The 61,421-nt window shown below is 45.0% G+C and overlaps 2 protein-coding genes across 13 annotated transcripts; one reads left to right on the top strand and one right to left on the bottom strand.

Annotated features, from left to right (window-relative positions):
* Positions 1 to 1,312: 1,312 nt before the first annotated feature.
* Positions 1,313 to 42,170, top strand: SHROOM1 (shroom family member 1). Of its 12 annotated transcripts, none has more exons than XR_015703917.1 (12): positions 1,313 to 1,413; positions 8,684 to 8,733; positions 11,693 to 11,788; positions 16,793 to 16,864; positions 27,584 to 30,463; positions 31,629 to 31,699; positions 35,220 to 35,801; positions 36,191 to 36,341; positions 37,584 to 37,856; positions 39,553 to 39,898; positions 40,909 to 40,986; positions 41,135 to 42,169. XR_015703917.1 is itself a non-coding variant. In XM_087754027.1 (12 exons), exons 7-12 carry the CDS (start codon positions 27,689 to 27,691, stop codon positions 39,805 to 39,807), a joined length of 4,107 nt encoding a protein of 1,368 aa, XP_087610153.1. In that variant the 5' UTR covers positions 1,313 to 1,413; positions 8,684 to 8,733; positions 11,693 to 11,788; positions 16,793 to 16,864; positions 24,100 to 24,232; positions 25,961 to 26,127; positions 27,584 to 27,688; the 3' UTR covers positions 39,808 to 40,158. The 12 variants fall into 12 exon arrangements, 10 of the variants coding, with proteins under 10 accessions (XP_087610153.1, XP_087610151.1, XP_087610150.1 ...); XM_087754027.1 differs by lacking the exons at positions 40,909 to 40,986; positions 41,135 to 42,169 and adding exons at positions 24,100 to 24,232; positions 25,961 to 26,127 and having other exon boundaries at positions 39,553 to 40,158; XR_015703916.1 differs by having other exon boundaries at positions 40,909 to 42,170.
* A 7,813-nt stretch (positions 42,171 to 49,983) lies between these two features.
* On the bottom strand, positions 49,984 to 53,678 carry SOWAHA (sosondowah ankyrin repeat domain family member A). Its single transcript, XM_087753961.1, has one exon. It carries the CDS (start codon positions 53,517 to 53,519, stop codon positions 52,158 to 52,160), a length of 1,362 nt encoding a protein of 453 aa, XP_087610087.1. The 5' UTR covers positions 53,520 to 53,678; the 3' UTR covers positions 49,984 to 52,157.
* Between the last annotated feature and the right edge of the window lie 7,743 nt (positions 53,679 to 61,421).

Consider the following 61,421-nt stretch of genomic DNA (forward strand, 5'->3'; position numbering starts at 1 on the left):
CCTTTTGGCCTTTTCCCTCGTGCGGGTGGAATAGTTTTCGCCCGGTCTGTGAGCTGAATGACTCATTGCCCAGCTGCACGGTCAATATAAAGTTGTGGGGCAGCCCAGGGTGTGCTCTTTGTTAAGGGAGAAGGTTGGGGGTAGTGACTTGCTGCTTTTGAGAGCATCTTATAGTTAGCTTAATTCAGGTATAATGTGAAGTTATACAATGCTATAGTCAGGTATATTTTTAAATACTATAGGTATCTAAAAAGATTCAATGAAAAAATGTAAATGAGTAGGTAGAACTTAGTTGGGTTTTTTGTTTGTGGGGTTTCCCCCCCTTCATAAATGTGTAGCTGTCTCCCTTTTTTCAGAAGGGAGAAAGAAAATGTTTGGAACAAACTATTTTAAAAACTAGGAAACTGGGGTCTTATGTTGGGTATTCTTCCTCTTGCCTTGGTGTGCTGGTGTGGAAAGCTGAGATTGCTAAGCTTATTATTATCATGTTCAGCTTTCCTGGTATATTTTCCTGCCTGGCAAGCTCTTGTTTACAAGCTGGAGAGTGAAGAAAGCCCTGAAGAATAAAAATTGTGAAAAATGGAGAGCCTGCTGCTGTTACCTCAGACTTTGCCGGAGACAGCGTACAGGGCAGGTACATCACTGTATGCCAGATGTAGGGGTTTCCCCCCCCCCCCCCCGAAATTTTTTTATTGCTCCTAAATGAAAAAATGAGTTCTGGCCGTTCTCGCAGCATCTCTGCCCTAGGGTTCAGTTGTGGCTATAAGGTAGGAGTTGAGAAACTGTTTTTTTCATTTTATTGGGGTCTTGTTTATTTTACACTACTATCAGATATGGTTAAGATGCAAGTCCTTATGTGACCCTTAGCGAGAAAAAACCTAAATTATAATTTAGCCTCTTAAAGTTGCAGGAAAATAAATACCCGATTGATACTCTCTTCCAGCCTCTCCATCCTCACGCTTCGTACGATGGATGTGCTCCTGCATGCCGCTGTGTGTTAGGTTTGCGGTTGGACTCGATGATCCTAAGGGTCTTTTCCCACCCGAATGATTCTGCGGGCCGTTCCTGTGCCTGGCAGTGACATCCCGGCCGTGGCTGTGATTTGCGGGGAGGTGAGTTGTCCTTCATTTTTGCCCGGTGTTTGCGGGGTTTTTCCCCCCTTTGCCTAAGCAGATGGGGCTCAGAGAAAGGCTTCTCTCCGGACGCCGGGGTTTCAGGTTCATTATCCTGACCCCACCTCCGTGCCTCCCCCTGGGCAGGGCCCTGCCCGCCACCCCCCCGGGCTACAAGTAGCTCCGGCAGCCGCGGGGGCCGGCAGAGTTTTGCCCGTGTCTGAGCGGGGGAGGAATGCCCTGCCTGCCCTGCCCGCCGCTGCGGGGTGCGGGCAGCGCTGCCTGCCGTGGCGGGGTCCAGGTAAGCCTGTGCCGGGGGGGGGGGGGGATGCTCGGGGACGGCTTTGTCCCTGCGGACCCGGCGGAGGGAGCTACAGCCTGATGGGAGGGTGCCCGCGGCGATGGTCCACGTTCTGGGAATTACACTGATTGGTTCTAATTGCTGAAACGGCGTGCAGCCATCTGGAAACGATTCGCCTTTGGGAAGGTGGAGGGGGTTTAGGAGGTAGAGGGGTTTAGGAATGTCGGAGGGGGAGGAGGGGAGCGAGCGCTGCTGCAGCAAAGCCATTGAAAGTCCAATGAGCCCGTAAGAGGTTTGGAAACCCCACAAAGCGGCGTTTTCACGAACCTGTTATGCGAATTACCGGGGGAGACCCGCGCCGCCGAGGCAGTGCAGCCCCGTCCCCTGTGTCAGACAGTCACGGCTGAAAGAGTGCGGGGGTTTTGGTTGTGGTGCTTTGGTATGCTACTTCTCATCGTCGGGACGGCGTTAAAGGCACGCTGCCAGATAACGTACTATTGCCTGCTAAGAACAGGAGAGTTTTTAAAAATTATTTTATCTAACCTGATATTATTTCAGTGGTGAAAAGCATTCTTTCATATGTGGAACTGCAGTACTAAACCAGTTTTGATCTGTAACGATGTGGCTTATTTATGCTGTCTTCAGCAGGAGGGTTTTTAATCTTTTTATTAATCAAAGACCTGAGCTACATAATGATTTCCTGCAAAAATGACGGGGGCGGTAATTGCCTGGACCCTTCTTTTCCTGTTGGGCAGAGACCTGTTAATAGGATTCTTCTCTCAGAAAGAAAGGTCTCCTTAGCAGCATTTAATGTCAGGAATGAAGCAGTGTCAGGTAGAAACTGAATGTATTTCAATGAAGAAGTGTGTTGTAAAGAATTCCAAACTTAATTCTTGAGTGGTCAGTGTTTTGCAAAACATTCGTGAAGTGATGTATTTAAAAAGTAGAAACATCTCCAAATGGTATGCGCTTAAGTGTGAAAACTAATGAGAAAATACTGAAGTTAAAACTTGAAAACCAATTTGAGCGTGCATTTAGAAAACAGAAATCCAGGTTGAATAACTAGGGGAGGTGAGGGAAAGAAAAGTATTTTCAAGTGTGTGGGGGAGGGAATCACATAAGATTTTTCCAGCCATTTACAAATGGTGAGAGAATATGCAAATGTATTTATTTATGAATTTGCCCGAGAGGGTTTTCGTACGCTCTGATACTGTCTCTGCTCGGCCTTATGTAGTGCTAAGGTGGAAGTCCAAACACGCAGCGGGCCAGATTGATACTAAAGGGCTACTCAAGCCTGCCAGGGGTCCCGCTGGCTGCGTACGTGGTGCAGGGCCAACTATGGAAACTGGAAACCACATCCAAGCATCCAGTGAAAGAAACTTAGCTTGTGGGCTGAGCGGGGCTGGGGCATGGGCTGCTGAGCTCCCTGCCTGGGGGGGCCCTGCAAGTGCACCTGCCTCTGCCCAGACACAGCCTCTCCGTCTTCAGCTCTGGCGTGAAGCTGAGGGATGAGTGAGTAGCTTTACATGCTGCCAGGTGTTTGGTACTCTCAGTTGTAACACGCTCATTTCCTCATTCTGACTTTGCCAAGTGTTTTTCATCTGACAATTTGCATTCTGGTTGTTTGCTTTGCCTGGAATTTGGGGAAAATGTGGACAAAATGAATCCTATATTTCTAAGAACAAGCTTAGGGGAAAAATGATGTCTTGCCTATTTTCAATACTTCTGACCTGTCACTGAACAACTTTGTTTCCCACGCTTTGGAGAAGGGAACGAAATTTTGGTTTGCATTCATTTGCATCAGGGATGTGCTTTTTGTTCTGTCTGAAAATCTTCCCAAGTCTGGCCAGTTAATAAGTCTCTGAAAAATGCACATGCTTTGATTTTCCCCGCCCCCAGTAACTTAAATACCTGAAGATTCTGTCCTCAACATACTGGAATCTCCAAAAGCTTCCAGTTGTGGCTGGGCTGACTCTGTGCCAGTCCCAAAGCATAAGTGAAGATGCTGCCTTTGACTTGTGGCTTCAGATGATAAACCAGATTGTCACCATTGTGGCTGGTTCCAGTCGGCCTCAGCCAACCAGTTTGGAGCTAAGAGCTGGCCCTGGCTGGGCCTGCTGTGGTGACTTGACAGGAGACCTGCTGGCATAAAACAGTGAAAGTGGATTTGTAAAATAATTGAAGGGTGGGGCAGGCACAGAAGTGAAATAGGAGTTCTGTGGGTGTTCTTTTAACATCATTTTACATGAGTAGAATTTTAATACAGAGTGAACAAAAAGCAAAGGGGAGACGGGAGAAAGAACTAATCATAGTTCCTATTTGTTTATAATGTTTTCCTAATCTTAGTTATTAAAATGAAGGTTTAATTTCTTTAGAAGTTATTTGCAAAGGAAAAAAAACTGTGTTAGAAGTATCATTGATGTAAAATTTGAATATATCTCAAATGTTATTCTTTGAAAAATTCCCTTTAATTTCTATTACCTGGGTTTTCATCTTTTTCATATTATGATATCAGCTCGCTGTTTCTGGAGGTGTCTTGCAGAATATTCTGGAGAGCCAGATTTCCACAGCTTGTGCTGGAAGTGTTGGCCAAATGCATGGCACTACTGATTTTGGTGCCTAGGGCTGATTCCAGTAGCAGTGTGCTCCCCGACTACAGCACTCTGCCTTCCCTGGCTGCGCTTCAGCAGAGCTTTTTGCTCTTTTTTTTTTTTTTTTTTTTCTTTCAGTGTACCATTTGCACACTCAAACAAGAAAGGGCAAATGTAAACTTTCTTTAAAGGAGGGATGTATTTTATCTCAAGTGTATGCAAGAGATTAATTGCTTTGGATATTTCCTGCCCATTTCTTTGGGTCTGATTCAAAACAGTAAAACCAATATAAAGGTGCCACTTACTTCAGTCTGCCTTGAAAAAACTTGTTAAAGGATAGCAATAGAACTTAATGTTGTTGTGTCAAATTATGTATCTTTTAAAGTGAATAAATTTATTTAAATATTCCATAAGTAATCTGGTGACCTGGAAGATCCATCGCTATCAGGAGGATGATGATTTTATGGCTCAAAGTGGTTTTAGTTTTTGGCATTGAATAATGCTGGGTGCTAAGGTGTGAGAATGAACATCTGACAGTATGACCTGGAAGTGAAATCGGTTATGCCAATACTGAGAATGATGCTTCTGCTGATTCAGGGGTTTTCTGTTCCTGTGGCTGTACAGTGTACATCAAGCCAGAATGGGGACTAGACATTTAGAAACTATGCCCAAACGCAGTCCTGTGCATCATCACAAGTGACACAACTTAGATTTTTTTGCTCTGTGTGCATGCATGGGTGTAGACTGCATGTCTCAGAATGAGCTTTACAATTTTTTCATATGCAGATTAACAGAGTGCCTGTACTTGCTCTCATGGATATGCATCATTCTATAAATACAAGCGTGGCCTGCCTTCCCATCAGAACAGCAGTTAGTTCAGGGAGGTACTGGGTGCAGGGTAAAAGACGTGCTGCTTGTGCCTGAGTGACCTGCATGCTGGCTGGGCTAGCCTGGGGATCTACCATGAGCCTTTTGCTAGCCCCAGAGACTTCTGGCTTCTGACGCTGAAAGCGCTCACAGAGCAATGCGGAACGGCAGAAGCTGGTCCAAGAATGAATACTTTCAAACTACGGTATAGGAATATTTAAAGCGTTTGAGCTTGCAAAAGCTTTGTGCAATGAATGAAGTGCAGAAAATGGGCAAAGTGAATGAATGTAAATAATCAAATGAACTGATCGTAAGCAACTGTAAGTTAACAGCCTATTTCAAACAGGGACTTGTCAACAATGACAAAGTCAAATCAAAGTTAAGCCAACCAGATGCTTTCTCTCTCCTTCCTCTCTATTCTTTCTAGCTCACCCTCTTCTGACAGGCATTTTATTTGCCTTTTTTCCTGTCCTCTGTGATGTGACCAGCTGCCATCAGCCCTCAGAGATAAACACAAGCAGTTCTGAGGCTGCTTTAACCAGGCCTTTGAGCATCCTGGAGTGAAGTCTGTCAGACTCGGACAATCTGAGGACCTGTAATTTATCCAGCGTTCTAAGCTGTACTTTCCCTGTTCCAGGGTGAGTTCTTACACTGTGGTGGTAGTTTTTAGTAATGCCCAGAATGACCAGCTTGTTTTTGGCCTTTTGAACAAAAACTCCAGCCTACTCAGCAAGAATGCTCTTCCTTCTTACGGAGTCAAGCATACTTAATACTTCCCTTGTTTTTATTAATTTAATTATTTTGTATCTTGGGCTTTCAGATTTTGTCCATTTGTCTTTTTGCCTGATGAGCCCCTGTTCTGCTGGCTCTTACTGTGCCTGCCTGCCTATGCTGCAGCTCTTTCTTGCCCCTCTCTTACTTCCAAGCCCCAATCTCTTTGGCAAACCAAGTCCTGGCTCCCCTAATTTCCCATCTGATCTTTGTCTTCCTCTTCATCCTCCCCCAAATCAGCATTTCTGCTTTTTGATGCCCCTCCATTTACTTTACTGGCTCCTATTTCAAGCCTCCTTGCTAGGACAACCTCATCCATCGTTTTCCCTCTGGCCTACCAGTCCAGCCTCAACACACTTTTGCTCTACTAATTCCACCTGATTCCACTCTTCTCTGAATTTGGTGATTCCTTTGCTCCACCTGATAGTGATCCAAGGAGCACAGAAACGAGAGCACAGCTGAGAGCTGCCCTGGTTTCACTAGCTGTGGAGGATGCTGTGCTTCCAAAAGAAATTCCAAGAATAGCCTTGTAAGCTGTGGATTGACTGCATGGAAACTTAAATTCAGTAGAGAGTTGATGTATTAATGGTAAGTGATTGTTTAGGGATTTAAATTCAGTCCCAAATTTGGATTGCCTAGATTTCACAGATAAATCAAAACCAAGTACTTGGTGCAATAGCTGTTCTTTGCCAGATTTTTAGTCTGAACTTTAAAGGACAAGGGCTACTGTTTCATAAAGGATTGTCAGGTTTTTTTTTTTAAACCTTGAGAAGGCAGTGTATTATCCTGAGACTTGTTCTTAAACAGCTGGAACACTTCATCTGACAATTTAAAAAAAAACAACACCCAAATGCCATGAACATATCTCCAGCTGGGATATTCCAGTCAAATGGATAAACGTTTGTCATAATAAGTACCTGTAGCAGGAAGCGTGAAGCAATGCTGATACACGTAGGACCTTTCTAGAATATACAAACCTATTTTTCATCCCAAATATGAAATGACATCTCTCCTCTTTGGGAGTTTATTCTTGGTGCAGCATTCCATGCATGGAACTATATAAGATTATTTCTTGGAGCATGGACTTTTCCGCACCTGTCCCTGTTGCTATACAGGCTCCTAGCTTCAAGACAGAGAAGTAGTGTGATCAGAGTTTGAAAATAACTTCTTTTTGCTACTTATCTGTCCAGGAGTAATTATGCATTGGGCTGTCCACTTAACCTGTATCTAATAAAATTTCAGTCCTGGTTTGAAGCAAATGTTTCTTGTTAATTATTTTTTATTATAATAAACATAAATCAGCAAATTTTTTTGTTTTCTGAAAAAAGCTACTAATATAAAATTACAAATAAGTATTTTTTTTTTAAATTGTCAACAAATTTTGCATGAGTTGTAACACAAATGGTTTAGATCATGAACAGACTCTGAGCTGAGTTTTATGATAATCTTAGAGCCTGTGAAATGTAAAGGTTTGACCCAAGGATTTGTTGTACTTCTATGACTAATCACCGTAAAGCTCATCTCTGGGTTTTTACTGTTCTGTCTTTGAAATGGTCACATCAGGTTGCGTATTTATTGCTAAAGTTGAGGTTTCTGGAATCTAAAGTATCACAAGCCATTTTTACAGGACCGTTGGTAGAAGACTCAAGAGTGACTTGACTTCTTGTCATATATTGCAGAAATCCAAACGTTAGCAATGTAACACTGCTTGCGTATTACTGACGCCGTCAAAACTGTCTGTAGAAATGACCAGTGTCTCAGTTCTCCAAACTGCCCTGTTCAGCTCTTTACCTAATCAAACCTTTTAAGGGAACAATGTTCCCAGTACCATAAGGTCTCATTTAGGAGATTTATACATGTCTTAGAATGTGGTGCCCACCCCGCTTTGGCATGCTCGAACCAGCAGCGATGGGATGCCCCAGGATCTCGGAGAGCTGACATTCTCTGCTCCCTCGAATGCCGGCTGCGAATCTCGAGCAGTTACAGCTTGGCTTGTGTCAGGAATGTTTGTTCCGTCGAGGCTGGAAGGAGCTCATCTGTTCTGATTCCCCACGACGGCCATACGCACATATTCCACATTGCTGAGGGATTTATACATTCAAGGGTCCTTCCAGCTTAAGATCAGATGAGCTCATATGATTTGTATTTTTGTCTAATCCAGGCATAGTGTGGTCTTTCTGCTTGTGGCAAGTGTGTGGTTTGCACCTGTCCCTGCCTCCCTCCTTTTATTCCTTCACCTGTCCCTGCTGCTGAAGCCCATTTGTAGAAGCTCTAAGACAATTTAATTGTAAGATTGTAGGGGTAAGAGTGCTGTCCTCGCGGTGTCCACTGCTTTAACCACCTCTCCTACTGCTAGGAGACCTCAGTAGGAGTAACTATGCAAGAAAGTGTCCTGCTTTCAGGTGCATTTTGCAGCCTTGCCAGGTTACACACTGTTCAGTTACGCTGCTGACCATATCTGCAGTTTGGTCGTTCTTTGATGGTTTTGCCTGTCCTGAATGCCTTGAAATAAAATGTTTAATTTTGGGTGGAATTGGAATGTTTTATTTGGCACAAAACAAAAGCTTGTACTTTTAAGGTTTTTATAGACAAGCTGAAAAAGTGATTTTGATATGAACTGAAGCAATTCTTACTTAACTGATTTGGTTGTCAAACTGGAAACATCTACAATGGGACAATGCCAGAAAGCTGTTCCTGGCAGATCTCGGCTGGCAAGGTTCATGTCTCTGACGCTTCTACCAGTGTGAAATTTTGAGTTTCTGGTCCCAGTCTCATGAGCATTCCCTGCAAACCCTTGACTGAAATAAGTTGTTTAACTGGTGAATATGACTTCCTCTATATGCAGCATCTGTTCCTTGGGAAGCTCAGCTACTGTTTCTGCCACGTGGCGTTTTCCAGCGAGGGCTGAGAAGCCCCACATATCAGACAGATGCAGAACCATAACCAAGCTTAGAATTACACGGGTGAGAGCGACTCCGGGATGTGTTGGTCCCTCCCTGCCCTTCCTCTCACACCAGCTGCTCTCCTTTTCCCCATGGCAGATCTCATGCACTGATGTAGAGGAGACACTGAAGTCCCATCAAGGCCCATGGTAAGTGGCGTGGTTTTTAGAATTGCTTCTGTGGTATTTCAAAGGTGTCTTGGGTGGCGTTTCAGAAGGGTCAGTAGAACCTCTAACATAGTAGTGGAATATGAGCTTGCATGCCTACCCTTGGGTCTCTTGGGCTTAAGGATCTGAGACTATGTCTGAAAATGCACTCACAAAGCTTGCCTGGTGCATGATCATTTAACACAGAACTCTGGTCTAGTCAATAGAGCAGGGAACTGGACAGTAGACTCGTTCGCTTTCCACTTTTGCCATTAGCTTATTGCATCAGTGTGGCTGAATCGCTGTGTAGCCCCAAGTCTGTCCATTGAATAGCTTCCATCAGCTCTATGTGTGAGAATTGTTGAGTTCAAAGCACCTTTATAAATATTTATATAAATATATATTGCAAGTAATTTTGCCTAAATTATATGAAGCAGACTGGTACAACAAGAAGGATTTGCTCATATTAAATAAAATAAACCCTTTCGAGGTTAGTGGGTTTTGTTAGGGAATTATCAGTCATTAGATGAAACTAATAGAATTTCATGTTGTGTACCTAGGAAAATTACTTCTTGTAATATATAAAATCAGATTAAAAAAGCAGAGATCAATTGGAGCATCTTGTATATCCACTTATAGGAATTTCCAGAACAGACACCTTCCGTTCTTCCTGTTTTCTGTTAATAACGTCTTACAAATTTAGCACATGAAAAACATCCTGGAACTTGTTCCTGAGTTTTTTCCATAGAGAAAACTCTCACAAAAGCTGTTGTGAAATTTCCAGTGTGCATAGCTTGCAGAATAAGGTCCTTGTTAGCAGAAAAGATTCCTAGAAAAGAAAATGTATGCCTTCTAAAATATTAATCTAAAATGTAAAATGGCTTTGTATATTATTCTATCATCCCAATGCCTTCTGAAGTTCTGGGAGACTCCAGAATTTAAGTTATTAACTGGCATTTCCAGACTGCTGGCCAAATGAATGCTTACTGAATGTTAAGTTATGTGATTAATGAGCCAGGTTTGCTTGGAGACCTCTGAAACTCTTTTTAGTGTTTGATTATTAGAATAATATTGCTTTTACTTGTGAAAATATGTGTGCTCAAGTTGCGTTGTGAGACAGACTGATTGTTTCAAAAGCTACATTCGAGACACGTTAGTTCAGATCCTGCTGGTTTTATACATTTATAAGCTCCACTGCGGTAAACAAAAGCCTATGAGACAGAAATACCTGTTATCAGTCATTATTCTGAACTGAGCTCCACTTAATGCCCGGACCTTCACGCTCTCTGTCTCTGCTGACCCTGTGGAATTTTTGCCTTTATAAAACACACGCTGCTGGCCAAAGCTGCTGGCAGGGTCCGCGGCTTCCTTCGCTCTACATTGGTTTACTGGGGAGCGTGGCAGAGCTGCCCCACTCTGTATCTGGAACTTAATCGTGTAATGCTCCTTTTCTTTATGACATCTAATGGCTACATTATTTATTTAGCCTCCTCGTAACAAAGACACCATTGTACTTGAGTGTTGTGAGAGAAAGCAGAGAGCCTGCCGCTGCCTTTGCTGGGTAACTGGATCGGCGAAGCACCAGAAGCCCTTGTTATTTATTTATTTTTCTAAGTGCAGAAAGAGAGGAGCACATACCTGATGACATAAGCAGGCAGCAGCTGGGGCATTTCTGCTCTTCAGCCGGACCCTTGTCCCAGGGGAGCCGTAATGTCCCTCTCTTCTTACTTCTCTCACATTTTACAACGCTTAAAAGATAAACAAATAGATCAGTGTTTCCCTGGGAGTTGTTTATTAGCATCCTGCACTACTCTTTAATACTTAGATACAAGTGTGACTCCTGAACAGATTTTTTAAATGTAGTGACAAGTCTCATTTAAATTCTAGTTTTGTAGTTATCTGTGAAAAAAGAAAGCGTACAACTTCTGACAAGTGACACGTTGCTGAAACAGAATGCCCTCTTTCTTTTTTGAATGCCCTTTCATTTAGGCAATATAAAGAAAGAGTTTTGCCATTGATTTGAGTCGAATCAATAATCGGGCTCCAAGTGGGTTTCTGGTAAGCCCCTGTTTGCTGGCTGAGTGCTGGGTACACATTCGTAACTTGGGTACCGAGGGTCCGCCCTCGGCCATTAGCTCAGGTGATCACAGATTGGAGGGGCAAGCCCTAATGCTTTTTTGTTTTGCACCCAGACTCCGTTTTATATCGAAGGAAGCTTGGCACAGCACTAACATGGCGAGCATGAGGGGACTTGGGATGAATTTCTGTTCCAGCACGAGCTGCTGGGGTGGCTCGCTGCTGCTGAACGCGGCTGTCCTGCCCGGCAGCGTGCTCCTCTCCTCTCCCCTGGCATTCACTCAACATTCGCCCAATTCCTCCGTGAACTCTTGCAGCTCAATAAACCAGCAGAAAAACTAAATTAAAACTCTGAACAGCTTCTGCCAGATTAGCAAACTGAATCAACTCAGCAGAGTCCAACAAGCACCAGAGCTGCAGCAAGGCCAGTGTTGGGGATAGGAAAGAAAGAAATGGGAAGAGAAGGGGCGAAGGCAATCTCTCCCCTTTCAGCAGCAACGTTGACTCAGCTGCATTTCCATTTAAATGGTTTGAGCAGATTCTGTTCTGAGGCCCGGGGATCGCTGGTAATCTATGACCCATACAAAATGAAGTTCAGCTGGTTTGAGAAATAATATTAAACAGTAAAATTAAAACCACTTATCCAGGCTGGCACAGCGCCTTGATTCAGAAACTAAAATGTCCCAGTGTTCTGTGATAGGTGTTCTCTAAAGATTTTTCTGTGGGTTCAAAGGGCTCAGACACTGTCGGTATAGCATTTAAATGTCCTTATGATGGGGTTTCAACTGGAAATGTTCAGCTAAATATTGCTTTACTTTTCTGATGAGGCTTTCAACTATGATTTGATTGTTCTCACCTGAAGATCTACCATTATATATTTTACCAGGGACAAATCCTGTAACCTTACTCAGTCAAAACTCCCAGTGAAGATTTACATGACTACAAGTATGGCTGTGCTCTTCGGCAGCAATACCAATTTAAGGTAATTCTTGGCGACTGTGCTTTCCCCAGCGCCCAGCTGCTTGCTTCTGCTCCATGCTGCAGCAGAAATCCCTACTCCTTGCAACTGCTTATATTGCTGGGAATTGGGAGACCAGCCTGAAAAGGAGCATGAGCAAAGGAAACTTCTGTAAGTTGCTTTGACTGCAGAATGTTTTGTATCAAATCAGGGACTGAAGGAACATGGGGACCTGTCTTTGATCCACGGTACATCTGTATGATTTAGAACAATGGTGGTGGCTTTGTGTTACCTTTCTTCTATAAGCTATTACCGAACAATTAACTAAATAATAGCAAATGCTAAAAAATATTGGTTGTGTTTGCTGTAGCGTCATGCAGAAGGATTAACTCCTGTAGGAATTATTGGATTCCAATGAAAAAATAATGAATGTGTGTCTGTAATAACACTGTCTGAGTCCTCTGCCCTGCTAACTAGTTTAGTTACTGGGTAGGGCAGCTACATCTGTGAAGTCTGGGATTGATGAGATCTCTCAGGGATATTATTTTGTCTATTAGGCTGCTGTTATTCGGATGGTTTTGGTGGGTAAAACCCAGGATTTTTATTTTTACTTTATATTTGTGCCACCATTGACCTAGTTTTTGAAGCCAGTTACTCCAAGCAGCCATCTGTATCCCAGCTGATGCCAAGTAATGAAAATAACATTGAAAGGTAATAGCCCACTGGGTGATTGGAGGTTTTTATGGGTAGCATTTGCTGTTTGTGTTGCTTTCCCCCTTTGGATTTCACTTTCCAACACCTAGTAAAGCAGGCTGGGAAGGCAGATGCGCAGGGAGCAGCACTGCGGGGCGCGGGGGGCTCTGCTCAGCCTTGCCCGCAGCTCTGTACCTGCGTGAGACGGCCAAGGCAGCCCCGAGGCAGCTGTGGTCTTTATCTTGCTGCCTTCAGGGGCTCACCGTAGTAACTAGTGACCGATTTGGTGTATTTGGGGCTGCATGAAAGATGACTGTCACAGCCACGAGAAATTATTTTAATGTGATGTTTATGTGATATCCCTATGGTCTGTAAATGTTTTTGTGATGTTGGTACTGCACAGCTAGTACTGAAAGGGCAGTGGCAGAATGTGAGATGAGCAGACATCTCCCTTGGTGGTTGTTGGTCGCTGATGTTTTCTGCATTTTATCCAGAGTTATAGGTCCTTGCCTTCAGAAGCTGCCCACAAGTGCAGAACGTATCCTAGCGATGTGCAGATTAAGCAGATGATCTGTAAAGTAGCATTAAAAGGCAATTTTTTGCCCATAATCCTAATTAGTGCTTTTCTGCTTCCAAGCAATTTTGTGCAGTTACTGTGGCAGTGTTCAGAAATAGAAGGCATACTGATGGCAACCACTGACATCTTTATCATGGGTTTTATGAGATTTTATGCATCTCTGAAAGCATTAGCTGTAAAAATTCAAGGATTCCCTGAAAGGTTTAGCTCTCAATTAAGAAATCCACCAAGTATATTAGTATTTCTGGTTGTGAAGAAGAGTTTGAAAACATAATGTAAATGCACTCTAAACATTTAGGAACCCAAGAACAGATAAAATGAACCTCAGCTCTGTTGCTTTTACAAAATCCTTTGATTGTTTTTACTCTTGGCCCTGTTTATTATTGTTGCCATGTAAGTTTGTGGATTACAAACCTAAGCATGCTTTGTCATGACTTGTAGATCTCCCACGAATACTTTAGTTACTTCCTAGTGGTCATGAATGAGTGGCTGGTGCGCTCGTGTCTGACACGAGAGTAAGGTTTGTGCCTTGGTTCTACCACGTTCTCTGATTCTAGTGTATTGTAGTGGTTTTAATTGCCAAGAGCAGCTGTAAAGTCTCTCTTCTGGGATCTCTCCACATTTCATTCAATCATTATTAGTCATTAAACATATCACATTTACGTCAGGGCAGGGCCGTGGTTAACCCCCATCTCTCAGGAGTGCATTCTCCTTGCTGTCCCTCCCGAGCAGCTGTGCTGTTCTGTGATTGAATCTGAGGATACAGCAAAGGGCAATTATTCAGCCCAAATCTACAGCACTTCATGCAAAGGCAGTGGGAAGGTTTAAGTGTTAATACTTGTAAAACACGGATTTACTGTGACAGTTGGGGCCCTAAAGGAGCTCCAGCCCTGTTAGCTCTGCCTGGCGTTCCGCATGCTTGCGGCTGCACAGTCCTCCGTGATCGTAACGCAGCTGAATCCAGCCTCAGAACAATTTGCCATTGTGAGATACAAATCATTAGACCTGTGGACCATATATAATATTTAATAACTTCTTTACAAGGCAACTGGTTTGTAATTTAGGAGGAGCATTTGGAGGCATGTGATTTATAGTGAATGCTATTATTGTATGCATAGTACTGTGTACTATGTACTGCTCCAGGTTACGCGATACTGTGCTGGCAGGGCCGTTTTCCTGAGGCTTTGCACCATTTTGCAAAGTTTGAAGGGATTTGCTCCGAGCTGTTGCTGACACTCTCCACCCTGCAGAGGCTGTCAGCAGGTTAGGAGGGAACTTGCATTTGTTTCTGAGAGTCTCACAGTTTTTAATGGATTTATCCTGGCAACACTAAGGCAAGAAAAGTGTTGTTTATCCCCAGTTTACACACAAGAGACACTTCATTTAAGGGCCCTTGAACTTCGATGTCTGTACAGTTCTTGTCCAGGGCGGTCAGGAAGCAGAAGTTGGGCACTGTGCTGTCTCTGGAAAAGTCTGGACACTATCTCAATTTTGATTCAAATGTCTTAAAAATCTCATCTTAATATAAGCGCCAAACCTTACAAAGATCTCTGGCAAATCCCAGAGCTAACCCAAACTCTCCAAAGGTCATAGCCTGCCTGCTGAATTCAGCTATCCCCGCTGGGCCCGGGAGAGGCAGGAGTTAGTGCATTAACCCTTTGATGCGCAGGGTGGAAAAATGAGGGCTTTGGCTTTCTGTATTTTCTCATGTGCTATGTTTGAACCTTTACTATTCGTGTATAAGGTCAGATTTCTGTCTGCAGCGCTTCAAGAAATCGGTCATCTCGACATACCCACACAAAACTTACTGTTACAAAATAAACACACAAAACCTGCGCAGAGCAGGCACGACCAGCATCGCCAGCTCTGTCCCCAAACAAGAGCTTTGCTCCTGACCTGGCAGGATGAGTTGCTCAGGTTTGCCTTTTTCCTTCCAAGCTGGCATCGTGCAGCGCAAGGTTTTTTTTCTTCTCATTTCTCGGACCATTGGAAACGGTCTCCTCACCTCCTGTTGCAGAACGCTTGACTCAATCAGATACCAAGGCACTGCTTTGTGAAAACAGTATTTAATGCAATGGCTAAACACCAAGTTAGTTACTGAGTAACTTCCCGGGAGCCCTTCTCTATACTCTGGGAGTTACTAGTTTTTCACCATTATGTGCTGGTGAAAAAAAAAAATTAGGCTTAGGGATGGCCTATTTGTGTAGAGGATTTTGAAGAGGAGCCCGGATGGTTGCTCGCAGAAAAACCTCAAACGTGGGTTAAATGAATCATCAGTGAGCTATATTCCAGAGGCTCCTGTGTTCTCCTCATGCACAGGAGATGTGGAGTTGAGATTTTCCCAACAAAACGATCCCTGTCCCCTCCTGCTTCTGCTGTTCAGTAAACCAGGGATGGATTCTGAACTCCCTGTGGTGGCTCCGGCACCACCCGGCTGGAGAGTGCGGTGAAGCCAGGCAAAAACCAAAGGCTGAATCTGCGTCCCACTGGAGAATAGTTTGTCCCTCGCCACCATGTGAAAACTGAACGTAGCCACAAGCGAGTGGGTTATTTTTGTAGGAAACATGGAAGGGATCCCCAGTTTTCCCTTGAGAGACGATACATAACAACAGATCAGAGAGCTGTTGCCTGCATGGCATTATCCAGCTGGCAGCTTAGTTTGAGGAAAAAAATAGTGGCATAAAATCAGCTTATTTTTTTAAGCCTGGTTGGAAACTAGCAGGAATTCATCTCACCAGATAAGGATGTTATAAAATGTTAGTATCAGACTCCATCGCACATATTTGGAGGCAGGAAAGAATTTATTGCAGAAGCTTGAGTTGATTCAGAGTCACACAAAATAGATGAAATCCTCAATCTGTGTGCCTTCTGTGCTGTTTTATGAACAAAACACTTAATTTTTTGGTTTTAAAAAAAAAAAAAAAAAACACACCAAAAAACCTGCAGCATATAAAACATAGCTTCAGTGTTTCCCTGAACTGCATTAACTTTCATTGTACAACTCTTTTTTTCTCGCCTCCTCTGAAAGCAGTCTGTAATTTTTTAAGAAAATCAAATCTATTTTGTTGGATTAACTCTAACTATTTTTAGTTGGATTTAATTAGCTGTTGTCTAGTAGTGCTTCTCAGCTGCCCCAGAGCAAGGGCTCTTGGCCAGTGCGATACAACCCCGGGCTGGGGACAGCAAAGGACAAGGTGTGGCAGAGGGAAGGATGCTCTTCTGGTGATGCCATCCCGGTGGGATGCACGGGAAGGGAGTGCGTTGGGTCCCGGTGGGATGCACGGGAAGGGAGTGTGGTGGGTCCCGGTGGGGCAAGGGCCTCGCCTGCTCTCTCCGCCGTGGCCTTGGCAGCATCTTCATGGAATTTTTCAGTTGTGCCCACGCGGGAGTCGTGGCTGCTGCCCAACGGCTGGGCAGAAAAAGCACCATCGTTAATAATTGACTGGTGAGATAATGAAATAGCCGAGCCCGCTGTTTGCTTTTCTTCCTTTTCCACTGCTGCTGAAACGCTATGCACGGCGGAATGTAATAAACCAAAGGGCAGTTTCCACCGGCGAGGCAGAGGGTTTCTATGTGAAAGTCACTGGTGCAGCCTTGATGCCTGTGCTGTGCGTGGAGCCGCCCGCTGCCTCCGAGACATCGCGGTCGCGTGGCGGGGCCAGGTGAGAGATCGGGGAAATTGCCTCCGACAGCGTGTGCGTTGCGTTGAAAACACTTCAGATTCTGATGTTTACAATTTCTTTCCCACTGACTTTCAGATCTTTTCTGCGGACATGGCTGGAATGCGGACCCGAAGCATTACCTTTTATTTTCTGAAGAGAAAATTGGAGGTAAAAAGTTTGCACTAGTTACACTTACTGTGAATGTTCATTCAGATGTCTAGAGGTAACTAACCCAAACATGATTTCAGTGTGTGTGTGTATATTTTAGATGACTGTATCTGGTACGTATTGTGTCTCTGTAATTCAACAGTTGCTGTGATGCCTGTCTGTATATTTGCTTTATGCAAGCAAAGGATGAAAATAACATTCTGGGTACTCTGTGTTGCTCATATCTTGTTTGCTGTAAATCTGGTAGGAAGGGCCCCAGGCATGAGCTAGTGGAGGTGGCAGGAGAAGAAAGAGTAACGTTGGAAAACGCAGTGTCGAGGCGGTGTGTCTTCTATTGATCCTTTCTCCCCACCAAGGACTAACTTGGTGCTTGGGTTTCTTCCAGAGCATCTGCTGCCAAAGTCCATCTGCTCCCATCCAGAGGCACCCTTCTGTAACACTCAGCAGGAAAACAGATGAAGGAGCAGGATATATCTTGGAAAATATTAAAACCACATTTTGAAATGTTTAACCTAGGGTTGCAAGCAGCCTTAGCCACATGCAATTACTCAAGGCAGCCTGAGCTTCAGGGCTTACCCTCTGTATCTCTGCATGCGTGAGATGACATTTTTCATAGGGAAATGTGTGAATATAACCAAATAAGTGAACAAGGGCAGAACTTAATTTATACCAGAAAATTTATCTTGAAAATGCTAAAATCATCAGTGTGTTATAATGTGTAAGGGACCAGTCTCACACCTGTTGTGGACATGGACAGTCTAGCGTGTCACCTCTGGTATGACCATCAGTCTAGTACAAGCACAGGAGCTCTGCTCTACCCTTGGGCGTGCAGATTATGTATTTTTTTTCGGAATAAATAAAATCTAGGTCCATGTTAAATAGAGGAGGTAAGAGAGACTTTTTTACACAGAAAATAGTTACCTTGGCACGTAATGATCCTCCAGCATAGGCAGTGTTTAAGTGGGAAGGCTGATGATGAAATGCAGGTTACGGATGACCGATTGGGGAACTTGACGGGAAAGTTTCCGTAGAACAGATTAAAGGTAGAAAGCCATATCTGAAAACAAACCTCACACCTTTCTGTTTGGATAGGGGCTAATTGGTATGAAGTGTTACAGGCAGGGAATCGCGTGGTCTCCCGTTTAGATGCTAACCAGGCGAGCCTCTAAATGAAACTTCCACTTCTCTCTGAATTACTTGCCTGGTGTCAGAGGCTGAGTGCCTGTCCTGGCATTAGCTGCTTGAAAGTCTCTCTCACTAGTGCACTAAGCCCTGCCTTTTCCCAGAATGAAATAAATTTATGCTTTCCCCAATCTTCTTCCTCCAACATCCATCAGTTTTGCAGCATGTCTGCATACTGTTTGCAGACCAGGTGTTTTATTTCTGCCCGTGATTCCCAGTAACTTGCACCCCGCCATTAAACCTGTCCTAATACAACTAACAGATAGTTCCAGATGAGTTTTAACTACTAATACAGTTTCTCATTGTTCGTTATGGAAACCAGTGATAATACTGTTCAGTGAGAGTACGAATAAAGGCTTGTGAATTCTGTCCAGATGAAAGATATGGGAAAATACTTGAATGCAATACATGCCAAAGGAATGGGCCAGTCTAGTATATTATATTTCTTGTATATATTTGGTGTTTCTTTTATTCCAGTGGAATGTTCTATAGTAACTGAATATTATGTTACTGTCTCCCTCAGCCCAAAGGCAGGCGCAATTATGTTTAACATCTGGATGAATTAGACTGAAAACAGACATCCTCTGGAAAGGAATAACTTCTGTTTCTTCTGTCAAAATAAGAAAGTTAAAAAGATAGTGGCTTTCAAAATACCAAATTAACTAATACTAATTCATAATCCTTAATTTGTATATAAGAAACTGGAAGTGCTAATATTGTTTGCTACTTACATTTTAGACTGGCAATGGACTATGAAAGAATGGAAAAGTTACATGCTTTATTGAGGGTAGTAAGTTATTAAAAAAATGAATTTGTAGTTAGGAGGAGTGCTCAGGAAGCAAGAGTGCTGGGTTCTGTTCCCATTGTAGGACTCTCAAACGATTTTATGGTAAGGCAAACAGTCCTAGTAGTGGCAGTATACAATTAAAGTTTGTAAGATATACCCTGAGGTACAAGGAGATTGTTTTGTTAGATCAAGCTCCGTTGCCACATCTCTGCTTTCTCTCTCTCTCTCTATTTTTCTCACGTGCTCAGTCTCCTCCTCACCTATGTTCACTGTTACGAAGTTTTCCAGTTAGCACAAGCTGATTACTGCACTCTCCTGTTGTCTGGGGGAATCTGGGTGAGCCAGCTTGGCCATGCCATCCCTCTGGGAAGATCTGGTAGGATTCTCTGTCCAACATTTTACGCTTAGGCAGTCCTTAGATGGGAATGACTTTGGGAATACAGTGAAGGGAGTGTGAGTGTTTCTGTATCGTTCATGAAGTTCATGGTACACGGTCTAAAGCTCACCAAGTTCAGCAGAAATCGTTTTATTACATTTAAGGAGCAGAGAATGAATTGTTTAATCCATCCTTATTACATCTAAAGGCCATAATCTAAATATATATACACACATATATTTATATACATAAATAATATATGTAATCCCACTTGATTAAGTGTGAACTGGACACTGCCCCTTACCCAGCCCGGTGCCTCTGGATCAATCTGGTCTAAAGCTGGAGCAGCAGCAGCAATGTTTGTTCTCATGGCAGTTTTGTCTGGGGAAAACATAATTACAGCACAGAGAAACTGGAGTCTACAGTCTTCTTCTGTCTGGGCCTCTTGGACTATAATGACAGATCCATCCGTTAAGCTTCTGAGAATAGTTTTATATTATATCAGAAGAAAGCATATATAGCTGCCAGAAAACCACTGTTCTTCAAAAGATAAGATGACTTTATGGCATTTCCCAGCCACCCAGCTCTCACTCAAGTCTGAGCAAGAGTTAGGTCTCCCAGAGCAATAGTAAAAGCCCAGGAAAGGCGAATTCTGATCCATATAATGCTGTGAATACCTTTGGCTTGGGATGTGTGGCAGTTGCTGGAGCTGCCTATTATAAGCACTTGGATTTTTCTAATTACAGGCTGTTAATAATGGCTGTATTTTAAAACTGTCTTGCACGGAGTGTTACCCAGCTCTTACTGTTAGTTATTCTGGAGTCAAACCACAAGTTTGTGGAAGGAGATGTTTAACTAGCAGCCCAGATTTCACCTATTTAGAGGCCAGTTTCTTCTCTTGTGGGCTTGACTTGATGCCTAAGCTGTGGGAAGCTCAGTGCAGTCAGTAGTAGGTCACGAGGACTATGAGAATTTTATTTTCTCTGATGTTTCTTGGACAGCCTTGCTGGCAAGCAGTCAACAAGGTAGAAATGAGAAAACATTTTCTGAGACTGCTCTTACCACTGATCTATGAGCATGTGCTCGTGTTGCAGCTTACCCTGTTCCTGGAAATCAAATCTCTTTTTCCTTGCTGTCTGTTAAAATATGATGGCTTATCCGAAAGCAGTCCTCTGAATGTGTCCTGATCTGTTTGAGATTTCTTGCCTCTCTGTTTGTACTGAGTCAAGTAGGGGGGGCATAAAGCAGTTTTCTGCCCTTAAAGAACAGCCTTCTTCCTAAACTTCTTGGGAGAGGAAGGAGACTAATGAAGGCTTTTTACTTTGAATTTTCTTCTGTGTTCTCTAGGATACCGGATAATATGTACTAATTCTAAAGGCGTATGTCTAAAAGTCAACAGTATCGTTAGGTTTTTTCTCTTTCTGAAATTTTGAGTTCTTTAGAGTCTGTAATTCTTTAATGCTCTTGAATATTTTTGAGTCTGTTCTTGTAGCCTGTAAAAGCAGTATGGATGGTAAATTTATGGCATCAAATGAACTTGATTAGATTTAAAGAAAAAAGGAAAATTTTGAAGACGTAAGAAGGGATGAAATGGAAACGATTGGAAAGAAATGCATACGTTTGGGATGAAGCTGTGATTTCTGGCAAAAGCATTTTTTTGTGAAGTGCTTTCAGAGGTAGTAACAAAAATAAGTGTTTGGTGTTTAGTAGATCAGGGAGGAATGATGATGGAAGGCAAGAGAAATTTTTGAGGCTGAATAAGGAGAGTCAGGGAATTCAAGGATAATGGAGAAATATGCGGCGGGTGACTGCTCTAATTAAAAGGTCAGACTCTGTTGGGTGCTCAGAAAAGGTCTCTCACAGGGCTGTGAAGAATTGCCAAACTTGATTTTCCTCATTAAATCCTTGGCCAGAGATTGGACCATGGTTCTTGGGTCCAAAAGCATTTTATTTGGGCCACAGCTTTGCATCAGCCAAGTACGCATGTTATTGAAATGCCAAACGTTCGTGTCCAGCAGTGAGATGTCATCACTGTATGGGAAATGACTCCAGGGAAGGTGTCCGATGGACCTGTTCTGGCATTGCGGCTCAAGCAAAGCTCCCACGCTGGTCAGCAGGAATCTCCTCCTTCTCTAGAGAGCTAGGCGTAGCTAGGTAAGGAAGTTTTGGAAGATTTCTACCCACCCACCCCCCAAAAAAGGGATATTGAGATGCATTATTAGTTTCATTCTCCTCTAAATTACTTAAGACATTTTCACAGCTCCAGAAAGACTTAAGTCCGTATCTATGTTTTTTAGTGGAAATGTTTACATTCCTCAGACTATGGTGGAATTTATTTCTGTGCACACAAGGCATAAACCTCATCTAAATCCCATTTAGGCTCTGTTTTGAGAATGTCTGACACTTTGACTTTCCCTGGCTCTCAGTAGCAGGGCGAGTTTCCCACTGGGCCTGCGTAAGCCAAACTTGAAGGTTTGTCCTTGGGTTTTGATGTATGATATCCTTGGCAACCGTTAGCTACCTGCATGATAATTCTGGAAATTGCACTAAATGAGAAATCTGGTTTTTAGGGTCTTCAGAAATCTTTGCAAGAAAAATACAGATTAGCAGAATGTGTGTTTTCTAGTCAACTAAAGGGGGAGTCATCTGATATGTTCTCTTATGTTGCCTTCCTGTTTGAAACGTAAAGCGAGAGGTGCTAGGGGATAAAATTGTTGATTATAGATTAGAAAACAATATTTTTTTTTTTAAAAAAAAAAGCTAAGAGAGAACCAGTGGCTTTCAGAGATGCTGGGCACAAAGATGATCATACAGCCACACATTCCTGGATGTAATATCTTTCCCCTTCTCTTGCCCTTTCAACAATCATGTGAAAGTGATGTAATTTGAAGACTTCAGACATTAGTCTGGAATTTCTGGATATTTCACAGTCTGGTCAAAGGAGCAGCTCTTACTGAGATGCGAGATGTCTAGAAACGAGCTACAGTCACTGAGAATACATCCATGTCATGCATGTACATGGATTTCTGTCCGCAAAGACCTGGATGGAGATCTGGGAACCTGTGCTAGATCAGCAGCTGATGACTACCAAAGGTGTCTGTGATACCAGAGACTCTGTGCTTGCCTTCCCCAGGATTTCAGACTCTCCAGGCTTCCCTGGGACAGCTGGTAAGATTGCCTGCTAAAGCAAGAGTCTCACAGATGATATTTTGGTAGCAATTAGATCTCATGGTCTGTGAAACAGATGGGTCAGGTGCTGCAGACTGTGCAACTGATTGGAATCTGAAGAATTTCAGCTAGTATTTACATCAGGTGTTTACCCTTTGATAAGAAACAGGTCATTCACAAACAGGTACATGACATAATATTGGTAGGTTGGTCACGGTGTTTGCTTTGCATTTCACACACTTGTTGCTTGGAGAACAGTTGCATATTGTAGTTTGATACAGATTAATAGCTGTGTTTCCCCCCTTCATTTCCATGGAGCCATTTGTTTAAAAAGGGTAGTTTTACAGAAATACTATGAAGTTTTCCGCATACCAACAGGTTAGCAGAGTGTTGCCTTTGTCTCCAGAGTGTTTTGGAGGAGAAATCCTGTTTGGTTTTCCGAAGTTACAATTCCTCACCCATAAACACCAGTCTCAAAAGAAGGTTTGAACTCTGCTTCTGTTTATTAATGAAAATGCTCATTCTCGCTTCTCTGACGGAAAGATTGCATGGGTAAGCTCTAAGGGAACTGCGCAAGTATGCAACCGTACTGCGTGGCTGTGTTCAGCGCTAAGGGCTGTTTTTCCTGGGTTGTTGAGGATAAATCAAAGGCTTGATAAAGCAAATACCTGTGTCTCAGATGGGTGACACTTTGGGCAAGCATTGTATGTAACTGCAGGTGAGTTATGGATTAATTAGCAGCACCTAGTACAATCTAAATGAGGTCAAACAAGAACAAACTGTAAGTAGAAGAAAGCTTGCCCTGAAAAGATGGGTAACTTGTTAATTGACTGCAGTTTGGAGTCACTGATTTTTTTTTCTCTGTACAGAGTTAATTTGCCAGAGACATGAGGCTTTGACCTACTAAGTTGGTTGCAAGGAATTCAAGATTGTGCAATACAAACCACCGTTCCCTAGAATTAAGAGGTTGAGGGTGGTGGCTGGTACTTTAACAGCGGTCTGTGAGGGACTGGAGACTCCAGCAGGACTCCAGCCTGCACTGAATGCTCAGGGACTGGGTTTGATAAATGTTTGGGTGAAGAAGTTTTAATGCAAACACTGGTACGTGAGCTAAGAAAAGGTACAGCATGGGCTGTAGCAATGTGAATTTCCTGGCACTGCCTTGCCACTACTATTTTTTTTTTTTTCTATTATGGTGGAAACTTGGAACAAATCTTGTTTTGAAACATAAGACATCATTATCTTAGCCCAGAGACAGCCCAGTCTAGTGTACACAACGTTCTGTGTCATCTGGGTTTTGTTCTTCCTCAGCCATCAGCCTGGTGTGAAGCATTAGACAAGTCCCACTCCCTACGGAGACCCTGCTTCTCTTCCATGCTTCTGTTCATCTCATCTGTCTAGTTCGTCAGATCTATAGAGCAAAGAGTGCATGTTTTATATTTGCAAACTCCTTTGCATAGAGGGCTGTGCCCTGTGTAGGGCTTCCTATGTAGTACTGGAGTAAATATAATAAATAAGTGGATGGAAGTCAAGTTAGCCTTTTAAAAAAAAAAACAAAACAAAACCCCCCAAAACAACATAACTTTGGATCTTAGTAGGTTGTTAGTGGCTTTGTTTCTTCCTTGGGCGTGGAGTGACACATTGTTAATACGCTTCCCTTCATCTTACGGTGTTCTTGGTTCTGATATACTTCTAATCTAATGTTTTTCTTTTTGCTTACAGAGGTTTACAATGAAAATATTGCGAGCCTGTCTGGAATGTGCACATTGTATCACAGCCTTGCCAGGGCATTTCTAAGATCCAGAGACAGTGTAGTCCATGAGGGTGCTCTACCACCTACCAGCCGAGGAGAACAGTAACATCATTGTTAATGTCATTGAGTTTTAAGTACATGAATGTTTTTCTTTTCCATGTGAAAGAGAAGGCAGCTTTCACATAGTTCTTTAAACATGTTCAGATCAACGATTCTGCTTCCAGTGTTTAGGAAATATCTTCCCCAAAAGAAATATTGACAGGTTTTCCCTAAGATGTGTTTCAGTATCGTATTATTTAAATTTTGGCAGAGACTTCTGGAGAACAGCGTATTCAGTTCTCATAATTTTTCAGTCATTTCAAGGATGTGAAATTGCAAACTTGGTCTTAAGCGAAACAGATATGCAAAATGTGAGCCATGGCAAGAGTGGGACCAGAGGGCACCCAGTGCAGCGGGAAGTAGTCTTGCTTGTCTGGCACTTCTCCATGGAGCAGAAGGAAAGGCTGTGGGTAGCTTCAGACAGGCAACGGGAGAGACTGCACAGGAGGAGCAGACAGAGGAGGGAATGTCCTATGAGCTGCAATGTCCTCCTGCACTTGGTGCAAACAGGGACTCGGTGCTTGCTGCTGCTGTTTGCAAGTCAGATGTTCTTACCTTGGTCTTCTAAGATATTGAAATGATATTTCCTGTTATTTCTGGTAGCATCATAAAAACCTGAGACAAAAATTCTTCACTCTGTTGCCGACCTCGCTGTAAATCACAAACAGGTAGCTTGAAATAATGGGGGGAAAAGAGATCTTGGGAAACACTGGTATAGGAAACCAAGAGAGTACTTTCATTGATATACATAAACCAAAGCACAACTGTTATTTAAATTCTGCACATAGCTGTGAAGAGTTAGAGCCAAATTCTCGTTGTAAATCAGGGTAGCTCTATTAACTTCAATGGAACAGTGCCAGCACATCCCAGACAAAGACTTGGCTCGGTCTATTAATAGCAACAGTCAAGTAATGGAGCTGCTTGGAGAAGTTCCACTGGAACAAAATTTTGATTAAAAAAACAGAGATAAGAATGACAGAGGAATCTGCCTTCTGGTTCTCTTGTGGAATGTGTCTCCCGCGGGGTTTGATCCTGTGCACCTCCCAGCACCCCCAGATACCACCGAGCTTGCACAGCTCAGCGAGACCCAGCAGCCACCGCAGTGGTCCAGGTTTTCAGGTGCAATCTGTTTAGTTAGATAATGTAACAGCAGTGTGATAGCAACTGTGGTACGGTCTGATTCTGCGTTTAGTGTCAGTGCAACCATTCTCTCAGCTGCTTTTCTTTCTCTGTAGCTTCAGAAAACCCAAGGTTTTCCTTTCACCAGATATCTATGGTTTTTATTTCTTTAAATTCTTCAATACACCATGGTGAAAAGGATGGGGAATGTCGTCATCAGCCATTGATGCTTTGTGTTTCCTATGTGACCCGGTTATTCAGGGATTAGACAATTACATTTCCCAGCTGCATTTTAAATCATCTCTAAAGAGAGAGATATCTTTTTCCAGGTGTACTTGAGTTGGTTTCTTACTGAAATTTCAAAAAAAGCCCAGCAGAAATTCCCACTGTGTGGTGTTATGCTGTTTTAACTTCCCAGAAACTAGTTAATTTATTTACTGTACCCCACCAGTCCCAGTTCCCTTTATAGATTAACTTGTGTATTTTGGCTCCTATCCATCTCTTCCTTTGGCTCAAAATGAATGATACCAGGACTGTCTTTGAAACAAGGCAGGAATGGGAAGTTTTTTGATTAAACAGCAACATCGCCCCTGAAACCTCTCTCTCTGCCAGCTTTAGGAGGCCCTGCTGCATGGGAGTATGGTACTGGGAATGGCAGATTAAAGGTCTGGCGAGTTCAACCTTTTTGAAGAAAACGGACATGTAATATTCTGGTAGGATTTGGAAACAGTTTGCATCTCCTCAGAAGATGTGTCACATGGAGCAGCTTGTCACCAAAGGTTTTCAAGGCTTTAGTTTGCTTTCTCTTAATAACTAATCAGTCTTTAGAACTGATTTAAATGAGAATTACTAAAAAAGGTCACTGGCTACTACCTATCTGCTTGTGAGGTTGTCTTTTATTAGGGGTTGGTATTACCTGTGGGCATATCAGAGGGGTTTGAAGCTGGTAGAGGCGGTTGAGGGGGTCACACTGGTAGAGTCTGACCACCTCCTGTGTGTCTTCTCTTGGCCTATTAAGCAGGCTGCTTGTAGAGACGTCATTTGTTAAACTAAACCTGCGTGCATCTATATGTAGCAAGCAGAGAGTAAATGTCAAGCGCTGCTAATAAACACAGGCTGTTTTCTAGACTCTGCAAAAATTGTGTATTTGATGTACATGAACTCTAAGCTGGTGCTTTTTTCTAGTACGTTTGCTGTGTTTGCAGGGGAGTTCTTAGCATCAGTCATAAAAATATTTGGCTGTCTTTTAAAATCTACGATTCGTTACTGACAGCAGAATCTGTCATTGAGATACTCTCTCAATCTCTCATCAAGCCACTTTTTATAGGCCTCTGGGAAAGGCTTTCCAAGATGTGTATTTTTGAGCATGGATGGAAATGGCATGGAAGCTCACTTAAACGACAAACCATTTTCATGATGTTCATGAAATAAAGTGTGATTTGGTTCTTGCTTCTCTGAGAAGCAATGGAAGCCTTTAAGGAGGGGGGAGAAGGCTGATAAGACTGATTTTAATAACGATTTCTTCCTTTTTGATCATTATTCTGGATTAATCTGTGCACTGCTTGTTTGGCACAGTTGTCCGTGGGGCACTGACATGTCCAACTAACTGTCCGTGTGTTCATATTTCTGTGTCAAATTTTCTGAAAGAAAACGTGGAGACACTGGTGGGGTTTGGGGCACACTTTGTGTAAGGCCATTGCAGTCACGTAGTTGCAAACCCCCATGCTGTTTAGATCAGGGCTGCATCCATCCGAATGAGAGTTAGGCACCGATCCACGGTTGTGAGCATTTTCGGAAGCACACTTCTAAGTCACTTTGAAACTTCAGCCAGCCAGGTGCATGTTGTATTTAAGCACCTCCAAGATTAGGCAGCACCTGAGCTGGGATTTTCAACCTCTCAGATTTATTTCTAGGCAGATTCAGAAACTAGTTTTGATTCTGGCTCTTGATATTTTGCAATCATAATGAGAGGGCATCTTCTAATTGTATGTGTAGTCTTTTAGATTTAATGAAGATCTAGAGAACTCCTGTTATTAAAGACTTAGTTGCTCTGTTTGTGATAGAGGAAATGATCATTCCAAGATCCTGGTAATTACTGAAGCCAGAAATTTACTTCTAGCTACTCTAAATATCAAGTTCTCACCTTGAGCATATGTGCGATGCTGACTGCCTGATCTCCCCAACTGCAATCAGAATCCTCCCACTGACTCTTTTTCACATTTCTTTCTTTTTAAGATCCTGTAGATATTATTGGAATGTGACTACAGAGAAAAATGTGCTTTTCCTAACAACTCAGTTGCGGACGTTTAATCAGACTCTGATTTCTGGAAATGCCACAACATGGCTTCATCTGGGAATGAGATAGAAAGATGGACTCACAGGCAAGGTGGCAGAATTGGAGAGCTGGTAGAGCCTGTGGCCTCTCCTGAAAATGGTAATCGTCTTTCACCAGTGAAGGCGATCGGCAGTGTAGATCATCTCTTGCACCTCCCTGGAAGAGTAGACTCTGCTTACAGCTCTTTCTCAGGGGGATCAAATGTTCCAGAGTATCCCACCCCATCATGCTATGGTGAAAACTGCTCTTTGCCTCCAGAGCAGGTACCGTATATGGACTCAGAATATGTAAGAGGTATTTATAATCTCAGTGCAGCAAACTCTGACCTCAGATGCCTGCATCCATACAAGGCACCAGACCTGAGCATCCATAATAACTCTCACAGCACCAGTCTCGCTGAAAGCTGTGGAAGCACTCCTACCCGAGAGACTTTAAATCAGGGACCGCTGCCTCTGGCTGCACCTCCACCTTCTCCTCCCACGCGACTCGATAGCTATAAAGTCACTAGACACCTTGAAAACTCAAGAAGGAGATGCAACTCTGGAAGTCGCAGTGACGGTAGTGTGCAGCCAGCTCCTTGCGTGCAGGACAATCACCTAGCAGACAGGGATGTACCATGGAGTCACCACAGGGATGAAATTACTGAGCAAGATATAGTGGCTGCTAGGAGAAAGACTCTGGAAAACAAGGGCCTTTCTTCTTCTGATTCTACAAATGAGGTATCTATATCAAAAATTCAGGGGTTAAAGACAGAGGAAAATGGAGAGTGGAGCCCGTCCCAACAACCTATAAAGAGAAGCAATCCACACATTTTCAGCAGACCTTCTTCATTCATTTTTCAAGAATATTTAAAGACTGGCTCTGTGGCTAATCTTCCTAAAATACTTTCTGCTTATAATTCAGTTCATGCTTATAAAATTCCTGAAGAAATGGACTCCAGGTCCTATCACCCAGTGCATACCGATCCTAGCACTGTTAATGATACACAAGAAGACAAACAGTATCCCGGCAGCGTACGTAAGCCAACTTTCAGAGAAGCAGATCTGCAAAGCGCAGTGCCAGAACCCAGCCAACAGTGCCTGCTCGGTGCCGAGTTGCATTCAGACTTGGATCAAGATGTGTTTGAAGACCATTGTGACTTAAAATATATGGAGAATGCTCTTCTAATTAAAAATGCTTCCGGGAAGCTGAATGGTTGTACAGATGAAAATCAGTGCTATGACTCTGAAGGAAAAATTGGGAGTGATGTTAGGGAACCACTCCTGAATCAGCAAGCCAAAATGCAGAGATCATCCCTGTCTTGCAGCTACAATACTGTAGAACTGGAGCACCCTCGCTGTGAGGAGTCGGATCAGGGAAATAAGCAATGCCATGATAATACTAACCAAATGTCTTTTTTCAGACCAAAGGAAGATTCCACATCTCAGTTTTCACGTGAAGTCAAGAAAGAAAAACAGACTAATAACAGCAATCCTGACCCTAGTGCACATCTAGAAGAGGAACCTCATGTTCAGAAATATCAACCTGAATTTCAAAAACAGCTCTTAAGACAGCTTCGGGATGATCTTGCTGGTGAACAAATAACCAGGCAGACAACTCCTATGCTTTACTATCTTTCTGGGGGGAAAACCACCGGCATCCTGCACCACACCAAGCTCGCCCAGTGTCAGGAGGGCTCAAGGAGCTCACCGAAGGAATTTCCAGCAAGCAGCTTCTCTGCCTCAGTGCGGTGTCTAGAGACACAAAGGGAAAGCAATCAGCTTCAGAGGACCAACCACCGCCATCAGCGCAGTGCTGATGATCTCCTGCTCGAGACTGAAGATCTCATTTTCGGGAGTCCTGCTTCATCCACGGATGAGAGTTTCAAGAACGACTATAGAGAGAAACTTAAAGTGGCTCAGAAAAAGGTTCTGAGAGAAACCTCCTTTAAAAGAAAAGACTTACAGATGAGTTTGCCCATTAGACTCAGACAAAAACCCCCTAAAAGGCCTTCAATTGAACACCTTAGGTCTTTGTCGTTATCCAGTGCAAGCGAGGATGCCAAACCTGTTCCTTGTTCCCCTTCTCATCTAGAATCCTTGGAGAGTTTCAATAGAGATGAAGAAATTAAGAGGCCACAAACAGGTCGAATAGGGGGAAGGAAAAGGGTAACAAAGGAGCAAAAGAAACTGTGTTATTCTGAACCTGAGAAGCTTGATCAGCTGGCAGATAAGGAAGTAGCATGGAGTCAAGTCAGGGATGAAATCACTGAGCAAGATACAGTGGCAGCTAGGAGAAAGACTCTGGAGAACAGAGGGAGGGCACTTTCCAGCTCAAGTATCTCCAGGACAGAGCTGAAACAAATCCAGCATACTGCACTTATCGAATACATGGAACGAAAGATTAATCAAAGACCAGGCAGTTCCCAACACCTCCCGCTGCATAAGCCGCCCCTGCAGAAGAGGCTGTCGCATCCCAGATGGCCTTCTGGCAAAGCTTCCAATCCAGATGGGAGCAGGAAGGTGCAAAACAATGAGGTTTTCTGCCAAATTTTCTCTAAAGAAAAGCCGCCAGATGTTTTTCCTCCTTTGGCTTTTGTTCCCCCGCTGAACGTGACCAGCAGGTGCGATCCCAACTCTGATGCTGCTGGTACAGTAACCTTGAAGCGCGACCCCTCTCCCAAAGAAGCGGATGAGAGCTGCACTGGCAAGTGTGTGTCAGCTGAAAGCCTCCTGCAGGCAGATGCTCCTGCATCTGGGAGAGCTCGTGAGAGATCAAAATCGACTCCTCCTTCCACACAGGTAAGAAGGATATTAAGATAGTAATTATTGTTTGAGTCCAACTTGTGACTATCTACCTGTTTCAGAGGACTGTGGGACTATTCACATGAAAAACTGCTGAACATCACAAATGAGGAATTAAGACTTGATTTCTTTTTTTTTTTTTCCTTAGCATGCAATAGAGAGATGATAGATGTGGAAGAGAAGCCACATTTGCTTAATTCATAGGAAATGCTGTGTAGCCATTTGAAAGCAAAATGCATGCTCTGGTTTGCAGTGTACAGGAGAAATAATTTGGGGGGATTTGGGGAGAAGTGCTACCGTTAAATATTTATGATTAATGATAACAATTCATTATTCTCAAAAGTATTTTGTAAGAAGGTATTGCAGACAAACAAGGTGCGTAACAGCCGACTGAAATGCGTACTTGGTCTGGGCAGAGTCATTTGTTATCGTTCAGCCAGTGGGCAGATAAAGGCAGGGAGGAAGAGGAGCGCCCGCTTCAAGGGATGCGCTGTGCGAGTGCCGTAGGCTCTGCTGGAGGGCTGGGCAACGCCGGGCGTGTGAGGGTCCCTTCCAGAGCTACAGAGGGGTGTGCGTGGGGCCTGGCACTCGGAAGAGGCGTTTGCAGGGAACATGTGGTGTGTGTGGGATGACGCTGTTTGTGTTTCAGCAGTCACTGTTGTCAACTACAGCAACTTCACTAGAGCACTGTCCCAGAAAAGGTTATTACAGAGACATCTTTATAAGTGACCAACCTTTTGGCTCCTGAATCTGAAGGACAGTAGCTGTCAATATTGTTGTCAAGGAGAATAAAGAAGATAAAAGGGTCAGAAAAACAAATAATCTAATATACTACTAAAATTACCCAACCGAAGAGGCTGACAAACTTCCACCAATGCTGCCTGCTTTCTGAATTGTTGTGAGAGTCAATGAGAGTATATATTTTGTTGCTAGCTGTTCTTTGGTTTTCTAGGAAAAAGAAACGGATGCTACCTAAGAGGAGCATAAAAGCAATTTCCTTAATAAAAGGAGATAGGCAAACTCAAAAAGAAAAACCTTGGTGAGCCTACTCAGAGATCTACCATTGGCTTCTGTTTCTGAGGATAACAAAAACGGGAGTAAAATTCAACAGCTGCCTAGTCTGAAAATGCTGGTTGTCCCAGTGTGCTGTTTTCATTTCCAGGACACTTACAGATGTGCTGGTGCTGCAGCGGCACCGTCTCGGCGATGCGAGAGCTGTCTCGGCACCCCCAGGTAAGGCTGCGAAGGCTGTGCCTAGGTAGAGCCTGTGTCCAAGATGCGTGAACTCCAATGGCAGCCGTGGTTGTCTGCTGCTGTCCTTGCGTCTTGGGATCCTTCGTTGTCCATATGGGAATATTCATCCGCTACACTATTTGTTTAATTTTGGGGCAGGCTTTAAAATAATTTCTTCTGTGTGGAGCTGCTCTCCCTGCGGCAGCCGCTCTTCTTCAGATATCTGAGATCACAGCTCCCTCATCTGAGCTCCAGTGAAAACAGCACCTGCAACAGCTCAGATACACCCAGTCTGGAAAAATATGTGTAATCACAGAGTGGTGTAATAGGGGCTTTTGGTGTGCTTTTTCAAAGGAAAAAAATATTGTGCTGTTTACACATAGCTAACTGGAAAGCTTGTACGTTAACTCTCAATATTTGTTTTGCTTGTTTGAGGAGAAAGAAGGGGGAGAAAAAGATCTGAACTTTGTCTCAACAAGGCAGTGATGCTGACGCTTGTGCAGTAATAGAATTTACACTGTTTCAGTCATTCAAAAAGATCCAAAGGGTTCCTGGAGGCTTGATTATCTTAGGAAAAAAATTGTATTCTTAGTAAGATTTTGAATTTTTTCTTAGATTTCCTAGTTTATCTAAGAGGCTTAGCAGGTCAGCATGAATGGCACTGGGACGTCTGGACAGAACAGTAACATCAGACACATACGTGATCATAGCTCTGTAATATGTACTAAGTAATGAAAAGATGAGAAATCCAGAACTTGTTTCCTTAGTAATTCATTTAGATGATCATCTTTGGGAAATAGCGGTAAGTAGAGTTTTCATTCTGTTATAGCTGTATCTCATTTTTACTCTTTGTTTTCCTCCACAAGAAAGTGCTGTTGAGCTGTGGTAGAAAATCCAGACTACACTGGGCATGTCTGCGGTATTAATTACTCAAATAAAAGTTCCAGCTGGGACCAGCAGGAAGAGCAAGCTACGATCATTACCCACACCAATAGTGTCTGTAGGTTGGTGGAAAAAAGCTCAAGAACATTATTATGCATATTTTGCATTCATTCAATTACACAACGTAATTTTGAGGTAGTTTTCACTGATATCATCCATTTTCTGTGATAACTGCTGCGAATAGTTTGTTTAGCCTACAAGCTGGTCCTACCCCCTGCCATTGCAATGAGGCCTGAGAATGAGTAAGAATAAGGCCTGACAATGTTTGCGGTGATTTTCTTAGGTGTCTCTGTATCTCTTCTTTTTATCATCTATCACTCCATAAACATTTGTCAATCCATGATCACAATATTGCATCATCATCATCCCATTAATTTAGGTATCACAGTACAGCATCGCATTGCTGCTGTGGTGTTTTGCAGAGGGTATTTCTAGCACCTTTTTGATGGAAAGACTTTACCAGTGTTAAAGGCATCACTAAATCACCAGAACCAGGTGTCCAAGTCAAGGTCAAATGAGTTTTTTATTTTTAATTGCAGTGAAAAGGTGCACATAATAAATAAGATGTCTCTAAGTGACATTGTTGGTCATTATCTAGTACGAACTATGATTAAATTTCCCTTTGCTGAGCTGACTTCATTTTTTTGATGGAAAGCTAAAATGCCTGGGTTAAAGCTGCAAAGTAGAGCTGGAAGAAGGGAAACTATGGGAGAAGATGGAATTTCAGAAATAGCAAGACTTTCATTGCTGAGCCACAGCACAGCTCAGTTTGGCCCCATGAAAAGCTTTGTGTCTCACCAGCGCCTGCTTGAGCCGGATGAGTCCAGCTCAGCTGCAAACCAGCCGTGCTCTCCACAGAGCCCCACATCTGTGTCGGGAAACCTGCCCAGACAAGCAACGGCTGGAGATACCGTGGGGCTCATGCGATTGAATATAATAGTCCAAGCATGTGGAAGCTTTCCTAGCACAACACAGTCTGCTGGTATTTTCTTAAATCTAGAAACTGTTCTGTGTGTCTGTATCTTCCCTGGGGGTACTGCAGTCTCTGCTGTTAGACGTTAAGTCTCTTCATCGCTCTGCGCTGCCCTGGTCTCTTTCAGGAAAAGAAAACGCCTACCTTCGGATCTCCACATACGGCTTAGGAAAGACTCGCACCATGCACGGAGAGAGGGTTAACTAGTACCTTTTGGGGAGGGAAGGACCAACTGCTGCATTGCTTTTATAGGTGGCCTTAGAGAAAGAGCTAAATGAAGGTGGACGAAAGCTGCCTGTTTTGAGGGAGAAAATTTTTGCTTTGTGCCTACAACTTTGAAGCTCGTATGTCAGGTTAACATAGTTATATTGGGGCTTATAAATCTTCCTTCTGTCTAATCCCTCTAGCTTTCCTCTCTACTGTCCCCTCATAATCCTGTTAGGTTATGAAAAATTTTGCTAGAGGAAAAAAATAGGATTGTTTATTCAGTCATGATTAATACAATAGTATTTATATATACAGGTGCACCGACTATTTTCACAAGCAGTTACACGGATGTATATGTGAACATTAGTGACTGCAGAAGATGGTCTACGCATACTCCAATCATCTTCTGTTCAACAGTGCCCCTATATTCTTGCAAATTCGGGTCCAAAGTGTATTTTTAAATTACATGTATCTACTTATTCTGTCATCATGAATATAATTATTCATGCCCTGCAGACAGTAACTTCTTCCATCAGTGTTTTCTCTGAAGTGTTGCATCAGAAAACTGGGTCAGACGTGTTGGCCAACTTAAAAGTAGAAGTTTGATCTCAAAATGGTTAACTGAAAGGATTTAATGAAACTTAATTCTAATGGCCGTTTTGAAACAGAAGCCTCAGATGAACAGTGTTTCTTCTGTGTTGGTATTCAGTTCGCCTAAAGAGAAGGCAGCACTAGATGTCTTCTCTAAGAAGGACTGAGAAGCGATGCACTGGAAACAGTGATGGCGTAAACTGGTTCTCACTCTTGGGCTGAAACATTCTCGCTGTAGAAATAAGAAGGTGTAAGGAACAAGACAGTAAAGATTTGCCCTCTTGCAATAGAGTCGCTGTGTTACAAGAGAGCTGGTGGAGGAAAATGCAAAATGCAAATCATCCTCCTGTTACTGCCAGGTGGTGCCCAGCCATGGCCTGAGAAAGTAAAGGTCTCAGCAAGCCCCGGTTCCCGCAAGTGTCTCATCCTGTTGGCAGCGTGCTCACCAAGGCGGGTGGGATGGCTGCGTGCTCTTCACCCATTTGTCAAACAGCATCCGTGTGATGTTTTAGGGCACTTTTTACCATGGGTTTATTTCAGAAAACATGTATGTTGGTCATAATTAGAAAATGAGAAATGTAATGGGGATTCAAACAATGTGGAGTAGTGCAGCTAGAGATTTTACATATTCCCTTTTTTTCCCAAGCAAAATTAATAGGTATTATGGAATCTGAACTTTAAAAACTTTAACAAAAAGAGAAAGCTGGAAAGATAGTGACAATTACCTGTAGCCGCTTAAACAGTCTGCAAAAATATCTATTGTAGAGGAAGTGTCTGAATCAAAAGGAAGTGTCTTCTTTCTTATAGTTTCCGTGATCCTGAGAAAGATGGATGTAAGAATCATGAATATAAAGACAATGACATAATTGGACACGCATGTTGTCAGGATGCTAAGGAGCTGACTCCTGAAACCTCTATTCCTATCCCAAGAAGTGGAAGCAAGGAAGATGCTGAGGTGGAAGAGGAATGCAGGACTAAATCTCTGAATGGCAATGCTTTAATAAAGTGTCCAGAGCAGCAGCCTGCAGCTTCTCCAGAGCAAGTGACGTACTGCAACACAGCATTAGCTCAGCCTCATCAAGGAGACAAAAATACAGCCAAAGGTTTAATTGCAAAGGAAACATCCGTGCACAATAGCCAAGATGCTCTTCTCCCTGGGAGAGAGAAAAATCTGCCCAAAAGGAGACTGCAGTCTCCCGAAGACCAGCGATACGAAGAACTTGCTATGGAGATCGTTGCCAAAGACAATTCTCTGGTTGATATTCTAATGCCTCATCCTGTTAGAAAAACTGCTCTAGACCTGATGGAAGGTCTTTTTCCTGTTAACATTGCCATGCTGGATAAATCACACAGAAAAAAGGGAGACGTACAGCACGTGCAGGAGAATGAGTAAGTAGACAAAACCAATTATCTAGTGTTTTATGCTTTTTTTTTTAGTGAATGAAAATCATTTATATACTAGTAATAAGATGACTTGAGCACTTTTTAAATTTTTGTTTCATTAGCAAAATATTTTAGCTTTCTGGTTTACTTATAGAGAAATATCTGAGGCTATGGGTATACGATGGAAGACGTGGTTCAATGATACCTTATTAAACGGGCTGTGACAAACTTGGGCTGCAAATTTTTTGCTCCATATCTTTTAAAAACTGAGGAAAAATTGCTGCTGTGAGAAGAGAGGAGAGTGATTCTGAAGTCAAGATGGATAAAGCCATGAACACAATGTTTGTGAATAAAACTCTGTGTTTGCCACAGGTATTTATTTTCTGTTCCAATAGCAGGAAAAGTATTAAAGATGCAACGGAAGAATGTCCTGTATCCGAACACGATGCCAAGCAAAGGAGCGAAGATCCTACCTCTAAGGGAAACCAAATCCTGAATAGGAGCAGAGACAGCACAAACGACCTAGATGACATCACATCTAAGAAAGTATGTAGATGATTGTCAGAGGAACTGCTGTTTCTTCATCACGACAAAGAAGTTATTATTAATGTCATATATACTACTGTGGATATTTTTATTCATAACTTTTTTATCCCAATAACAACGTTTCACAGATAACTTTGGATCCATTTTGGTAGTAGGTGAAGGCCTGGCAAATTGGCATGGTGATCATAAATAGTGATATTTAAATCCTGCCTGGTTTGATGTAGATCTCCTCCCACATGCTTCTCTTCAGCAGGTTATCGGGGATGGGCTGTATCAGGAACGAGCACGCAGGGTTGGTTATACATTTCCTCGCAAGGCCAGCTCCTCTGCAGCAGCTGACTCACAATTTAACACTCAAATCTGGTCGCAAAATCCGTAAAATTCATTACAACTTGCAGCCTAAATAAGAAATATTTTTTACTCTGAGAGAGCTGGCAGCAGTGTCTGTACACTACAGTGCCCTGTTAGTTTCTGTACATGCAGGGAATAGATGTAGCTTGGACATAGCTGGACTACAATGGAAATATGGCAGCTTGGAAGGGCAATACGTAGCTATGAAGAATTAGATAATTTTTTTTTCCCTGTAGAAACCTGGCCACGCTCCATCCCAGGTAATGACAATCTGCCTTCCTGAAACTCCTCCTGCTGTGCACATGATGATATTTTTCATTGCCCCCTGTCTAACTGCTGCTCCTGTTCACAGTGGCGTTGGCTGATTTCCAAAAAAGCTGATAGGGTTGTCCTGCTCCGGTCTCGGGGCCTTTTCCCATATCAACGTTTCGGTATCAAACAGCCGCCTCTGCTTGCTTCGCTACCCAGGTGCTGTGGCTTGCTTGAATCACACATGGAAGTGACTTTTTCTGTGCATATTATAAATGAAATTCCAGTCAGTTCTTGTAAAGCTTGGAAATAGAGCTGTGACTTCATGCTCGTGTCTTAGAGCATAACCGTGTGCAATCAAGTTGTAATCTTTATTGCAGTTCACTCTGATTGGAAGCTCTCTGAGCTAGGGATTATATCACCAGTTAAGGCGATTACCAGTAATTTGCTTTTCAGAGTTTGAAAATTAAGTACAGCTTAGAAAATCTTTCTTCTTTTTTCTTTTTCTTTTCCAGACCTTAAAATTATTTTAAAAGTCAAAAATTTGGCGAAGGACAATGTGAGGAAAATCCATTCTCTAGAAATGATATGGATTCTCTTTGGCAATAACAGCTTTCTATGATTTTTTTTTTCCCTTTGCAGCTGGAACTCATCTCCAGCCTCCGGTCAAAGCTGCAGACCCTGTGGGAGGAAAGGGAGCTCGTCCTCTCTGAAGCCAGGGAGTGTGCCGAGCGAGGCGAGGAGCTGGAGGCAATGGTGCAGGACGTCTGCAAGCCCAATGAGTTTGAGCGCTACATGATGTTCATCGGTGACCTGGAGAAGGTTGTGAGCCTCTTGCTCTGCTTGTCCAGCCGCCTTGCCCGAGTCCAAAATGCCATGAGGAGGATTGACGGCAATACAGATGCTGAGGAGAAGGTGAGTGACAAGCGAGCAGGGTATTTAATTTGTTTTGTTAACTTCTTTCCAGGTGGGGCTGTGCTCGCCTCATTTGTCTGACAGCTCTAAACAGAAGTTGTAAATTATACGTGAATGGCAACCAGCCGTTGCCCAGGCAGTGTTTAGTGCCGCACAACGGGCTGTGTCTCCACGGCCGAAGCAGAGTGGACCTCTGGTGCGGACCAGAGGTTCAGTGCTGGGGAACAGAAGTGCAGCGTGAGCTCTGCAGCTGGGTGCTGGGCTGGCAGCAGCAGCAAAACCCTGAGGGTCCGAGCCAGAGGGGTGGCTTTGAGCCCTCGGGCTGCTCCCTGCGGAGTAGCTCCAAACCTGTGCTTCAGAGGGCTTTTTATTGGTTTGTTTTTTGTTTGTTTTTTTTTTTTTTTTCCCCGCTGGTAATTTCAGTGCCTTTGTATTTCACTTAACGGGCTTGTCTCGACTATAGCGAGCAGGAAGAAGATGCGGTTGTAACTTGAGATAAAATTCCCCATAGTTTAATTCAACTAGCCAGTTTTGCTGGAAAATTAGGAATTGTCTCATGTCACCAGGAAAGCTTTTAAAGTCTGAAAAGTCTCTTTTTTGCTAGAGGAGACAAGCCAAATTTATCCCAGGAATGGCGCTTTCCTGCTGTCCTTATTGCTTTTAGGCATGTTCTTATCAACACAATACCTGCTGCTATCCCCCATTTGGAAATTAGAAAAGCACAGAGTTAGAAAAGCTGGGATTTCCTGGAGCTGTGCTGCTGCCGCCCTGTAGCTCTAGAGGTTTATTGTAGTTCACATGGAAAAGGGCTCTAAAATGTCAGTCGTGTTAGTATTAATAACTTTGAGCAGTATTTCACACTGACTTTGGCCAACAGACTTTGTGGTTGGCAGGAGGGCTGCTGTTTCTTTAGTGTTATGTTTATGCTCTTCATAGTAAATATTCAAGAATTTGAATAACATGCTGAATAAAGGCTTGGTTGCATGCCAGCATTTTTACAACCGTCTCCCAGTCACTGCTATTGCCCCGATGTTAGCAAAACCAGCAGTCTCAATCTTTGACTCCATTTTTAGGGTGTCGGTGGTGACTGTTGCTCTGTAGTATATTTATGGACACGGTCCTGAAACTGGACATTTTCCAGCAGTGCTATCCCTGTGAAAATCATTACAGCTGAAAGAGAATTAGCGGAAACGTGAAAGGTATTAAATTCCTGTAGAACAGGCCAGGCTTGATTCTCATGGGTTTGTTAAAAAGAAACCTTCGATGAACAGTTACTGTCTGCATCAAAATTACTTCATCGCATGTACCTTTTAATAGAAGTCACACTACCTTTTTAATATGACATTGGCACTCTGGCCACACGCAACTCACAAAATACAAAGATATGTGCCTTAAAGAGCTTCTAATTGAATGAAGACGGATACAGGATACTTTAAAATTACCAGAATGTTAAGTATATTGATTTTTTTCCTGAGGGCAGCATAGAAGAAGCGAACCTTGATTGGGTTTACTGGGTGTCTTTACCTTACAAGCCACAAGAATGAGTAATTCAGTCGAGAAAAAACTCATGTGGAACACAAAGCCCACAAGAGGAACTAATTAAACTAAATCGACTGTGGCTTCCAAATGAAGATCTAGAGTCTGCCAGGAATGATGAGTTTTCATAGCGTGCTGCTTTGTTTTTTCGTCCTATTAGCAATCGCTGAACGAACGGCACAAGCTCTTGTCTAGACAGCGGGAAGATGCGAAAGACCTGAAAGAGAACCTAGATCGTAGGGAAAGAGTGGTCTCTGGTATCCTCGCCAAATACCTGACTGATCAGCAGCTCCAGGACTACCGACGCTTTGTTCAAGTCAAGACCTCCTTGCTGATTGAACAGAAGGACCTCGAAGAGCAGATTAAATTTTTCAAAGAACAAATAGAAAATCTTGAGAAAAGCATCCCCCTCTAATACCCACCAGCAGACCATCCGTTTTTACACATCGTAATTTGTGACATTTCCCTGGAAATCCACAGGCGCTCGCTGCACTGGGCTCGGTTTGGTGAGTTCTCGCAATCCTGTTAGTGCCACAGTATTGACAAGTGCTTAGACGCTCTGGGGATGCTCTGGGCACGCGCTGGACCTGCCTTTCCCTTTGGACGGGCCAACTGACAGCATCTTACAGTATGTAGCAGGCTGCATTTTGGAAATGACTGATAGGATGCGTTGCTCCTATTAACTTGGCGTGTATTTCCCCTTCTTCTTGTCTGTCCATCTGTTTCCAGATTGACATAATCTCAATAAAAGAACGATACGAATCTTTTCCTCTTGTGGGTGGGCTGAGTGTTTGAAATGAAAAATGATGTGGGTGTTCAAATTTGAATTGGAGATTGCACAAAGCCATAGGAAATGTTATGGACCATTTCAGTGAAACTCCTCGTTTCTACTGTTTATATGTATGACACAGTAAAAATACACGGTAATGGAAGACAACAATTATTTCCTTTCTTGGCAGTTGCCATCCATGAGTCTTTCCTGGCTCTGCCTAATCCTGGTAGCCTGTTCAGCAGTCAGTCTTACGAGGTCAGAAGAAAGGGTGGTCCTCATTGACATCAAAAAAGAGCCGATCAGTGATGAAGCCAGCTTAAATGAACACTTTTGGGAATGATAAACTCTGAGCTGATTCCCGCACAGTCAGTTGCAAAGTCCTTGCTGTGCTTTCGAAGCATTTATTTTTCAAGCAGCACCTTCAGGGGGTTGTTTTTAGGTGGTTTTCCATTGTTAGCCTGCACAAGAAGTGCTGAACGTGGGGGGAAAGCTCTGCTGCAGTGCGCGGTAGGTGGGACAAGTGGAGGAAATTATTCAGTTTTAATGAGGCTTTATATAAATCCCTTGGCAAAAATCTTTTAAACTAATGTTGTGTATTGAGTTAAACTAGTGATGTTGCTATATTTAAAATTTGCGTGTGTTTTGTTTGGTTTTAAGTATTCAGTGAGAGGAATATTCTGTCTGAGCTACATACCTAGACCATGAATAAGGCGGCTACTAATCGAACTGAGGTTTCTTTCACAGGCAAAATAGATGTTCATTGTTCCATGATGTTAGGCTTTACCAAGAAATGTTTTACGAGTGGTGTGTGTCCTGACTACAGTAAGTATCATCACCACTGAGAGAAGCTGTCCCGTTCGTGAGACATCTTCCCCTTTGGGATTGCGCGAGCTCTCAATAAACACACAACCACCCAGGATGGGGGATTGACGTCGGTTTAGATTGATGGTTTGGGTTTGCTTTACCTCAGATCACATTCTTTACCTGAGTTTACCCGCTGGGCAACATGAATGAACTGATCAAGAAATGACAGCGTACGAAAAGGAGACCAGTGTATGCATTCTGCGCGAGCGATGGTTGTTAAGGATAACTTGCCGACACTCCTGCCGAGTGAGAGGGCACCAGAGAGGGTACAGAGTGCTGCACTTGCCCATGAGCAAACTGAGAAGTGGCCTGGGAGTTACACGACAGTGCAATAAAGCACAAAGAGCCTGCCGGACTCAGGTTGTCAGCTGCTCCATGTTTGTCTTCAGAATAAACGAGTGTATCATCAGGTGCTGTCCAGATTCCAACAAAGCAGCATTGTTCTGTTGGAAGTTTGCCTGTTTATGCAGAAGTACTCGTATCCATAGCCCTGCTCACGTTTCAAGAGAAACAACACAGTACCCTGAGTAAGGCTGCGAAGACTTGGCATCAGAAGTCAGTTTTATGATGTGTACCAAGTATCAGTAAATATATTTGCAATAAAGTGTGCAAGTGGATGGTATATAGCAAAGAATAGTTTTGTGAATATTAACATTTTGTTCCAGTGTGCTGAACAAAACAGATTGTGCTTAATGCTGAGAACAGTTTCACTGGGCACAGGTAACTCCAGGAGTGCAGCGACCAAGCTGCTGTGTGGACTGTGGTTATTGCCTTCATACGTGGGGAAAAACGGCCAGCCACTGCAGATCCTGTGAGTAGATCTGCTCAGTGGTTCTCAAAAGGCCATGAATACAGGCTTTTTATCTGTAAATCTGAAAGCTGCCTTTTGAAAATGGTCTTTAAAATAACAGAAGTGAGGCTAATGGAATCAATGGAGAATTTAAAAAATATGAGCTATGTTAAATGAGGTGTTTGCGTTATGTGAGAAGCCTGACTTGAAGGTGCACTCTATTATTATTCCTAGTTGAGGAAAATCCACCTGATTGGAAATAAATGTTTGATAATTGAAGCTAATGCTTACCTTTAAGGGAAAGAATGGGTCTGCCCTGTTTAGTTTCTCTTATCTTTTTGGTCTTTTGTGTCATGGGGAGGATGATTGCTGCTCCTACCACACTGGCATTCACAGGTATGCTTCAAAGAGCAACAATTAGAAATAAATTTTAGTCTGTTTTCTAGAAAGTCACATATCTGTGCTCCTTGTTACTTTGTTAGAACTGTGAATTTCAGGCAAAGTGAAAAATGGATACAGCGATGACATCGAAACCTCTTTGCTGGCAAGCAGAAACCCCCTTTGCAAAGTGCGAGCAGGTCTGCATTGTCAGGTGGGTCTGGATTTTGGTACTGATCATTTGTTATCGATTTATTGCCAGGGGCCAAGCCCAAGGTAATGGTGGTGGTTCACACTGGACCTAAGTCATGTGCAGCGTTCCTGGCACACCGACATAGTAAGATGTGGGCTTTTAAAATCACAGGCTGGTGTGCAAATGCAAATAATGATTTCAAATCTGATCCCATCTTAAGAGCTTCACAGAGGGTCCTTTTTAATAGCTGGGAGCAGCCCTGTGTATCTCTGAGACTGGTGAAAGGCTCTTCGGCTGCTCAAAATGGCAGCCATTACCTGCAGGAGAAAGGGATGCTCTCTGTTCTTAGAGATGGGCTTGCATCTCCTTTTGGCAGTGTGGAGTGGCACTGAGGTGGCCTGTGCTGGCCAAGAACTCCCTCTAGAGAGGCCAGTGCTCTTTCCTTCTTAGCTGCTGGGAGAGAGGACCGCAGCAGGCAGGTGGTGTCCACAGCCTCCAAGTGATCTTCTTGTCTTCACATCAGTTTAAATTATTCACTTAAAATTCTTTCTCTGAAGTAGAGCTTGCAAACTGAGCTTGTTTGTGGGGCTTGTAGGACGCTGTCCCAGGGAGTGAGACCGCGAACCATCCTGCAGCTTGGCCAGTTTTGCATACGGTAAGCATCCCTCTCCGCTCCGGTCAGCTGTAGTCTTTAGAAGTACAGACTGAAGTCAAGAAATGGTTTAAGTATCTGCTTTTGAATCCTATTTGGTGAAAAAAGAGGGGTTGCCTTTTTCTTAAGGTTTAGTATTTAAAGCACTAATTACATCCCCATACCAATAACCATTGCTTATGTGGCAGCTTTTTCCCAACTTCAAGTCATGCAGTTTAGTTGATGTTCCCTTAACTTTATTCTGGGGAATAGCATGAGAAGACTTCATATTCCAGCCTCAGCTGCCTGAAGAGCTCTATAACCAGACAGATTTCCTACAGCCTTCTCAGGCTCTCCCTTCTCCGGCCGTGGTGCCTCCTTCCACAGGTTCCTGCAGTGACGGTGAGAACAAAACCCCCAAGTACCTGCACGCATCTGCCGTCGCTGCAGCACAGAGGCAGCCGGCCCCGACCCCAGCCGGCACCGCTGCTGCTGAGTTCACACAGCGCCCTGTTTCTTCCGCCTGCCTTCCCTTCCCGCCTCTTGGAGCGCAGAAGCCAAGATGGCCAGAAATGCAGAGCACCTTCTTCTTACAACACTGTGATCCCACACCGCTCCAGACAGTTATTTCTCACCCTGTGCAGGCAGAAGACAAATTTAACACCTGAGCTGTAAATAGCAGTAACTGGTGGTCATCTTAGGGAAGCAAATCTCGCAAATGTAAGGATTATGGAAATGAAACCCTGTGCAGCGCTTGTACGTTATTACTATGAACACACTACTCACTAGCCTTCCGTTTGTGACTTCTCCGGCAATGATACTGAGTTGCCTCTGCCCAGCACGCGTCAGACCAGGGAAACCTTCATGCTCTGCTCTTCTTTCCCAGCTGCTGCCCAGAGCCCTGCAAAGCTGTTGGCTTCCAGGGGCTTCAGGGCCTTGGCAATTCACCAGCGCTGAGACCTGCTGAGCTACTTCTTACGCAAACAAAGTCAGGTGTGTGGGTGCTGGGGGAATGTAAGGAATGAAGGAGCTCCCTGCTACCGGACCCTCGGGGAGAGCAGGCAGGAAAACCCCGCCGCCGCCCAGCCGCAGGCAGCGGAAGGCTTGGGAGCCTCCTGTTGCAGCCTGCGAGCCTCATTCTTTCTGAACATCCCAGGTAGAAGGTAATGTGACCCCACCACCGTGAGAGGACTGCTATCGGAGACCTGTGGTGAGCCCTCTGTATGAATTAATTATGGCTACATCCAGAAGAATGCAAAATAATAGTGCCGAGGAGAAAGCGAAATAGGCAAAATGCAAGAGCCCAGATCTCCCCCGTGGGGGTGCCGGCTGCGAGGAGGCTGGTGGGATTCCAGGAACGATCTCTGTAACTCATTTGGCCATCCACGCACAAGCAGTGTGGGGGAAGAAACTGCAGTAGCTTATGTTCTGCTAAGCAAAAGCAGGTGGGCCTGATTTCAGGATAAAAAGATACCTTTTATTGCCTAGAGCCGGAGAGATGAGCAAGCGTTACAGGTGTGGGGTAGAGCAAGTGGTCAGTGGAAGCAGGCAGGGCATCGTGCCCATCTGACAGTGTCTTGGCAGCAATTGCAGGGATTTTGGCCATAGCGGCTCCTTTAGAATTTGACTGAACACCCACTGCAATGTGTGGGAGTCACTGCTGGATCAGGAGCTGCTGTTTCAGCCTCGCGGGCACTAAATTGAAGGCTTTTAATTTTTTTTTTTTTTTTAAACACTAGCCTCACTTTCTTCACTGGGGCGTTATGCTGTGGGACTTTTGCATGTGGAGCTAATTAAGGAATGGAGGGGTGCAGGGGTTAACGTAAATGTACTCTGCAAAAGATCTGTTTGGTGCTTGCGAGAGCTGCATTTAATAAGTAGAAGGATGTTCTCTCTGCTTTGGGAATTCATGGCAACCATCTGAATAAAATTTTAAAAATAAACTGAGAGCAGCATTGCAAAGCTAATCTTCTATGCCTGAAGGGAGCCCACGTATACATTAAAGAATAATCAGGCTGTAGGAATCATGTAACCTCTGGGTTTCACAAAATGCACTCAAGAAGCAGCACATGAATTTCACTGCTAAACAAAGAGAGGCATTAAAGGTTATCAGAGAGACTCTAAAATGTCACATGAGCCTTGAAGCTGAGTCATCTCATAGATAAATCCACAGAGAGAAAATATGGGCTAAACTGATAGTCTTGATTGAGAGAGTAAGAGACACTTCTAAAAATGTGCACAAGCAGGCAGGTGTTTTTCTGCTGGCCTTCAGCCCATGATGTAAGAACATCCCAAACCACCTCAAGAAGGAACCACTTGTGAAACAATCCCTCCTGAGATGCCTGCCCCGTGACAGCTCCTGAGGGGATGGCTGGTGGCTCCAGCACCCCTTTCTGGGGTCCAGCTGCTCCCTCCTGAGCACGAGGTCAGCGTCACCCAATGTCACAGCGGGAAGCACGAGCTGGTGGTAGGAGAAAAAGAGGTCTGAGTGATTCTCACCGATGGGCAAAAGTCTGTAACAGCGAGCAGAGGTGCACAGACAGACGCCTGCTTGGAGAGGAGCGAGCTGGTCCGGCCCTGAGCTGACCCAAGCCCAGAGCGGAGCTGTTGTGCTTTGCTGCAAAGGGGGAAACTGCTGCAGGAGAGTGGTGGAAGAAAATAGAACACAAAAAACATGGTGAGAAAGTCTGTTTGTACCACTGCAGTTGTCGTTGTGACCGTATTGGTGGATCTTAGTGGTGTGGCTGTGCTGAGACCCTCTGCTGCACACAGGACACAGATGGGCCAGCGGTGCTGCCCATTACAGCGAGAACGACAGCACGCCGCGCAGTGCACGGGTGACACGTTAACACCACCACGCTGCATCTGAGCCCCGCGGGAGCCTAAGCATCTCGGTATTTCTATGCCATGGAGTGCGTTTTCCATGTGTTCCCCTCCACATCTGTGCACTCTTTAAAAATGCTATTTGTGGGGCAAAAGCTCACGGACTGCGGTCTCTGCGGGAGCATTTCTGGCAGTCAGGGATGCAGAAGCCCCCCGTTCCCTGGAGCACCCCGGTGTCAGGATGCTTTCGGCAGTGGGTGAGGACAACCGCGGTGCCTGGAGGCACACTGGGGAGGGCCAGGCACCCTGATACCGCGACCTTCTGCCACGGGCTTGCGCATTTGGGCCTTGTGTTTTATTCAGTGAAAATGAAGGTTATTTGGTTTGCGTCAGCAGTGAGCCCGCAGTGCCTGCTGCATTTCTCAGCTGGGGTCTCTTACCTCGTCTGGAGGCTCTCAAGGCGATGGGGAATGGAGGTGGGGGAAGGGAACAGGATGAAAGGAATTCCTCCTGGGAAATGGTGGTTTGGCTTTAGCTGGAAACTTGTGCTCTCAGATGAAGAATAATGCTCTAGCTGGGGCAAACACAGAGCAGAAGTCCTACCTAGGAAGGGAAAGCTGAACAGCTGAACATCATTTTTGTTGTGCACATCCATAGCTTTTTCTTCACAGAAAGGGAAGAAGCCATACTAAAGCTGTGCTAATATTAACAGGATGGATCTATTTTGCCTGGGCTCAGAGGCAGATTATTGTTTTAAGATTAGAGCTTTTTTTTCATCATGGTAATAATTAAAAAACAAACAAACAAAACAATGTACTGAGCTGAAAGGATTCAGGTTCGCAGCGCTGTGCAACGGCCGAGCAAACCCTGCGTGGAGAGAGGCAGTGCAGCTTTGCCTGCGGACGGCGGCTGTAGCAGGGCCGGAGCTTTCCCAGCCCGGCCGTGGCGGTGCTGGTCCACGCTGCGCCTTGTCTCCCTGGACCTGGTGAGGATCATGACACAAATGAGCGCGATTTCAGCACGCAGTGCAACGTCGTGGGCAGGGTTTGAGTGTGGTGTTATCACCACCACGGACCTTTTAAATCCGTGCTTTGTTTCAAGCCCGATAAAGCACAGACACGCGAACTCGTGGCTGTGGCCGTCTCAAGTCAGCTTGCAAAAGGAAGGATGCTGTGGCGGGCAATTCAAACAGGATGAAAAGACCACATAAAACGATGGGTGCATGGGGAGACGTGAGGTGCGGGCTCGGGAGTTAAGCTGTTGGGCGCAGCTCTGGCTGCACCTCCGGTGTGTTTTCAGAGAAGTCGCCCAGGCGCGGGCTAGCTTCGGGGGTGTCGCTGGCAGAGCTGCTGCGGGAAATCCCAGCCCAGCCCCTGCGCTGGGCAGATACGCTCCGATTAACCAGCAAATCTTACCTGCTGGTACGTCTTATTCCACTTGAAGAACGGCGTGAGTTCTACACAGAGAAACAGCCTTTCCCTTGTATAATTTGCATTTCTACCAGAAGCATTTGTTGATACATATTTACCCAAAAATGCTTTGCGGTGCAATTGGCTCTTTTTTTTTTTTTTTCCCCTAAATGTCCTTTTCAGGGGCAGCGAGTAGGACCAGACTGCTTCCGACGGGGGCTGCGCTGCGTGCTTCTACAGCAGGTCTGTTTTAGGAATCTTCGCAGGCGTAACGCTGTTGATCAGTGGAATGAGTTTGGTGAGAGCAGTTTATCAATCTCTAAATGATTTTTTTTGAACTAGTCTGGGTTATTTGGCAAGGACGCTCTCTTACTGCAGGCAGCTGGATCGCCATCAGAAAGCGTCTCCTGATGGGACTTTTCTGGCAGTTCACTCCAGAAGGGCCAGCAGGTGACCAGCCACCATCGTTCAACGACCAGCAGTTGGGTGATGGTTCGGTTTGGGGTTGTGCACGCAGCATAAGGGCTAGATGTGCTTAATGATTTGCTTTGTCTTATAAATTAGTGAAATAAACCTTGGAACTGGAATAGAAAATGAACGTTCCTCATTACAGTGCAGAGCTTTTGATCTGCGGCGTCCTAATCTGTCCCTGTTCTCCCCCTGCAACAAACACCATGCTGTTCGTGCCCACGCTCCGTGCCGGCCAAGTCCCTGTGAACAACCTCTTAATTTGGGGGGTCCCACGTTAGTACAAATTACTGGGAAGAGCAAAAACTGCCGTGTTGCCATTTTACTCAGATTAATATGCAAATCAGGAGGCAAATGCATCCAAGGAATGTAGGTCATGGTGGAAACGTGCAGAGCGGGAGGAGAAGGGACGAGCAATGGGGAATTAGGAGACTACCTCGAAAGGCCTCCTCTGCCTTCAGCTGGTTGTTGCAACTCCCGTTGGGTCTGTTGGAGTCATTCAGCGACTCTTCCGCTGGACCTTGGTTTTGTGATGAAGCTGAAATCTCATAAAGACTCCTTCGCAATGCAGGAGCAGCGTTTCCCGGGGCTTTCGGAGAACACGTGTTTCTCTGCAGCACTCACAAGGGAAAGGAGATGGCCAAACACCTATTTGAGCCTGACCACGACCGCACTGCCTCACGCTGCTCAAACAGCCGCGTCCGGGAGGACAAAGTCTGTTCCTTTGTGTAGAAATGTGGTCTGAAGCTTGTTTGCACACCTCTTCAGTGCAGGTTTTTGAGCTGCTATTCCTCAGAAAAAAACGTGCTGAGGAATGGACAAACCAAGCTCTTTAGAAAGGTGGACTGAGCCAGGGTCAGACAAATAGTATCTTTGCTGATCTCCGATGCTGCTAAACTGAAGTCTGAGCCAGTTTTATTTGCGTAGGCTCTCCCCTGAATGTGCAGCATTCACAGGTTGCAGATGACGCTGCTTGTGCTGCCTACAGGTCTAAAAAAATTATCTTGATTTCCATTTGGAATATTGGTACTAATTGTGTTCTTTAAAGAAGTGACCAAGGCGATTATCTGCATTTTAAAGCAGGAAAACGGAGATGTGGCAAGTAGGCAGGCTAGTAACCAAGGCAAAATACAATCCCGAGCTCCTGAATCCCAGTCCTGTGCTTTTTCTGCACCTTCCATCTCCAGCCTTCCCCCACCACATAAGCCACCTCCATGGGGCAGGAGTGGAGCCCAGGGGGCTAAGGATTTTTGGTTTTATCCTCTCCTGCAATCAGCTTTGATGATGCAGAAGGCAGCTCCCAGCTCTGGGCTGGGCCAGAGGTTCAAAAGGCTGCTTGCCAAGCCCGTGGCGCACGCTGCTGCACAGCCTCTGCCCCGGGCCAGCGCACTGACGGGAGCCGCAGTCCTCCTCTCAGCTCTGTCACTTGTGAAAGCATCCTGGCTAAACGTCACAGCTCTCACTCGTTCACGTGAAAATCCTACTGTGTTCAGCCAGATTTGGGCTTGACGCAGTGAAATTAAGGAGAATCTCTCAAGCTGAGGGATTCATAAAACAGTCCAAGCCTTAGTCTCTGCCTGGAAAACACTCCCATGATCGTCCTACAGTGTCCCTTCCACAGTGTGAACGGCAACATAGGAAACCCAAATGCAGAAAGGCCGTTGGACTGGTTTTACTTCAAACTAAAGGCAACATATATTTTTGTAAGATTACAGCAGCGCATTCTCAATACCTCTCAGTATTTCTTTGCACCTGAAGTCGTAGGGCACCGGGTATACTCATCACAGCCTGCCTAAATACTATCTTTTCCTTAATCTGCTCAACAAGGGGGAGGAATGAGCTGAGTCACCGCACAAACTTGTTGGCAGAGCCTGGCCCACCCCACCCACAGGACCCGACCTTGGGAGCTCCCCACCTTTGTGTTGCAACCTTCCTACGGAGCCTCCGAGCACCTCCCCGGGGAATGCTGTAAGGACGAGGGCTCTGTTGTTGCTGGGTGTTTCTCTATCACACTAGCTCATCGCTGCGATGCCTCCAAGGAAGGAGTAGTGCAGAAATTCCTTGATGATACATGTTGCAATGAAGTCTTATCTCAGCTGTGACTTCTTGCTTTTCCTTTGACACAACAATACAGGAGCAATGAGACCTTCTCCCTATTTCCTTACGGTGAAGTCATAACCACGCTTTACGGGTTGGTCGGTTGTTTTTTTTAAGCAGAAAACACTCCATCCTTGAACCTTGCCTCTGACTCAAGTGGGTTTTACTCAAAATTAGCACTAAAAATTCAGCTATGGGATCTGAATAGGTATCAAGCGTATATCTGTAACTAATGAACAAACTTCCCAATAAGATGGAGTCAAACTGGAGAGTGTTTCCAATTCACACAGAAACAGAACGCTTTTACCAGGCAGCGTCAGTCCTGCCAGTGCCTCAGACGCAACACAAACACACGCACACGCTTCTGTGGTTTCAGGAAATACAGAAAAAAAAAAAAAAAAGTTTAATGTCAGTAAACTTAGACTTTTTAAAACAGAGCGGCAGACTTTTTTTTTTCCCTACAACTCTGCAAGCTGACATAATGCAGCACAAATCAAGGTTTCAAATGACCACACTGGTCAATGGTCACACCAACAGCTACGGAGCAAATAGGATTTTATTTTTTTTAAACCCTACTCCAGATATAGAAGTCATGAGGTGCTTGATCATTAACGTTTGCTTAACAACTTAATTAGTTCAATACGGAAGCAGACCGGTGCAGAATAATCCAGTCTCTTCCGAGAGCGGATGGATCAGACCCCTCTGCAATCGCTGATGACACTGACAAGGAATGTCACCAACTCCAGGGACTTCAGGGAGAATGTTTTAAAGTAAAAGAGGGCAGCGCCTCCACCTTCAGCGCAGTCCTACAGCATTCCTTGCGTTTGGGAGAAGCCAATTACAGCCAATTAGAAGTACTAGGCTTAATTCAAGGCTAAAAAAAAAAAACATTCCTGAAGTCAGTGAGTTGGAAAGAAAGGCAAAGCATGCAAACAAGTGTTTCAGTACAGAAACCGAAACCCGTGACAGGGCTGAAAAGCAGAGAAAGCGCAGTATTGCCACCACCTTCCTCACCTCTGAATTATACAGGTTTTTAAATTGTTTTTAGAGAAAACGTGATGGTTTAGCAGACTGGCCCCAGGAGTCAGAGTTTCTGTGCTTAGCTTTGCCTCTTCACACTTACTTTAACCAAATAGTAATTAAAAAAATAATCATCTCACTGCAAGTGTATTATTTAACCTGCAGTCAGCATGCTTTTTGGAGCTATGTGTAGTTCTATATATAGAACAATTATGTTTATAATATAAAAGAAGAAGAAGAGTTAGTTTTATGTCGATTCATGCTGTTGAGATAAACATTGCTTCAAGAGGTCATGCAGACATTCTATCATGAAACACCTAACATAACATAAAGCCCAATTTTTATAAGTATTTATTGTAAATAGGTCAAAATCAAAGGCCAAGTTTTAAATAAAAAGAATCAGACATACGAGCCTAACTTTGTTTCCAGTTGGCTACTCAGAAACTCTGCAGGATCTGATTCGCAGTTTTTCAGTTCAGTTTTTCACTATCAAATATCAGCAAGGTTTTTATTCAGATTAAGTGATTGAGCTATAGTCAAGTTTAAATGTTCACAGTATCGTCAAGACATGTGGTTAGTACCACCTGGTTAAAAAGTCTTTCAGGAAGAGAAAAAAAAAATCTAAAATGCTAACCTAGCTTTTAAACCGAGGTAGACAGGTCACGGTGACTTGAGTGCTGAGGGTTTATTTTTTTGTTTTTTTTAAATCTGTTCATCTAATAAAATGCTTCAGGCAATGATTGAGATTGTTATGTTGGTATTTCTGATAGCAAGAAACTTTGTTTTGAAAAAGTACACAATCTTTTTAAATAGAAATATTCCTCTTCTGTTACCAAAATAATCAGAAACATCATAGAAAACTATGCATCTTTCCTCTAATAATTTAAGCCTGCTATATAACAAGCCACGTTAAAGTAGCCAGCTACCAGCTTGCTATTCACAGTGTAGAATATGCAATTCTTTACCTTACTTTCGCTCTCCAGCCGAGGAACACAGATCAAGAAGGCTATACCTTAAGCATTTTAACCTGTCTACACACACAGAGGTTGGTTTAGTTTTCCAACCATTAAGTATAAAGTTTGTGGTCTCCGCCGATACATCAGGATGACAGTACATACAGCATTTAGGGCAGCTCCCTTTCCACAGGCGTCTGCGAGCTGGGTTTCATCCAGTGGCCTTTGGAGCCAGACTCTATCACTGATTCAGTTAAACATCCAAAAAGAGAGTCACGGAGATAAGAAATCCAAGCTGCTTCTGCGAGAGAAAAAATCAAGACCCTGGTCATATTATTCAATAATTTTGATCCCAAGAAGGCAGAGCCTAGTGGCCAAAGAACAGCTCAGAAACGGGTCTGCGTTTCACGACGACCTCCTCTTCCTCCTCCTCCATTACCTCGGAGAGGGAGGAATATGAAGGGAAGCCCCCTCTGGTCTTTGGCTTCCTCCTCGGGCCCGTAGTGGCAGCCAGGAGCTTGTTTAAGGACGAGGGCTTCCTTAAACCTTTGGTGAGATCGTAGAAAGCCATGTCATCAGATATGACCCCCAGGAAAGTGCTAGTGGAGCTCAAGATTGAAGCCGCAAGCTTTGTGCTCTTCTTGATGGGCATGGAGGGCTCCACGTTATGGGGAAGGCTGGGGTCCCCCAGCAAGCGCCTGACCGCAGAGGAGGTCCCTTCCTTTAAATACTGGTGCGGCTTCTTCCCGCTGTAGTCCCTCAGGTCGGTCTTGGCGTGGTAGCTGTAGACCAGCATGGTGATGATCTTCTCCTGGCCGTGTATGGCGGCCAGGTGGAGTGCCGTGTAGCCGCTGTGCGACCTGGCATCCACGTTGACGCGGGCTCCCCCCTTCTCGGCCGCTCTGATGATATTTGTCACCATGTCACAGTTGCCGCTCTTGGCGGCCCAGTGCAGGGCGGTGAAGCCCGAGATGAAGTCCCTCCGGGCCGCCAAGCTGGCGTCACCCAGCAGCAGCCCGTGGAGCTGCTGGGTCCACTGCCCGCCGGCCGCCATCACCAGCCACTGGTGCTCGGCCTCCTCCAGGGGCGGCACCGCCGCCGTCTCCTCGCTGGCCCGATGGTTCTTGGGCCCCCGCCGCAGGCCGGGCGAGCGGGACCCGGCCTCCTCCTCCGGCGTCGGGGGTGACAAGGGGGACCCCGGCTCCTCAGGCGGCGGCGGGGCAGCGGCGGCGGGAGGCGGCACGCAGCGCACCGGCAGCATGCAGGGCTTGGAGGGCTGCTCCCGCCGGGACCCCCCCGCCCCGGCGGGCAGGGGCACCCCGCCACCGCCGCCCTGGAAGAGGTCCCGCAGCTCGGAGACGGCCCGCGGCGACGGCTGCTCCTCGGGGGGCGACGGCTGCTCCTCGGGGGGCGACGGCGAGAGCCGCCCGGCGGGGACGGGGTCGGGGTCGCCGCCATCGCCCTCCGGCGCCAGCGCGTCCCCCGGCGGCGGGGCGGGGCGCAGCTCCCGCTGCAGGACGACGAACTTGACGCCGTCGCGTTGCTTCACCACCGCCACGGCGTTCACCGCCGCCTTGAACCGCGCCCGCCGCTCCGCCCGCCCCGCCGCGTCCCCGTCGCCCTCCAGCAGCGGCCGGAAGGCGCTCACCAGCTCCGAGTTGCGCACCCACCCGCCGCGCTCCCGCAGGAAGCCCAGCACGGCCGCCGGGCTGATGTCGAGCTCCGCCATCCCGCCGCCACAGGTGGTGGTGGTGGAGCCTCGGCCGCCGCCGCGCCCGCCGGCTCCCCGCGGCGGAGGGAGCCCGGGAGCCCGGCCGCCCTCGGGGGGCTACGCCGGGATTTGCAGGCAGGAGGCACCTGCGGCGGCGAGCGCGTCCCCCGCGGCCGCTCCCGCTGAGGTGATCGGGCCGCCCCGCCTCGCCCCGCCCCGCCCTGCCCGCGCCGCCGCCTCCGTCTGAGGGAGCGGAGCGGAACCGGCGCCTGTCTCCTCCCGCGGGGCGGCGCTGCGGGGAAGCCGCCCGGCCCCGGCCCCGGCCCCGGCCCCGGCCCCGCGGGCCCCGCAACCGGTGAGGGCCCGGGCGGGGAGGCGGGAGGGCGGCGGCTTGAGCCGGTCCCGTTCCTGCGCTAACGCCTCCCTCAGGTGCCTGAGGAGACGCGTGTCGGCGAGGTCAGGGGTACAGCAGCTCTTCTGAGGCAGGGCAAACGCTGCATCGATTTACCCCTTTCCAGCTTCCCGAAACGATTATTTTTTGTTTGTTTGTGTCAATAGCAAATAAGTGGTGCGGCTGTAGGTAGAAATCGCGCTGCAAAGCCAGGTCTCCGTTCTCGGAGAAGCCGCTGTTGTGCTCTGGGCACGGCGATTCTTCTGGGTTAGTCCTCGTCCCTCAAAATAGGTCAGAAGATAGGTGGGTGGGTAGTCTTTTGAAATATACGCAACTCTCTGTGATACTATATATATTGTACTTATTCTCTGTCTGTCTTTTATCTGTACTGCATCTACAATGTACGTGTGTGTATATGTGTATCTATATAAATGATGAAATCTTTACAACATTCCTGCATCTATTCATGTACACCTGGAGAAGAAAGAGCTCTTTTTATAAAGAGAGAAGCTGTCTCTGCTGCCATATCAGTTGCTTCTGCTTAAGCATTTAACATTATTATCGTTCTCTGTTCTACAGGGAAAAAAAAAATCCCAGACAAATGCCTTTCCCCAGGTGAAGACCTGCCGGAGAGATGACGTTCAGCCTGCAAACTTGTTTTCTTCTTCACTGAGTGTTGCAATTGAGATCACTAAATCAATTCCTGAATGACTGAACAGTTTGTCTAGGAAAACAGCAAGAGAGGCTGAACGCAGACTGAACAGAGTCAGTGTGGTATGAAGACAGATAAAAATAACTATCTGTACAAGGGCGGATAAGAAAACAAAATAGATTTGGTTTTGTTTTCACTGTCTTAGAACGAATAAAATGGAGTATCAGCCTGTGCCAAAGTCTCCATTTTGGAGGCAATTTGAGGTGCATCGATCCCCACACAGTGCATCTCTCTCCCTTCTCGTTGATGCTGATCTCCCTTCTGCCTCTTCACACCTTTACTGGTGGTGGAAGAGCCTCTGCCCACAGATTGCTCAGAGTCTTCCTTTGGCAGTCTCTCCCCTTCTCTCTCCATCTTTGTGCAAATCTCTGAAAAGCTATTTTATCTCTTGCTAACAAGCTGGTGCTGAGACATTTCCTCAAAATCATTTTGCTGCTCTAATGTTCCTTCACATAATAGTATGTAATCTTCATGCTGCTTGTCGCAATTCAGTATTTTCTACGTGAATCACACACCTCTTATTACTGCCTTTTTACAAGGCATACGCAGCAGCCTCGCTCTCTGCTGAGGCAGCCACTTGTAGCTAGTGTTCTACTGCATTAGCAATGCTTTCTAGCTTATGACATCGCCACGGTTCTGCCTGGCCTGCTGTAGAGAGCTAATAATGAGCATGCATCCAAACGTGAATTGCTATGCCTCGCTTTCGATGTTGATTTCTTTTCCTTACTAGAATCCATTGCAGGCATAAAAAAAATCTCAGCAGTTCGTGATTTTTGCATTGCAAACTTTCAACTCTACCCTAGGATTATAGTTCGTATCTGCAAATGAGCGAGAGGAGGAGGGAAAATAATTCAGAAGAATAGGCTCTTTCAAAAACATTTTCTTATGTTACAAATGTTAAGGGAGAAGTTGCTCCTGTTGCTTGAATTGGTTCCAGCACGGCAGGGTGTGTCCTGGGGCTCGCTGCTACGCTGAGGGTGTTTCTGTGGGTGCTCGCAGAGGGGTGCTGCGCTCCGTCTCTGCTTGCACAGGCGTCAGCCCCCTGCACCCGCGTATCCCGCGAGACCCACGAGGGTGCCATCAAATCCCACCCGTTTTATCCCCAGCCTGGCACCTCTCCTTCAGAGGGGTCTCCCTGCACCAGGCTCCCAGGAAGCCTCACTGCTCAGCACCCAAGGGGACAACCCTTGGGTCACCAAGGTCCCGTCACCTCTCCAGGGGCTTGCATTGGGTCGAGGTCCCGAAGGAGGGGTGTTACTGAGACTGTTCCTCACCGCAGGTCCTGGCGTTCCTCCTGGCCGCAGAGCAGACGGGCACATGCCCAGGAGGTCATAGAAGAGGAGAGAGGATGTCTGCAGGTGCGCCTCGCGCCATGCCAAGCGTGAACTGGTTGCTCTCGTTTAACTGCCCTGATGCAAGGAGCTCTTTCCCCAGGTAATTTTCCAGTGATACATCCAACCGCCTGTCCCACGTGCGCTCGCGTCATCCTTGGTGGGCAACCCGTGCCGTGTGGTTGTGCTCCTTTTCACAGTCCCTCTGTCCGTGGGTGTTAGGTTAGTCCTATACTTTCTGTAATTAAGAAGAAAACAACACTTCTGGATAATCTTCCGTACCATTTCCAGACCGCAGCATGGGGCGCATCCTGCTTGCCAACCTTTCCCTTTATCTGTTGATGCCTTTTGGTTGCGCACCTTTCAGGCTGAGTGCCAAGTACCAGGGGACCAGATCCCAGTGAGCTGCTCTTAGTTTACTGAGCGCTGGTCATATTCTGATCACATTGTGCAGCAGAAATTAAGCTGTGTGAATGAATTTTATTAATATAAATTATAAAAGCCTGGAGCAGTATGGGTGTTATGCTCTTCAGTCATCCGAAATTTCCAGCCTTAAAAAGCATGAGAAATTTTGCCTCTTCTTCTGTGTCACCAAAAACCTAGAAAGTAAGTATTTTGAGGGGGGTTATTTATGGAATACTGTGGGCTGCTTCGTAGGAGATTTCAAGCCAACTGTCTTGATATTTTTAATTTACTGGCTGGGACAAAAGCAATGTACAGAAACCCATGATTAATTAATTTACTACTACTTTTTTAAACCCAAATAGTGCAGTTTGCTAGTTCTACGTCATAAGCCGTAGAGAGCTGGCCTCTATTTTGAACTGTGTGACTGAGGAGAGTTATCTTTCCCGTGAAGAAGAATCACAAACTTCCAAACTATCGACATTACAGTGTAGTAAACGGCATAGAGAGCCTGCGGCCTTTTGCCTCCCCCTTGGGGGAGGAAGGTAAAGATTATATGGCTGTAATTATTCACACAGCACAAAACCAGGAAATAAAGTGGGAGACCAAACAAAGCATCTAGTCAGAGCAAAGAAGTTTCTACTGACATTTCAAAACTAAAGGAGATGGCATCCCAGGTCCTGCTCTTTTCCACGCGATATTCTCAGAGCCATAGGGAAGGTGAGGTGCCAGGTTGGAAGCAACGAAGGAAGAAAAACGGAATACGGGGGATCGTCTCAGTCGGACAGGCGCTGCTGCTTTGCAGAAGGGTGAAGCTTAGGTGCTGCTGACTACGGGTGGGATTTGTACCTCAAGGAAAACTTATTTTCCTCTGAAATGAAATCAGGGTTCCCAGAACAAATAGGATGACAAAGCCCATGATTTTCCACTTTCCTTGTTGATATTTTCATGTGAAACAAAGAGCATGCATTGTGAAGGAAAATAGCTCTTCCTTTGTTCCGTGGAGAAATGCAGTATCCTCCCATAGATAAACAATTGAGCAAAAGTCTGTGAAGGGGCAGGGAGAGGGGGAGAAGATTATTTGCAGATAAAAGGCATTTTCTCGTAAATGAGCAAGGTTCAGCTGTAACTCAAGGACCTCAATAACTAGTTTGGATGATGTTTCTCAACAGCAACCATTCAAATGCAGTTTTCCGTGTATCTCAGAGTTTGTGTTTATTAAATACTGCTTGTTCCACACGGATGATGCAAGGATTCACCCCAAACATCCTCTTCAGATGGTGCCTGCAAACTTGATGGGATTCTAGCAGGATAATGCAAACCTGGAATGAGGTACAGTGTGGTAATACTCCCCTTTAACATCAGGAGGCAAGGAAATTTGGCGTCTGTTTCCAGCCATCCCACTTGCATTCACCGGGACCACTCGGTGTGCATAGGGGAAATGGACCTACAGCTCCTATTGATTTTCAGCTTAGAAGGGTAGCACTTCTGTAGAAAAGACTTATAGGTCCCCTGTATTGTCAGTATAACCAATGAAGGTTTAATAAGGTGCTTGGTGGTAGCGCTGCTACAAGAGTAGCTATGAAACCATTTGATTTCTAAAAATCTCCAGGAGGACACATTGTGAGAAATGAATAGTTACCAATAAGCTGCTTCCTCTGGCCTGCGTTAAAAAACATGAAGGCTTTCTGTTTATCTGCACCACCTGCATTTGAAGATCAAGGATTTTACTCAGCCCCGAAAGATGCAGCCATCTTCAGGCGGCCTCAGTCTTGCTGCAGGATTCATGTGGCAAGGTAGGATGATCGCTTGCTCGCTGTGGCTGTGTGTGAAGTAAAAGGGGCTGTGATAGCATTTATTTCTCTCCACCTTCATTGCCTGTACCTAGGGTCACAATGTGAAGAAGTAAAGCGACTCCTGCTGATCTCCCCACCATCAGAACTGTGCTACTGCAAGGCTGCCATCCATACAGCAAGGGGCATTTTCCGTCCTCTCCCCAGGTCAGAAAGGTTTCAGGGACACATTTGTGCCTCTCCAGTCCTTTGCATTCTCTGCCCCAGCTCTTTACCTGTAGAAAATTCACATCTCATCTAAATTCACTGTGGATTTAGCAGGTACAAATATTCCACAGAGTTTAAAATCCTTGCAGGAGCATTCAGCACTGTAATATACATTTAATTCCCGAGCCATTAGGAGTAATTTGCATAACAACGGATGCCTTAGCAGTTAAAGAAGCCACCAAATCCAATTCTCATCTCTTGAAGCAGTTTTTGTGCATCTGAAGCTTTTGAAATTAGCAGGGTTTCTCTTGAATTGGCATGAGAAATAGCGTGCTTTTTGAAATAACAAGGTGTTTAAAAATAACTGCGAGCTTTTACGCAGCTCTCTCCTGTCACAGAGATCTGCCCCACGCCGGTGGCAGTGCTGATGGACAAAGGGAGAGAGGACTGCAGCTGCAGAAGGTCTCAGCAGCACAGCTCGATCAGAGAGCCAAGCGACAGCAGTGTTGTCCCTTGATCTGTTGCAATGTCTCAGAATTTCCTTTATGCCGTGAATCTTTGCACCTGGCCTGCAGCTCACAGAAACCAGTAGCTGTCTGGGAATCAGCTTTTGTGAGCCTTGTGTTGTTCCATTCTGCACTTTATTGGCAGGGAAATGAGCTCTTAATGAATCTAAGTCAATCACTCCTCCCAAAGTGCCTTGCATAATGGCATTTAAGCGTGTGTTAAGCAGTTTTACATTGTCTTAAAGCAGGACTCCAAAGCTTGCCTGTAAAATAAAAGAAAAAAAAATAATTTTTATCCATTTAGTTTTGCTTCTTTGTGGTGTATAAAGGTGGCCTGAAAAGTTAACTCTGCTTCTATATAAACTATTCGACTTGCACCTGTACACAGAAATACCAAATTTTAGCTTCCTCATTTTTGCTGAAGGACCCAGGGAGAACTGGAGAACCTTTGGGAATCAGCCAAAGAAACAAGATGGCAAAGCCAGTGTCTGGTCTGCACGAGCATCTCACTCGCAAGGGATAAAGGAAGAAAAGGTTCAGCAAGCTTATACCACCGCTGCGGGTGGAGGGAGACTCGACTTAGATGCCAGGGACCAGCAGGCCAGCTTTGCTATCCCTGGCAGCTCTAGCAGAAGGCAGCATTAACAAGGAGCTGTGGCTCTGACAGGAAGAAGGTTGGGGTTTTTTTTTTTGTCATTTTTGGTGACCCAAGAAAATAAATTAACAGATGGTGTTCAGCAGTGGCCTTTTTAGAGAAATACAGCATTTTTGCAACCTATCTTTAGCCAGAACTAATATATGGATTAGCAGAATTAATTTGGTCGTAGGCAGTCCACTCAGGAAAGACAGAAAAACAGCTCTTCTGACCTGCACTAGATTTATCATATTTCAAAAAGCAGATCACTTGGATAACACCTCCTCAGAAAATGCCTTGAAATTGCTTCAAGGGAGAATACAGCCTTCTTCCTAATCTCCGATCCCTCTAAGCACTCGCATTCGATACCCCTTGCCCCCTCCTGTCAATTACCTGCATCTAATTTTCATATCCCGTTTTATTTCTCCAGCATAAGCACAGTCCCCTTCTGAGATGAGTAGTGCTTCCCACAGCTCCTACAGTGCAATGCAGGTGGATCCCAAGGAGTCTTGGGAAGAATGAAGGATGTGGAGATGTAACATACGATCTTGCACACCCGCTGTAACACAGCAGCTCAGCGCCCACTAGCACAGCGTGGTCTCATTTATTTATATTGCCGTGGGAGCAAGAGGCCTTTGTTAAGATCACAAATAGCAGGTAAGGGAGAAGACAGACGTTAATATGAAGTGCAGCCCACAGAGTATTGTAATGAAGTGTAAGTTCTGTTTTAATTTGGTCGCTGAGGTTTGATTGTCTTTGAATATTTCAGTCCTGCTTTAGGCCTCTCCAGGGACTGTGCTTTTGTGGGCGATGAGTAAAAGGAACTGGGATATTGGGTATCTTTCCTTTTCCTTATCTTGCCAGGAGTCGAAATTTGGAAAACCTTTTGACAAATAACTGCAAACAAGGCCTAAGCACAGCTGCTCACTGTTTCCTAGTAATTGGGGTGGGGCTTGGAGCTTTAGCTGTATCATAATTAGGTAATGACTATACGTGTGGCCCTCCTTTGTGCAGGATGCTGGAGGTCATCTAGGAGCACCTGAGTGGACAAGGAAGAGTCTCCTGGACAGAGTCGCTCCAGGTAAGCTCTCCCTCGTCCGTTCCCTGGGAGGTGGTTACGTTGTGCAGTGAGATTAGCATCCCACATCTAGCGTAATTTAGGGAAGTTCAGGCCGTGAACTGTTTCTTGCAGGACAATCTTTGCCAACAACAAAGATGGGACAGCAGGTCCTGGCCCTACCTGAGGAGGGGAGCGGAGCATCAAGCCTCAGCCCATGCTCAAAAGTTATCTTGATTCCGTAACGCTCCCTATAGCTGGTGCACGCACTGAGTGGAGAAGCAGCCCTGAGGATGGTACGTGAGGAGCAGCGCAGCTGAGCGGGTGTGCGTCTAACAGCAAAGGGAGAGCCGAGTGTGCGTGTCCAAAGCTGCTGGGGGGTTTCTGCTGCGCCCTCAGGAATTGCATGGTAACCACTGCCCTTTTGTGCAGACAGTAGCTTTTCTCTGGCTCTTGTGAGTTGCAAGAGGGCTTGCTCTTCTTGCGGGGTTCAAAATGATCCTCAGCAGCCCTTTCCCCACATAGAGTCAGTAGGGAGAAGTATTTGATATCTTTGCCTAAACTCAGCTCTCCAACTGGAAGTATGCATTGCTTTGAGGGAGGATGAGTAGAAAAGATGGGGACGCAGTGGCTGATAGACTGGGGAAAGCCTAAGACAAAACGAGGGCAGCAGACAGATCGGGGTGTAGGTCTGGACCAGCAACCCAGCTGCATGACTGAGAACGTGTGGCTCTGGTGAGCTGTTCCTTGGTGGGTGCACTGCAGCAGAGGGCACCAGAAAGCAAGAAAAACTTTGCTCTGTGCTAACAGCTTGTAAAATATGAAGTCTTTGTGGGTTACAAAGACTGAGGGTGCTGGTGATGGGATTGGCTTTGTGCTGTATGTGG

The sequence above is a fragment of the Nipponia nippon genome, unplaced genomic scaffold (genome assembly GCF_047370975.1).
Source record: "Nipponia nippon isolate SJK-2023a ecotype South Korea unplaced genomic scaffold, ASM4737097v1 scaffold_17, whole genome shotgun sequence".
Taxonomy (NCBI): Eukaryota; Metazoa; Chordata; class Aves; order Pelecaniformes; family Threskiornithidae; genus Nipponia; species Nipponia nippon.

Excerpts from the sequence above, each read along its gene's own strand:
- SHROOM1 (XM_087754027.1), top strand. The coding sequence starts at position 27,689 with ATGGCTTCATCTGGGAATGAGATAGAAAGATGGACTCACAGGCAAGGT. Across the intron at positions 31,700-35,219 it reads AGCTGTCTCGGCACCCCCAG|TTTCCGTGATCCTGAGAAAG; the intron begins GTAAGGCTGCGA and ends TCTTTCTTATAG. Across the intron at positions 36,342-37,583 it reads ATGACATCACATCTAAGAAA|CTGGAACTCATCTCCAGCCT; the intron begins GTATGTAGATGA and ends TTCCCTTTGCAG.
- SOWAHA (XM_087753961.1), bottom strand. The coding sequence starts at position 53,519 with ATGGCGGAGCTCGACATCAGCCCGGCGGCCGTGCTGGGCTTCCTGCGG.